Source organism: Suncus etruscus, chromosome 6 (genome assembly GCF_024139225.1).
Source record: "Suncus etruscus isolate mSunEtr1 chromosome 6, mSunEtr1.pri.cur, whole genome shotgun sequence".
In the NCBI taxonomy this organism is placed as follows: Eukaryota; Metazoa; Chordata; class Mammalia; order Eulipotyphla; family Soricidae; genus Suncus; species Suncus etruscus.
Genome location: NC_064853.1, coordinates 119,918,654 through 119,979,601, shown reverse-complemented (window position 1 = coordinate 119,979,601; position 60,948 = coordinate 119,918,654). Strand labels below are relative to the sequence as shown.

At 47.9% G+C, this 60,948-nt stretch overlaps 1 protein-coding gene across 1 annotated transcript; it reads right to left on the bottom strand.

The window, feature by feature from the left end:
• Positions 1-3,196: 3,196 nt before the first annotated feature.
• On the bottom strand, positions 3,197-41,362 carry ITK (IL2 inducible T cell kinase). The gene is made up of 17 exons (XM_049775724.1): positions 41,225-41,362; positions 32,625-32,729; positions 30,499-30,580; positions 29,164-29,292; positions 24,875-24,915; positions 23,300-23,451; positions 18,555-18,620; positions 14,990-15,044; positions 11,850-11,935; positions 10,864-10,997; positions 10,145-10,219; positions 8,347-8,518; positions 7,799-8,015; positions 6,432-6,496; positions 6,207-6,325; positions 5,168-5,325; positions 3,197-3,268 (listed from the first exon to the last, which is right to left on the bottom strand). Exons 1-17 carry the CDS (start codon positions 41,360-41,362, stop codon positions 3,197-3,199), a joined length of 1,866 nt encoding a protein of 621 aa, XP_049631681.1.
• Positions 41,363-60,948: the final 19,586 nt, after the last annotated feature.

Sequence of the window (60,948 nt, the reverse complement as noted above, 5' to 3'; positions counted from 1 at the left end):
CAAACAGAGTGTGGGGAGATGTAGCTAAACTCAAGAGAGTAATAGAGTAAACATCTTGATAGTCACTCTAGACAGAACAAGCACCTTGTTTTCTCCCTAACAGAGACCACATCCTGTTTTTCCTTTAAACAGAGCACTTTTTTGTTTGTTTGTTTGTTTGCTTGTTTGTCTTACTTTTCCTATTTTCCTCCTAACCTGATTGACTGCAACACATTATAAATATCCCTTCCCCATCTAAAATAAAATGCTGTTGGAGTGATTCCCTCAGAAATGGATTGTGGATGATTTTTGAATCTGTAAGCTCTCTATTTACCCAGGATCTTACTTCACCAGCTTCAGCTTACACCAGGAATCAAACCTGTGTTAGCTGTATGCAAGGCAAGTGCCCTCCCTACTGTACTATCTCTCTAGCCCACTCAGCTAGCACTTCCTCAAACCCCTCCATGCCTGGGGGAGATTGGGACCTTATCTTCCTACATACCATCTTGTTTCTGGTTAGACTGTGAACATGCTTACTGCCCTCAAAATTGAGCATGACCTGGAGAAGAGCAGAGATGCACCTGCTGGCTCCCCTTGATGCCACGCATACCTAATGGAAGCACAGTAAAAGTTGGGTGAACGGAACATTGAAAATAGCACCTCAGGGTCAGTGGAATAGCGCAGTGGATAGGTTAATATTCATTTGGACAATCCAGTTTCAATCTCAGCATCCCACAGAGACCCCTGAGCTCTGCCAGGAGTGGTACCTCAGGGCAGACAGGAATAAGCCCTGAGCATAACGAGGTATGGTCCCCAAACCAAAAGTTAAGAAAGTGGCATTGCAGCTCCCATGTAGCCTGTGGGATTTGTGGCCATCTGTTTTCTGTCTTCAGTGATCTTCAGGGTTGGATCTTCTAGCAAGGACAGGACCACAATGACCCTTTGAAAACAGCCACATCACTCACAGGGTACCAGGGAAGTAGGCAGCATCACATGTTCATTGGTTGAACCAAGTAGTTGAAGCAGAAAATGCTGTTCTTCACTCATCTGCCCCAGCTAAATGTGCAGCCATTTTCACTTAAGGAAAAACCCTTGGTGCATGACCTTTGGCTAAAAGAGGGCAGCAGGTCCCACAAACCAGACTAACAAGGTCAGACAGGCTTTCATTCCATGTACTTTACTGACAGTTCCAGCTGAGTTGTGGTGGTTGTACAAGTCAGAAGTCATAGCACGTTCATGAAGCCTGAACCCACCCAGGCATAAATAGAGAGATCCCTAAGGCGCAAAATGCAAAGACTATTAAATGCAAAGCAAACTAACTCGTGCCTCCTGCTTAGAGAATCCCTGTGAATGCATGGCATTGTTTTCAGAATGGAAACTCATTTCCCAAGCAGGAAGCCAGCAGCATTTGATCACTCAAGTCCTCTTAACCTCAATAAATGACACCCCATGCTAGGCAGGACTGGGGGGATTCGAACCAGAGCACAGAACTTAGTTTCAACATGTTCTATTCAAGTCAGTGTTGCAGAAGCCATCTCCTAATAAAAGGTTCCAACAGAGAACCCACAAGCATGCAGGGCAGATTTAGCTGTGTTGTCAGATCAGCTTCTGAGGAGACCGAGTTGCACAATTCAAGCTCGTAATCCGCAACGGGTGAGAATCTCACAGTGTGTAGAAAACACTGGTGGCTACAATCCCCCAAAGTCTGAGCATCTCTCTAATTTCAGGGGCACCCCTCCCCCCAGTGTGTTTGTGGGGTGCAGTGGGCCACCATGAGGATGGTAATTACAGCAAACATTTCTGCTTCAGCAGGAGACTTTCAAAGGCCCTTTGAAGCTATTCTGCAAAGGGCTTCCGGCAACATGTCTAGTGGTTTGGGTGAATCCAAGCACCCATTAACTGCAGTGCTCCAAAATTATGGGCTCTGACTAAGAAGAGATGAAGATGGAGTAAGCAAAAGAAGTTTTGACCACAGTGAGAAATCATGCTGCCTTCCTTTTGGTTTTAACTGGAGCAGGACTCTTGGCTGGAGGGACCTATTTGCCCTTAATGAACTTTCTCCCCTTCCATGCAATCTTCATCTTCAGTAGGAGGCCATGTTGAGCAGACATAAAGAATGCAGCAGAAGTCAGGAATAGAGTTCAAGGGTTAAAACACTTGCCTTGCGGGGCCGAAGAGATAGCATGGAAGTAGGGCATTTGCCTTGCATGCTGAAGGCCTGTAGTTCAAATCCTGGCATCCCATATCGTCCCTGGAGCCAGGAGCGATTTTTGAGCTTAGAGCTAAGAGTAACCCCTGAGTGCTGCCAGGTGTGACCCAAAAACAAAAACAAAACAAAACAAAACAAAAAAAAACACTTGCCTTGCACGCAAGGAATGCAGATTCAATCCCAACTCCTACCTATGGCTCCTCTCAAGCATTGTCAGGGGTCACCTCTGGATTCAGAGCTAGAAATAGTGCCTGAGTACTGCTAGGTGTAGTCTCTCTCAATACTCCACCTCCCCCCCAAAGTGCCCTGAATTCAGGCAGGCCAGTTAGAATGCTGATGCTACAGTGCCTTGCTCTGCCACTTGGGCAGAATATGAATATTGTAAAGTTTTGATCCCCTTACCTGTAAAATCAGAATTATAATAATAATATAATAATATTTCATGGGGTTGGGGGGAATAGAAATTCTACTGTCTGTAATGTCTGTAGCCTAGTACATTCAATCTGCATGTGGAAATGTTCAGCCCAGCAGTAGGGGACCCTAGGAAGCACCCCACTTTGGGCCTGACTCAGTTTTTGTGGTGACCATTTGAACCCAAACATGCCCCTCCTTTTCCTCTTTGAAAGTGTCATGGGCCCCTCTATCCCAGGAGTCTTGCCAGGAGTGATCCCTGAAGAGCCAAGAATAAGCCCCTGAGCATGGCCAGGTGTGGACTCCCCACAAGAGAAATTAAAAAGAAAAGAATAATACCCTGTAGTCTCACTACAGCCCCTTCTTTCTCCAACAGGAAGTGAGAGACAAATCAAGGTGATTTGTGTGTGTGGAGGGGTAAGGTGGATTAAGCAGGAAGAGGTCGCTGCACTGGCCTCTGGTTACAGGGCAGAGCTTCCTGCCAGCAGGGCACCTTGTAGACCAGAGATTCCTAGGTTGGTGGCAGCTTGTAATGCTTTTGTGGAGAACCGATTGCGGCCCCTGGCAGAAATCCAGTCTTTGGCTGCTGAAATTCTGCTAAAGTCCTGATTCTGCCATTTCCCCCAGCTGACTCAGGAGCATGGCGAAGGGCGGTCGATCTTCTGGCTTCTGGAGGGGGAAGAACAGAGCTGTGAGTTCCTGGCTATGTCTGAAGCAAGTCAGAGGCCAACCATGAGCCCTTCCACTGATTGTTCTTATTAGTAACATCTACTCACTCAAAGAAAAAAAAGGGGGGGGGACCAGAGAGATAGCATGGAGGTAAGGCGTTTGCCTTTCATGCAGAAGGTCAATGGTTTGAATCCCGGCATCCCATATGGTCCCCTGAGCCTGCCAGGAGCAATTTCTGAGCATAGAGCCAGGAGTAACTCCTGAGCACTGCCAGGTGTGACCCAAAAAGAAAAAAAAAAAAAAAGGACCCTTGAAAAAAAAATGCATGGCATAAATATCAGCACTCATTATGGAGGGTTCTTTGTTCTGGATAAACTGATGAGATTAGTTTTATACCCCAGATTTGGGTTTATTTGTTGTTTCAAATCTGGAAAGGTGGGGCCAGAGAGATCACTAATATAGCAAGTAGGGGGGATGCTTACCTTGCATGTAGTTAATCTAGATTTGATACATGGCATCCCACATGGTTCTCCAAGGCTGCCAGGAATGTTTTCTGAGTGCAAAGCCACCCTGAGCATTGCAAAATGTGGCCCCCAAAACAAACAAAAACAAAACTGCAAACTCAGTAACCCCTGAACAATGTTGGGTATGGCTCCAAAACAACAACATGGGATTTAGAACTCAAGTACTACTGGAATTTCTGAGCAGACAGAAAAGGGAGGTTCAGGGGGGCTAGAGCAACAGTACAGTGAATAGATTGTTTGCCTTTACATGGGTGACCTGGGTTTAATCCCCAACATCCCATATGGTCCCATGAGCACAGAGCCAGGAGAACTCCTGAGCACTGCCAAGCATGGCCCAAAAACAAATGGAAAAGCATACAAAAAGGCTTGGGCCGGAGTGGTGGCACAAGTGTAGGGCGTTTGCCTGCACTGTCTGACCTAGGATGGACCACCGTTTGATCCCCCGGCATCCCATATGGTCCCCCAAGCCAGGAGCGATTTCTGAGTGCATAGCCAGGAGTAGCCTCTGAGTGTCACCCGGTGTGGCCCAAAAACAAACAAACAAACAAAGAGGGCCAGAGTGATAGCACAGCAGTAGGGCGTTTGCCTTGCATGCGACTGCCCAGGACAGACCTGGGTTTGATCCCTGGCATCCCATATGGTCCTCCAAGCCAGGAGTGATTTCTGAGTGCATAGCCAGGAGTAACCACTGAGCGTCACTGGGTGTGGACCAAAAACCAAAAAAAAAAAAAAAAAAAATACAAAAAGGGGACCTGAAGCTATAGTATAGTGGGGAGGGTATTTGCTTTGCACATGGTCACCCCAGCTTCAATCTTCAGCATCCCATATGGTCCCCCACGCCAGCCTGGAGTGACTCCAGATGTAAAAACTTGAGCACTGCTGAGTATGCCCCCAAAAATAAAACCAAAAAAATTTTTGACAAGGTCCTAACCTGTTTCCTGTCAGACAAAGATACGCTGGCAAATAAAATAAGATTTTAGGTCGGGAGGCAGAGAGGGTACATGAATTAAGAAAGTTTGACTTTCATGGGGCTGGCCTGACTTCTGATTTGGAGCCGCAGCATCACACAGTGAACCCCAAGCACCACTAAAAATTACTCCTGAGTACAGAGCCTAAACTAGCCCCTGAACATAGCTGGGTGGGGCCCAACCTTCCCTCCCCCTGACCCCCAAATAAAAGAACTCCGGTCACTGTTGGCTTTTGAGCATTGGGGAACCTAGATAAGGGACAGCCCAGAGATGCCCCAAATCAGCTGCAAGCTAATCCAACCAGTCATCTCTGTCTCTGCTTCACACCCTGACCAGGCTCCTTTCTCTGAGGAGGGGCCAGCCATGACGTCACAACCTGGGGGTGGGGACACGTTCTTTCCACCCACCTTTTTCCAGCATAGGTTCATAATCTGGTATACTTGTTGCGAGGCCAGCCTGGGTTTGTAGAGCCGGAAGCCACTCCTGATATCTTCCACCACCTCCAAGTTGCTCCGGTTTTCATAGGGAATCTTGCCCTCGCTGAAGACCTCCCACATCAACACACCTGGAGGCAGGATAGGGCGGCAGGTGAGGCCATGCCCTGCTCAGCAATGCACCCCCCCCCCCGCCCCAAGAAGTTACAGAAGCCTAGATTAGGGTTCCTCAAACTCATCTGACCCAACACACCTCATTTTCAGTGGGAAATTACTCTTGGGGCCAGAGAGACCATATAGAGGGTGCATGCCTTGCATGTGGCCAGCCCAGGATCGATCCCCAGCACCCTATAAGGTCTCCTGACCATCTCCAGAAGTGATTCCTGAGTGCAGAGCCAGGAGTAAGCCCTTGGGTATGGTCACCCAAAACAATAAATAGTTATCACTCAACAACTCCTCTTCCTCCTCCTCCTCCCTCCTCCTCCTCCTTCTTTCTTTCCTCTTCTTTTGGTTTTTGGCTCACACCCAGCAGCGCTCAGGGATTATTTGGCTCTGCACTCAGAAATCGCTCCTGGCAGGCATGGGGGACCATATAAGATGCTGGATTTGAACCACCATCTGTCCTGGGCCAGCGGCATGCAAGGCAAACATCCTAACGCTGTGCTATCTCTCCGACCCCTCAACACCATTTTTTTTTTTTTTTTTGGTTTTTGGGTCACACCCGGCAGTGCTCAGGGGCACATCTGGTGGTGTTCAGGGGTTACTCCTGGCTCTGCACTAAGGAATCACTCTCGATAGGCTCTAGGGGCATATGGGGTTCTGGGGATTGAACCTGGGTTGGCTACATGCAAAAAAAAAAGTGTACTCCCTGCTGGACTATCACCCTTAGAAATACTCTAGAAGTACCCACAGACCCTCACATCCAACACTCTCAGTAGGCTGAGCCTCCAGCTTTGGACAAAGAAGAGCTGGTACCAGGGTATTGGGTGGCATGGGCTGGGCAGACACTCACCAAAAGACCACACGTCTGACTTGCTGCTGTATCGACTGAAGGAAAAGACTTCTGGGGATGCCCACTTGACGGGGAACTTAGTACCTGTGGAGCTGGTGTATTCGTCATCCAGGACAAACCTGGCCAGAGAATGCAGTGAGGGAGTCAGGAGACCACAGAGGGCCCAGGGCTAGGGCCTCTGCCACCCACTCCTGCCACCCAGCCTGTTCACTACCTCTGCATTACCTGGTCATTCCAAAGTCAGACACCTTGACAACTTGGTTCTCTCCTACTAAGCAATTCCGGGCAGCCTGGAGAGGAAAGAGACATGCAGGAGGGTGGGTTTGGAGTCCTGAATAATGGGGAGCAGGATGATGTAGTCAGTCCTTGACTTTCTAGGTTGGATAAATCCAGGGAGGAACATTACAATTGTGAATTGAGCCTCTGGGTTCCTGCAGGGATCTGGTTATGGAAAATGAAGCCTGTCCAGGTAATGGTAATGTCCATGTAATGTACCATTACAGCAGGAAGGCACTTGCCTTGTACACAGCTGGCCTGAGTTCAAACTCTAGCACCCCAGAGGGCAGCGATGGCGAACCTATGCACAAGTGCCAGCTGTGGCACGTGGAGACCTTGCAGCTGGCACGCGGAAAGGTCCACTATTAAGATATGTGACGTGGCGACTACGGGGACCGGAGAGATAGCATGGAGGTAAGGCGTCCCATATGGTCCCCCGTGCTTGCCAGGAGCAATTTCTGAGCATGGAGCTAGGAGTAACCCCTGAGCACTGCCGGGTGTGACCCAAAAACCACACACACACACACACACACACAAAAAAAAAAAAAAAAAAAAGAAAAAGAATAAAAAGATATGTGATGTGGTGGGAGGCGAGTGTGATACTAAAATCTTGTTATTAAGGTTTAATTGACATGCTGGCACTTTGAGGAAATTTTGTGTGGTTTTGTGCAGCAGTTTGGGCACTCGGGCTCAAAAAGGGTAGCCATCGCTGCCATAAGATCTCCCAAGCTCCCCCAGGAGTGGTCCCTAAATGTTGAGCCAGGAGTAAACCCTGAGTGACATTGGATGTACATTCCATCCCCTAAAAGGAAGCACGTTATGTCTCTCTCTCTCTCTCTCTCTCTCTCTCTCTCTCTCTCTCTCTCTCTCTTTCTCTCTCTCTCTCTTTTGCAAGCATGTTCAAGATAAAAGTAAGAATTGGGCTGAGGAAGGAGGTCGAGAGAGAGAAACAGAAACAGAGACAGAGACAGAAAGACAGAGACCAACAGAGACAGAGACAGACAGAGACAGAGAGTACAAGAGGGAAGGATGCTTGACTTGCATGCACTGACCCAGGTTTGATACCCATCATCTCATATGATCCTGGAGCACTATCAGGAGTAATTCCTGATCATCACTTGGTATGTCCCCACACAAAAGAAGTTTCACAGGAAGGGGCAGAGACTGAAGTTCTAGGAGGACCGCATCATATCTGCATTTGCTCACATGTGTTCTAACTGAGGTGCTCTGCCTTACTGGGCTTCCTCCTTCCTCCTTTTCCTCCGCCCCCCCCACCCTGTATCCCTGCCTGGGGTGGGGGACACCAGGGGTCTCACCAGGTCTCGGTGGATGACACATTTTTCCTCTAGGTAGGCCATACCCTCACACACATCCAGGCACATGCCCAACAGTGCCCCTGCTGTCAGCATGCCCCTCTGGTGGCGCAGGTAATCTGACAGGCAGCCATTTTCCATGAACTCAAACACCAGGCAGATGGGGGCCTGCTCCAAGCACACCCCATAGAGCCGCACCAGCTTGGGGTGTGAGAGCTTCCTGCAGGGTGGAGGGGAGGCAAGTGAGACCATCACACTCTGTCTCCCACCTCCCACCACCCATGCACTCTTAACCCCCCACAGAAAGGCATCCTCAAAGCCCTAAAGTACATTCCCACAGAGCAGAAGGGCAGCTGGTGCAGTTTGGAGAGGAAATGGGGGCCCACCCACTGGGTTCTGGGGAGAGTTTCATCTTGGAATCAGTGCCAGGGGAAGCCAGGGTCGGATGGGCATAAGGAGGTGGTAGGATGTGGCCTTGGCATGCTATTCAAAGACACAAAAGGGTGCTTCCCGCCATGGGGCATCTTTGCATCCTGTGTCTGGCCCCTCACATCATGATTTTTGCCTCCTCAAGGAAGTCCTCTTCAGACATGGCGCCCTCCTGCACTGTCTTAATGGCCACTTTGTCTTTATTCAGCCAATAGCCCAGGTGCACCAGCCCGAATTGTCCACTGCCTATTTCCTGCACGAAGGTGAGCTCCGAAGGGTCAATCACCCATTTCCCTGCAAAACAAGGGGTGTTCCAGGGTGAGTCCAAAGGAGAAAGGAGGGGCTCCTGGAAATCCTAAAGTTCCCTCATAGGATTCTGTTGTTGTTTTGGGGCCATACCCAGCATTGTTCAGGGGTTACTCCAGGCTCTATGCTCAGGAATCATTCCAGGTGGTACCTGAGGGACAATTTGGGATGCTTTGGATTGAACGTGGGTCAGCCACATGTAAGGCATGTGAGGGACTGTATTATGGCTTCTGCCTGCCTCATAAATTTTGTGTGTGTGGGGGTGCCACATCTAGTGATGCTCAGGAATTACTCCTGGTGGTGTTCGGGAGACCAGGGATCAAACTTGAATTGGTCTGTGCAAGGCAAATGTACTCCCCACTGTACTATCTCTCCAGCCCCATTTTCTCAAAGAATCTTAATATATTCCAGAGATGGTGGGTGGTAGAGCCATAGTCTCAGGACCACCCTAGATGGAAATAATGATCTTTCTCCCAAATCATAATCATAGAGTGCAGGTCTGGAGATATGGCCCAGGAGGTAAGGTGCTTGCCTTGATGCATGTTTGATTGCCAGCATCAAGGGTCCCACAAATCCCATCAGGTATGATTTCTGAGTGGAGAGCCAGGAGTGAGTCCTGAGCACCATGGAATGTGCCCTTCCCCCGAAAGAAAAGAAAAATGCATGTGGGTAAAAACCTTGACTCAAATATGCAGGAGGGCTAGAGAGATAACACAGCAGTAAGGCATTTGTCTTGCATGCTGCTGACCGGGGACAGACCTAGTTTCGATACCTGGCATCCCATATGGTCTCCTGAGTCTGTCAGAAGTGATTTCTGAGTTCAGAGTAACCCCTGAGCACCACTGGGTGTGGCCCCAAAACAAAACAAAACAAAATAAATGAAAAAATCAAACATGCAGGAGGTACCAAGTTGCAATGCTTAGACTTGCCCAGACTGGCAAATAAGGCCACTTGAGAAAATGCAAGTGACAGTGGCCAGAGCAATAGTAAAGGCTAGGGCAATTGCCTTGCTTGCAGCTGACCAGGGCTCGATCCCTGACATCCAATATGGTCCTCTGATCACTGCCAGGAGTAATTCTTTTTTTTTTTTGGCCACACCCATTGATGCTTAGGGGTTATTCCTGGCTATGCACTCAGAAATCACTCCTGGCTTGGGGGGACCATATGGGATGCCAGGGGATGGAACTGCGGTTCAGCCTAGGCTTGTGCTTGCAAGGCAGATGCCTTACGTCTAGCGCCATTGCTCCAGCCCCAGGAATAATTCTTGAGTGCAGAGCCAGGAGTAACCCCTGAGCACTGTCAGGCATGCCCTTCCCCATATATGCAAGTGGGAAAGAAGAGGGAGGACATTTATCACGACCTCCAGGAGGCTTAGGACAGGGTGTTGGAAGGAATCAATCATTTCTTCAACCTAACTGAAGCTTTTTATGACCATTTACCCCATGGAGCAAAGTTCATTCCTAGTTCATTCACCCATTCACCTAGCCATCCTAGGGGATCCACTACACATTTCCAGGCTAGATGTTAGCAGGTGTGGAAAAAAAGTGCCCTGGGCCTGAGCAGTGTGTGTTTCCGTGATGGGGTCTCACTTCCCCCAATGCTGAACTTGCTCACCATAACACAGACCAGCAGTGATGGGGGCTTTCTGTCTCCAGGAGCAAACAGGGTGCCGAAGCCGAGTGACCAGGCCTGGGTAAACAAGAAGGTGGTGGTTAGAATCGGCGGCAGCAAACACCCCAGTAAAATCATGAGCAGGGGTGGAGATAAAGGGGAAGAGTGACTTTCATTCTGGAACATGAGGTGCCAAGGTCATTTTTAGTTTGGAAAGTGCAGCACAAAAGCAATTTTTATTCTGAAAATGAAATTCCAAAGCCCAGTCTCTGGTGGTAAACCCTCCCTGAAAGGTGTGGATAGTAAAATTCCAGGACTCCAGCCACAGAATTAGGTAATAAAAAAATCTGTCCTACAGGGGCCGAAACGATAATACGGAGGGTAGGACACTTGCTTTGCATATGACTGACCTATGTTTAATCCCTGGTACCTCATAGGGTCCCCAAAGCACTGTTAGCTCAATCCTGAGCACAAAGCCAGGAGTGAACGCTGAACACTGCCAGAAATCAAAACACAAAAATCTTGCTTAATAGGCTGACAAATGGAACCGTGTGACAAGAAAGTTCCTAGCTAGACACTCATCTTTCTTTTGGAGGCTGAAGATGGAATATCCAGAGCCTCAATCGTGCCAGTCAAGTGCTCTCCTCCTTCCCGAGTTCCTCTGTCATTTCACTGGATTCCTTGGCCAGTCCCCTCCACCCTTGTCTTGAGGGAGGACTCACCTCCTCCGTTGTGCTGGTGGTAGTTGATGAGGATGGGGATGGAATCGAACACAAACTTCTCTGCCACATAGAATCGCTTGGGGCTGTCGTTGGTCTCTTTGATGTGATAGTGCTTGATGCAGGGGTTGTTCTCACTGAAACCGGGAGCATGTGTCATGAGGGAAGGGGAGGAAGCCAGATCAGACAGGGAGGCCCTGGTGTCAGATTTCATGATGGCTTTCACTGAGGAGGAAACCTGTTTCAGCCTCGCCTCAGGACTTGGGGCTTGACTTGGGCCTATGTCACAGATTCCAAGGGTTCTCACAGAGAATCACAGAGGGGTGGGCGATGTCTCCTCCCCAGCCACCAGTGGGCTCCCTGTCACAGTGGGAAAGACAGGAGTATTCCCCATCACAGTGGGGAAGGCACAAAGGTTCACCTATCACCAGGGGAGAAGGTGATGCATGACCCCTGTCACAGCAAACAAGGTCACAGACGCTCCTTATCACAATGTGAAAGTTCACAAATGTGCCCTATCACAGTGGTGGAAGGCACAAGTGCTCTCTGTCACAGTATGCAAGATTACAAATTACAAGATTACAAGCAATTACAATTGCTCTTGTCACAATGGGAGAGGCCATATGTGCTCCCCATGACAGTGGAGAAGGTCAAGAGTGTTCCCTGTCGCAGTGGGGAAGATTCACAGGTGCTCCTCCTCAGAGTGAGGTTATAGATGCTCCCTGTGACAGTGGGGAAGGTCATGAGTGTTCTCTCATCACAGAGAAAAAAATCATAGTACTCCTTGTCACAGCGGGGAAGGTCATAAATACTCCCTATCACAGTGGGGTAGGTCACATAGATGCTCCCTAGGCCGTTCCCTCATATTTATATCCACTTGCTCAGGGACTGAGATGCCATTGTATCACCACTTTCCTATCCCACCTGCTCTGGAGCTTCTGATGCTGTGTGAATGCCCAAATGCAGGCCCAGTTGGGGACTAGTCTTACCTCCCGACGGCTGCCTTGGTGAACACGGACACCGTGTACGTCCCAGGGATCCTGGAGTCCCGTACCATGAACGCCCCCTCTTTGCCCTGGAGGAAGAGAGAAGGGAGGTGGGTGAGACATGTTCCTCAGTGTAAAGGTCTTTTCTGAGCCCCACGGGGCCAGGGAAACTTCCAGAGATGATGGCAACAGTGAATGTGTGGACTGTGACAAATAGTATCCACCAGCTGCTTCTGGCCTCAGTTTCCTCAGAAAGAGAACAGCTGCTATGCATTGTGGGTACCTTCTCATGACACTCCCCTCGGCTCCCAGACCAGATCAGAACATGCACTCACTTCATAACATTACGGTGCAGAAACTTGAGGAATCTATTTCCTACCCCCTCAGAGCCCTCTGCTGGGTCAGAGGTGACTCCAGGTTCTTCCCAGAATTGGGCAGGAGTGTTAGTATAATGGATAGAGTGCTTGCTTTCCATGGGGCACCCTCTATGGTCTTCCAGCCCATCAGGAGAGATCCCTGAGCATTGCCAGGTGTGCCCCAAACGAAACAAAAACAAAATACCAAGAACATTCAATTCCTGATTTCAGGAGACAAGTGGGGAGTAGGAATCACCCCAACATGCTGCCAGTGCTGCTGCAACCAGTGCAAGCAAGCAGAAACCATTTTGTTTATTATTTACTTCTTCCCTGCAAAGAACCTCAAAACCATCAGTTCCAGAATGGCCTGGACTATGGCATTTGTGACACTTTCTATGAGTATTGGGGAGGGGACAAGGTGGACTAGAGCATGTCTGTGGAGTGAAGCACACAGCTAGAGAAGGGGTCCTTGCAATCCCTAGGGCCCATGGTGGTGGATCTCAGTAATGTTTAGTTAGGTGAGGTGCAAGATGTGTTTACATCAGGGAGAAAGTTTGCAAATGTTTTCTGGCCCAGGGTTTATCTGATTACTGCCCTATTTGCATTTGCAATGTAACCTCACTGCCCTGTATGTGCATTCCAGGGCAAGTGAGTGCAACTTTGGACTCACTCTGTAACAATGACACACAGTCACAATCAAATTCTCTGGGGGCTTGGGACAGAGGTACAAAATCACTTCTGGTGGAGACCACGGGAGGCCCTAAACTCCCTAATCAGCATCCCATGCTTTCCAGATCAGGGCTATGAGAAACACAGCACAGAACCCTTGGGGCGAGAGATAGCACAGCAGTAAGGCTGAGGGACCTGGTTCGATTCCCAGGATCTCATATGGTTTCCCCAGCCTGCCAGGGGTGCTTTCTGAGTGCAGAGTCAGGAGTGACCCCTGAGCACCACTAGGTGTGGCCCAAGAACCAATCAAGCAATAAATAAAATAAAAAGGTTTTTTTTTGTTGTTGTTTTTTGGGTCACACCCGGCAGTGCTCAGGGGTTACTCCTGGCTCTATGCTCAGAAATCGCCCCTGGCATACACAGGGGATCATATGGGATGCCGGGATTCGAACCACCATCCTTCAGCATGAAAGGCAAACACCTTACCTCCATGCTATCTCTCCAGCCCCCAAATAAAAATTTTTTAAAAAAACAACAACAACACAAAACCCTAACAGACCACAGAGATCACTAGCTGGCCAAGCACCAGTCCAAGCAGGGGACCCCAGAGCATCCCCAGAATGGGCCCCTCTTAGCTGCACTAGGAAGAAGCTCACAGGAGCTTCTTGTCCTTTCACTGGACCAGATTAATTCAATGGTCTGATTCGTAAGGCCCATTTCTCCTTAAAGCACAGAGCAGTCACTTTGGCACAAGACTGAAGTTGAATTTTAGCCCTGAACTGGCAACTTTGCCTGTATCCATGCTTAAGGGGTGTATGTGTGCGTATGTTCGCATCCAGCTCTGGAAGTGAGTCTGCCTCGCCACCAGGGAACTGGTGCCGTTGATTTTAGTTTTGGAGCCACAGCTGGGGGTACTCAGGGCTTACTCCCGCACTGAAGTCACCTCCATCACAGAGCATCAAACTTTAGGCCTCACCTCTCCCCACTGCAGACACAACCCCACCCCACCCCAAGCTGTGCATTGCAGCTTAAGGCTCTGGGCGAGCCTTTACTCTGGTCTTGCTTGGTCTCTATGTCTTTTTTGTTTTGTTTTGGGGGGGTCCGCACCAGAAGTGCTCAGGGGTTACTCCTGGCTCTGAGCTCAGAAATTACTCCTGGCAGGGGGACTGACCATATAGGATGCCAGTATTAAATCCTAGTTGGCCATGTGCAAGGCAAACACCATCCCCACAGTGCTATGGCTCCAGCCCCAGGTCTGTGTCTTCTCATTATTTGAGATGGAAGAAGGAATGACAAGTAGGATACATTTTTACTGTCTTACCATAAGGTTTGGAAATCAAGTCCTGGGTGCATATAGAGCACATTTTTAACATACAGCCCTTTGGGCCCTGCTGGGAGAGGGAGTGTTGAGAGTAACAGAGAATTCTCCTGCAGGTTGTGTGTATATATATACTGTGTCCATACAGACAAACCCAGGACAGCGGGAGTACTGTTCACCTAAGAGCAGTGGAAACAGGAAATGGAGAGGATCCAGTGCCACCTCAGTGCTGGAGAGGAGAGGGCTCAAGCAGCTGATGCCCTCCCTTCAAGAGCTCCCCTCCTAATCCTGACATCCCTGTGACTGGACCAGGCCTCCTCGCTCCACGCATGGCTCCAGAAGAAGTGAAGCATGAGAAGTTAAAGCAAGCGGTCACATCCTCGACATCCCTGATGCAAATTGTTGACTATGCCTAACAATTTGCTTTGGCCTGACTAAAGGCCCGTTGGGGGGGTCCCCAGACCATCACAGCTAGAAGGACCACCAGCTCTGGTGAGTTGGGTAAGTTTTGTACCAACATGAAGACTTTCCCTTTCCCCACTTTACTTTTTGTTGTTATTTTTGGTCCGCACCCAGTGATGCTCAGGGTTTAGTCCTGGTTCTCTGCCCTGCTCCCTTCTTACCCTGTTGTTTACTGATCTCTCCCAGAATATGTGTACTGGGATATAAAAACCACTGCTTACCCACCATGCCAAACCCTGCCTTGGCATGACACAGAGTGAGGCTGAAATAGAAACACAACATAATTTGGATTTGCTCCCCCACCCTGCTAAATAAATAAATAAATCCAGTCAACTTACGGTGTCCAGAAGAAGTTTTTCAGCTTTGTCTCTGCTAATACTTTTGTTGTACCACCTGAAGGCAGGAAAAAAAATCATGCTCATGACCACTGAAACTGTTTTTAGTATTTTGCATTCTTTGCTTTATGAATGATAATTTGTGCTGGAATTGAAGAGATAGTATAGTGGTTAAGGCTTGCATGTAGTTGACTCAGGTTCAAATCTTTGGCACTACGTTGTGTCCTCTGAGTACAGAGCTTCAAATAGCCCCTTGAGGGCTGGAGCGGTAGGGCACATGGCCCTGCACACGGTTAACCCTGGAAGGACTCTGGTTTGATTTCCAGCATTGCATATGGTCCCCTGAGCCTGCCAGGAGCGATTTCTGAATGTAGAGCCAGGAGTAACCCATGAGTGATATCAGATGTGACCAAACAACAACAAAAATCAAATAGGTCGTTGAGCACTGCACAAACTCACCCCCTAAATAAAATACAGTTCATATTAGGAAAGAATTGGGGTTTTTTTGTTTATTTATTTGATAAAAAAATAATAAAATAGGGCCCGGAGAGATAGCACAGCGGCGTTTGCCTTGCAAGTAGCCAATCCAGGACCAAAGGTGGTTGGTTCGAATCCTGGTGTCCCCGTGCCTGCCAGGAGCTATTTCTGAGCAGACAGCCAGGAGTAACCCCTGAGCACCGCCGGGTGTGACCCAAAAACTAAAAAAAAAATAAAATAAATAAAATAAAATAAATAAAAAATAATAAAATAAATTTAAAAAGAATGATATTAGGGACAAAGGCTGGGATATGGTTAATATATCAGCCATGGTGTGGGGCTTTCTGTCTCCTGGCTAGTAGAGCTGGAATGTGGGCTGGAGCCATAGTACAGCAGGAAGAGTGCTTGCTTTGTAAGTGACCAATCCAGGTTTGATCCCTGACACCCCGAGCATCACTAGGATCGATCCCTGAGCACAGATGCTGAAGTAAGCCCTGAGCACTGCTGGGTGTGACCCCAAAAGAAACAAACATATACAAAAAGAAGGAGAGTTGGCATTAACTGCTGCTAGTAGGAGATTAACTAGTCCAGCAAGGGGAATCTCTGGACTGAAAGAACATCCCTTATACTGTGTAACTGTTGAGAGCAGCCACAAATTGGGAGAGTGATGGACTCCTCTGAGCTTTACAACATCCCAATGAATTCATGGGACTCTTCTTAAATGACTGCAGACTGGCCAACCTGGTTGGTCCCAGGAGTAAGCAAGTGGAATATTGATGAAAGGAAGGAGGTTGTTAGCTAAGTGAACCTCACAGCTGATGTCCACTTGGGCTTAATCTGGGAGAAGTACCCCCAAGAATGCTAGAGTTTCTTGCCTACATCTTATCTGACACTTCTTTACCCCAGCAGTGCTTAGGGTTTACTTCTGGCTCTGTGCTCAGAGAGATCTGGGGGACCACACAAGGAGCCAGGAACAAAAATCATGCAAAGCAAGCATCCTACCCACTGTACTATCTCCCTGGCCCCATGTTTACTTGGTTTGAATTTTTCAGTTGGGACCAGGCAGCATGGAGGGAGAGAGCTAAGCTACTGATTTCTCTGCCTCCTGATTTATTCCAACATTCTCTGTGAAAATGCAGAGTAAAAGCAACTCACAGACTGCATGGCTTAAGGGTGTCAGGTTTTATTTTTAAAACAACTCAAAATACCTTCTGGCAAGGGAAGGTAAGAATTTTATTTTCCCATCTACCCTTCCCTGCTGCTTTACCCTCTGTAGGAATTTTGAGTCAGTAAAAATTCAGAGTGGGGCTGGAATGATAGTACAATGGGTGGGGTGTTTGCTTGCACATAGCTGACTAGGATTCAATCGCCGGCACCCCAGGTGGTCCCCCAAGTACTGCCAGGAGTAATTTCTGAGAGCAGAGCCAGAAAGAAGTACTGAAGACAAACCCAAAAAAATCAAACAAATTTTATGGGTGCATAAGCAATAGTATAATAGGTAGGGCACTTGTCTTGCATGTGGCCAACCTGGGTTTGATCCTTGGCATCCCATATGGTCCCCAATCCCAGGAGTGACCCCTAAACTCAGAATCAGGAGTAAGCCCTGAGCTTCTCTAACTATGGCTCTCAAAGAGACATGCCTCAAGTTTTTCTGCTTAGTGCTCATTTGAAATAGATGCTGTTTTGTTTTCTATCTATTTTTCTTTAAAATGACTTCGTCTATTAAAAAAAAGAAAGTGGGGCTGGCGAGGTGGTGCTAGAGATAAGGTGTCTGCCTTGCAAGCGCTAGCCAAGGAAGGACCACTGTTCAATTCCCCAGCATCCTATATGGTCCCCCCCAAGCCAGGGGCAATTTCTGAGCACTTAGCCTGAGCATCAAACGGGTGTGACCGAAAAACAAAACAAAACAAAACAAAAAAAGAAAGCAGGGATCAGAGAGATAACATAGAGATAAGGCTTTTGCCTTTCATGCAGAAGGATGGTGGTTCGAATCCTGGCATCCCATATGGTCTCCTGTGCCTGCCGGGGGCGATTTCTGAGCATAGAGCCAGGAAGAACCCCTGAGCACTGCCGGGTGTGACCCAAAAACCAAAAAAAAAAGTAGACAACTCTTACTTAAGTATATTTTACACAATATCTTGGAAGCTCAATTGTTGTGAGAACTGAAGGTTCTCCTGCTGAGAGAGGGCCTGTCCAGACAACCTCACCCTAAAAATGCTGCAGATGAGAGACAATTTGGAAAACCACAGAATCCACAGAAACTTCCGCTACAAACAGCCACTTTGAATACACTGGAACCCCAGTGTTATTCTTGAAGTCTGGGTGAACTAGTCTCCTGCATCTCTTCTGTATCTGCTGAGTACAGTCTTTGTTGCAATCTTTAAATATAGTGGAGTGGATATAGCATGATGAAAGGGTTCTCGTGTACACTTCACCCAAATGAACCCATGACCAACATTGTATGCCCTAAACCTACTGATACCCACCAGGAATTTTTTTTTTTCTGGAACTGTCTGCGACTAGATTTCCCACCAAACACTATAGTCTGTGTTTCAGGAAGCGCATTTACTTATGGACTCACAATTGGGGCAACGGAGCATCAGTGCACCACAGTGATCTCAGTCTGCCTTACTCAGCTTTCACCATTGCCTTTGCCCCTATCAGATGTCGTCTAGCCATTGTTGACATGATTTTATATCCACTCCTAGTGCATTTGGTTGCCCTGTCTTCTCTTGTCTGTCTGCTCCCCTCCCCAATGTGCACCAACATCAGCTATTTTGTAGCATCACACTCAATTGTGATTTTTGTTTGTTTTTGTTTGGGGCCACACCTGGCTGCGAACAAGAGTTATTGTTTTGTTTTGGGGCCACTTCTGACAATGCTCAAGGGTTACTCCTCGCTATGCACTCAGAATCACTCTTGACAGGCTTTAGGGACCATATGGGATGCCAGGAATCAAATCTAGGTCAGCTACATGCAAGGCAAATGCCCTACCCACCCACTGTGCTCTCTCTCTAGCTCCCCAGACTGATACTTTCAAAATCAACTGATAATCTATGCATAACAAAGGGAGCAAAATAAAACCACCTACTCATAGGTTTCCAGGTTATTCGGAGACTTTTCCACCAGAAAACTGCTAGGTACGTAGCCTTCGTGCCTGTGAGAAGGAAGTGAAAGTTTAGACTAAGACTGGACCAAAAGGAGCCAGAGCAATAAATAGCGCAGTGGTAGGGAGTCAGACTGGCATGCAGTCAATCCAGGATGGATGGTGGTTCAAATCTTGGCATCCCACATGGCCCCCAAGCCTGCCAGGAGTGATTTCTGAGTGCAAAGCCGGGAGTAACCCCTGAGCGCTGCCAGATGTGACCAAGAAACCAAAACCGAAACAACACACAAAAAAACCCCAGCTATCTTGTGCTGTGGCACAAGCAGTTGGGTGTCTGCCTTGCATGCACTAACCTAGGATGGACAGTGGTTCCATCTCCCAGCATCCCATATGGTCCCCCAAGCCAGGAGTGATTTCTGAGCGCATAGCCAGGAGTAACCCCTGAGCATCACCAGGTGTGGCCCAAACAAAACAAAACAAAAAGCCCAGCTAACTGCTAAAGGCAAAGGGCATAGAGCCAAAGTGATAGCACAGTAGGTAGGGGTTTTGTTTGCATGCAGTCAGCATAAGTTCAATTCATAGCATCCTATATGGTTCCAGAAGCACCAAGAGTAAGTCCTGAGCACAAAACCAGGTGTAAGCCTTGAGTACTACTAAATATGAAAAAAAAAGGGGTCTGGAGTGACAGTATAGAGGAGAAGGCACTTGCCTTGCATGCAGCCAGCCTGGGTTCAATTTTCTGCATCCCATATGGTACCCTGAGTACTGTCCTGAGTTCCTGAGTACAGAGTCAGGAGTAACTCCTGAGCTTTGCTGCTTGTAGCCCAAACAAAAAGAAAACCATAGCAAAATAATAATAATAATAATAATATAATAATAAAGATAAAAGGATTCATAACTAAAAAATGCAATGATAGCTAAGAAGCAGCAATTTGACTTAAAAGCCTCTATTCACTGACCTTCTCTAGGTACAATTTTCTCTACTGGAAAAAAAGATTCACTTTCAGTCTCTGTTTTCATTAGGAAACATTATTTGATGTGTGGTCATCATTTTTCCACTGTAGGGCCACACCACTTTAACACCCGAAAACCAAAAATCATTTAACAATGAAATAAAACATTTCCAAAACCACTCAACCAGTCAGCAGGATCAACTTTGACTTCCAGCCACCCTAATATTTTTTTGGTTATGGAGTTCCTATATGCATATGAGGGGGGGGGGAAGGAAAAGGGAAGAAAAAAAGATAAAAAAAAAAAAAACTGGGGGCCTGGAGAGATAGCACAGTGGCGTTTGCCTTGCAAGCAGCCGATCCAGGACCTAAGGTGGTTGGTTAGAATCCTGGCGTCCCATAGGGTCCCCCTGCCTGCCAGGAGCTATTTCTGAGCAGACAGCCAGGAGTAACCTCTGAGCACTGCTGGGTGTGGCTCAAAAACCGAAAAAACAAAAACAAAAACAAAAAAACTGGGGCCAGAGAGATAGCACAGTGGTGTTTGCCTTGCAAGCAGCTGACCCAGGACCTAAGGTGGTTGGTTCGAATCCTGGCGTCCCATATGGTCCCCCGTGCCTGCCAGGAGCTATTTCTGAGCAGATAGCCAGGAGTAACCCCTGAGCACTGCTGGGTGTGGCCAAAAGCCAAAATAAATAAATAAAATAAAAATTAAAAATGCCCTGAATATGGAAAGATGTGGTGTTCCCTTGAGTGGAATAACTGCCTGGAACCAGAACAAGGGGATGAAAACATGAAGTAGAGCCAGAGCGATAGTAGTACAGTGGGAAGGGTGCTTGCCTTGCACTCAGCCAACCTAGGTTCAATTTTCAGAACTCACATGATCCCTTAAGTATCACCAGGAGTTATCCCTGAGTGCAGAGCCAAGAGTAACCCCTGAGTTTTTGGTGTGACCCAAAAACCAAAAAATAAAAAGAATAAAGTAGCATCTCAGGCTGTTTCCCTTCGAAGAGGTTGGGCTTTTTGTTTTGTTTTGTTTTGTTCTTTTTTGTTTTGGGCCACATTTGGTGATGCTCAGGGCTTGCTCCTGGTTCTACATCCAAGAATCACTCCTGGAAGGGCTTAAAGGACCATATGGGACGCTGGGCATTGAATCTGGGTCTGTTGTATGCAAGGCAAGTGCCTTACCTACTGTACTATTTCTCTGGCCCTGGAGAATGACTTTGGCAAACATGTCAACCCTGATTTTCATGGTCCCAGCTGGGGATAGCAAACTGCTTGCTGAGCTCTTGGCACCATCCCTGGGAAATGAGGGTCCCCCTCTGTTGATACCCAGAAATCGCCAAAACCAGCCCAGCTAAAAAAGTCCTGCATGTCCTTTCCTGTACCTCATCCATCTTATGTGTCATTTTTCATCCATCAGCCCACAACATCCAGCCTGGGGTTTCTGAGACTGAGGAACAGATTTTATCTCCAGAGAGTGGTCTCCTCTGCCCTCTGGAATCCCCCTTTCAGAATCCCCCTCAAAACCAGTGCTGCACACAAGCACCCCCAGGAGATATAATCTACTCTGAAATCGACTCTTCTGATCATTTTTGGGGAATCCCACCTCATAATTTTTGGGAGACATGCCAAATGTTTCAATCCTATTCTCTGAAGAAAGGTCAAGAGCTACTTTTGCTTTTAAAGAGAAGTACTGGGCATTCACAGGGTGGCTGGACTTGGGTGAAAAGCTAACATGGCAGCACTTCCACTTGTAAGTGGTTGTGAGCTTCCAAAATCCTTTTTTCCTTCCTTCCTTCCTTCCTTCCTTCCTTCCTTCCTTCCTTCCTTCCTTCCTTCCTTCCTTCCTTCCTTCCTTCCTTCCTTCCTTCCTTCCTTCCTTCCTTCCTTCCTTCCTTCCTTCCATATTTTTGGACACATCTGGCAGCCTTCCGGGGTTACTCCTGCCTCTGTGCTCAGAAGTTGCTCATTCCTGGCAGGCACGGTGGACCATATAGGATTCTGGGTTTTGAACTACTGCCGTCCTGGATCAGCTGCGTGCAAGGTAGTGCAAGGCGTGCCACTGTGCTATCTCTCTGCCCCCCCCCCAAATCCTTTCTTGCATCAACTTACTATGTTCTCAGCCTGGGAGGGAGATGAAGGTGGTAGGCCCCTCCCTGCTGCCCTAGCACTGTTCAAATAAGAAGGTGGTGGGCCAGGAGAGATAGTATAGTGGGTAGTTACTTTCCTTGCATGAGGCCAACCTGGGTTGGCATTCTAAGCCCGCTAGAAGTGATCCCTTGAGCTCAGAGCCAGGAATAAGCCCTGAGCACTTCTGGATACAACCATCAAACAAACAAATAAAACACAGTGGCTATGAGACTTTACCCCAGCTATGCCAACCAAGTGCAGGCAGGTGCTTAGAGAAGTGCTACACCACTAAGGGACATAGAAACCTGGTTGAAATGCACAGTACCCCTTAAGTTCTTGAGAGCACCACAAGGGGTCACTCCCAAGCATAAAACCAAGAGTAGCCACTGAGCACCACCAGGTGTGGCACAAACCCTGCCCCCTCCCCCCCCAAAAACAAAGCAAGTGTATGCAGAAGACCTGGTTTTCTTCCTCAGCACAGCATGGTTCCGAAGGACCATTGAGAACTGTCCCTAACTAAGCCAAATGAAAATAAAAGCCAGGTGAGAGAAGGCCAGTTCCCCTCCATGCAGGTAAGAAGAGGATGAGAGCGTGTTGTCTGGGATGAGAGAAAGAGCTGCCTGTGATCCAGAGCATGTAGTAGAGCCAGCAGGGGCTGCGTTTGGGCCACGCCTAGTGATGCACTCCTGGCCCTGAGCTCAGGATACATTCCTGACAGTACTAAGGTGCTGGGGATCAAACCCAGGTTGCAGTGGGAAAACTGACAGCTGGGGGTAGGGACTTACTTGAGGAGATGCAGAGACTTTCCTGGCCAGTGCCTGTCCCCTCCTATTCTCCTTATTCCTCCCTTCTTCTCTCTCCTTTTTTCTCTCCCTCCCTTCCTTTCTCCCTCCTTTCTTTTCTTCCCTCCTCCTTCCTTCCTTCCTTTCTTCTCCTTCCTCCCTACCTTCCCCTCCCTCCTTCCCTTCCTCTCTTCTCCTTTCTTCCTTCTTCCCTTTCCCACACTTCTTTCCTCTCTCCCTCCTTTCTCTCCTTTCTTCCTCCCTCCCTTTCTTCTTTCCCCTTCCACCCTACTTTTCCCTCCCTCCTTCCCTTCCTCTCTTCTCCTTTCTTCCTTCTTCCCTTTCCCACACTTCTTTCCTTCCTCCCTCCTTTCTCTCCTTTCTTCCTCCCTCCCTTTCTTCCTTCCCCTTCCACCCTACTTTTCCCTCCCTCCTTCCCTTCCTCTCTTCTCCTTTCTTCCTTCTTCCTTCTCCCACACTTCCTTCCTCCCTCCCTCCCTTCTTCTTTCTCTCCTCCCTCCCTTTCTTTTTCCTTCCCTTCCTCCCTCCCTCTCTTCTTTCCTTCCTTCTTCCCTCCCTCCCTTCTTTCCTTCCTTCTTCCCTCCTCTCCCTCCCTTCCTCCTTCCCTCCCACCCTCCCCTTTTTCTTCCCTTCTTTCCTTCCTTCTTCCCTTCTTCCTTTCTTTCCTTTTGTCCTTTCTTCCTTTTTCTTTCCCTCCCTTCTTTCTTCCCTCCCTCCCCCTTTCTTCCTCCCTTCCTTTCTTCCTACTTTCCTTCCTCCCTCTTCCCTACCTCCCTCTTCCTTCCTTTCCTCCCTTCCCCTCCGTTCTTCCCTCCCACTCCCTCCCTCTTCCATCCTGCCACCATACCCATTGCGGTCCTGAACCCGCCACCAGTGGGCCTCGGAGTTGTCTAGCACGTAGTACTCATCATTGCGCCGAAGCGCCAGCTCCTGCGGGTCGCGGGTCTCATAGTCATCGAGTGCCACCACCACCATCTCCTCCAGTTCCCCAAGGCTTTGCTGCAGGGGTTTGAGGAGATGAGAGAGTGAGAGCCAGTGAGAGAGCACAGTGGTTAAGTCCTTTCACATAGTGGGCCCCAGTTCCTTCTCTGGCATCCTATATGGACCCTTGAGCACAGAACCAGGAGGGCTCCAAAAATCAAAAGTAAAATAATAATTTAAAAATAATTAAAAGAGGGCCGGGCGGTGGCGCTAAAGGTAAGGTGCCTGCCTTGCCTGCGCTAGCCTTGGACGGACCGCGGTTCGATCCCCCGGTGTCCCATATGGTCCCCCAAGCCAGGAGCAACTTCTGAGCACATAGCCAGGAGTAACCCCTGAGCATTACCGGGTGTGGCCCAAAAACCAAAAAAAAAAAAAAAATTTAAAAGAGGGGCTGGATAGCACAGAGGTAGAACGTTTGCCTTGCATGCAGCCAACCTGGGAGGAACTCAGTTCGATTCCTGGCTTCCCCAGCCTGCCAAGGGTGATTTCTGAGTGCAGAGCTAGGAGTAACCCCTGAGCACCACTGGGTATGGCCCAAAAGCCAATCAATCAATAAAGTTTAAAAAATATGAAAATATAATTAAAAGAGGGGCCAAAGTGATGGTATAATGGGTAGGGTTCTTGCCTTGCATGTGCCTACCCAGGTTTGATCCCTGGCATCCCATACTGTCCCCTGAGTCCTTCCAGGACCCCTGAGCACAGATTGAGGAACTCTCCCCTAAGCATTGCTGGGTGTGGCCAAACAACAACAACAAAATTAAAAGAAAAGGAACCATCACTCATTTGAGAGATTGGCCCAGGGGTATGCTTGGAAAGTAGAGGCAGAAGCATGAATGTGATTGGGGGGACAAGATGGAAGGATCACGTGTATACTTTCCAACTGAGTATTTATTGGGAACAGAGCCAATTTGTCACATTCATAGCAGTGGTTGGGGGACTGGACACTGGCATATTTCTTGGGGTCTTTTTGGGGGGTATTTTTTCTTATTGGTTTTTGGGCCACATCTGGTGATTCTCAGGGGTCACTTCTGCTGGGTTCAGGAGACCAAATGGGATGCCAGGGATTGAACCTAGGCCATTAACCTGCAAGACAAATGCCCTCCCCGATGTATTACTGACTGCTCTGGCCCCTTTGATTGTTTTTAAACTGGGTTGGCAGGCTGTGGTGATGACAGAACTGAAAATATTCTTTTTAAATTCTGAATAATGACTTGGAGGACCCTATGATATACCAAGGATGGAACCTGGGTCAGCTCTTGCAGAGCTAGAAACCTAAGCGCTGTCCCATCACTCTATCTGACAGTTTGTTGAGAGAAGGGGGGAGGGGGTACATTGCAGCTGAAGGGGCCCTTCTTTGGACACAGCCTAGACACAGCCCAGAAACAGGGGGGCCAGGCTGCCTGCTGCTCCCTCCTGCACCTCAGGTTTGCAGCTCACTCACTCTGTTGTCTTCAGGAGTCGGAGGAAGAGGCTTCTTTGAAGCTGAAACGAGAAAAACAAAAGTGAAAGCTAGCAGGCGTGCCCAACCCCAGGTGGTAGATGACATGGAGCCCTCTGCCCCCTCCATGCCAGTCTCATGGCTGGAAGTTCCAGCAGCAAACTCAGGGCTCCCAGCTGGTGACTCTCCTGCTGAAGCTGGCACAAGCTCACTGTCCCTGCTGCCCTCATGAGGGGTCTGTATGAGGCTTCTGAGAAGGCTGCGACTGTTTCTTTTGTTCATGACCTGGGTCACACCTGAAAGAACTCGGGGACCATCCAGTGCCAGAATCAAGTGTAGGTCAACCATATGCAAGATCAGTGCCTGACTCCTGTGATGCCCAGAGAACCTACTTTTTTACCTGAGGGCCCCTAGGGTGTGTTCTTGCTGCCTCCCCAAATAGTAAACCCCAATTTCTCTCTCTCCCATCAACCTATGTTTCTCCGCCTCCCTCTCCCTACCTTCTCCTCTGTCCCTTCCTATTTTTGTATAGGTATATATACCTATATATACCTCCCCCATGCTCCTCCTCTCACCACTCTATTGTATTGTTGTCTCCTTTTCTTTTCTTTCTTTATTTTTTTGGTTTTTGGATCATACCCAGCTGTGCTCAGGAGTTACTCCTAGCTCTATGCTCAGAAATCGTTCCTGGCAGGCTCAGGGGTCCATATGGGATGCCAGGATTCGAACCACTGTCCTTCTGCATGCAGAAACACCCTACTTCCATGCTATCTCTGGTCCCTTGTTTTTGTTTTGGAGTCACATCTGGTAGTATTCAGGGATTATTCCTGGCTCTGGACTTAGGAATTATTCCTGATGGGGATTCCTGATGATAGGAGGACCATATGGGGTGTCAGGATCGAACCCTATTGGCCATGTGTAAGACAAGTGCACAGTCCGCTGTATTGTTGCTTTGCTTCTCCATCTCTACATTCTGTTGTCTTCTTGTTTCTTGTTTCTATACCTGTTTCATTTACATATATGTATGTATATATGTCTCTATAGATGAATATCCCTCTCTATTTCTCTCTCCATATACACATTCTCTCTTTCCTTTATTGCTTTATGTCTTCTTTCTGTACACACACAATCCTTTATTCTTTTCATCTTCTCTCTGTCATATCTCTACACCCTCTGTCTCTACTTTTCTGTCCCTCTCAATCTCTTGCCTCTTCAACTTTCCTTGATCTCATTCTATCCAACCTCTCCTATTCCCTTTTCTTCCTTCTATCTCTCCCTCCTTCACCCTCCTTTTCCCCCTCCCTTCTCTCCCTTTTTCCCTCCCTTCTTCTATCCTCCCTCCCTCCTCACCTTTTGCCTTTCTTTCATCCCTCCTTCTCCTTTCACTATTTCCACCAGGCATGAGCTGCAGGACCTTGCAGTATGTGTGTGGATGCAGTGGGGGTTAGTGCATGTTGGACCCTTAACCTTGCAGTAATTTTCCCACCCATTCAGAGCTGTAATGTATCTTCAATGCCAGTTGGTGAGTAACTGGTGGAGGCTGATACAGGATTGGGCATGGGATGGTTCCCAGGGTATCTGGCGCCCTAGGGAGCTAACTCTGAGGGACAAACCCATCCCAGGATACCCCTAAGTCCCATTCCAGCTCTTTCAGCCTCTTCCTCCAGCACCTCAGACTCTCTAGTTGTTTGTACCTACCAGAAGCCACTTCGAAGTCTTGGGTAGATGCTCCTCCCTAAGGACTTGCAGCCTTCATAAGTCAGTCCCTACCCTCTGATCCCCAAACTTTTCTGGTTCCTATCTACTAGCAAAGAATCCAATGCAGACTTGAAGAAGTTAAAGGACATGTATGAAGTTACAGAGTAGGGACAGGAGGGTGTGTGTGTGGTGGCAGCCAGCATCCATGAGCCTTCACCCTCAGAATGAGATGTGCCTTGGGGAACTCAGTCCCCATCTCTGAAATCCATACCCAGTGGTGGAAGAAGCAAGAGACAACTTAGCAGATGCCTAAACACAGGTCCCTGAGCAGAGCTCAAAGGGGATCCTGACTCAGGGTGCTAATGGGAGATCACTACTTAGGGATGCTTCATTCAGGGTGCTCCAGGAGATGCTCAACTCAATGACAGTCCTGAAGGGTCCTTGAGAGGATGTTGGTTCACAGAGACAGGGACCAGATGAAGATACAGGGTTAGGGGGAAAGGGTATCAGATTCTTGCTTTGCATCTAGCCTACCCTGGGTCCATCCACATGTATGTGGCTCCCAAACAGAACCAAAATGAACAGGAGTAAATAAATAGGATAGGAGTGATAGTATGGTGGGTAGGGCAATTCCCTTGCATGTGGGTGACCCAGGTTCAAGCTGTTGCATCACATTGGGTCCTCTGAGCAATCACTCAGTGTGCCCCCCCCAAAAAAAAAAGAAGAAGGAGAAGACGGAGAAGAAAGAAGAAAAATTGAAGAACAACAAAAGAACAAGAAGAACAACAGCAACAACAACAACAACAAAAACAAGATCAAGAAGAACAAGAAGGAGGAGGAGGAAGAAGAAGAAAGAGAATAAGAAACTGAAGAATGAAAAAGAGGAAGTAAAAGGAGAATGAAGGAAGGGAGGAGGAAAGGAAGGAGCAGCCAAACTACAGAAACCAAAGACTGTGCAGGCTTTGGGCCCTTTCAGTCTACCCCCACCAGTTGAAAGGGGCCCCACTAGATGCCGCTGTGGGAGTTTGGAGACAGATCACTGGCTTCAGAAAGTGCCACCCCACCCCAGGTTTCCCTATGCACCTCAGGATGGGTAGATAGCACCTAAAGAAAAGTCTGTTACCTTTCCAGCCATCTTGACCCCTGCCTGAGTTTAACTGCTGAGGGTCCTAGACATTGCAAACCCTGTGATTCTGCATAACCAAGGATATGCAGCCTCAGGCTTTCTCCCTCTCTAGGCAAAGGACAAAGCTGGTGGTTTTTAGGGGGAGCGGAGCAGGACAGGTTGTGACTCAGGAAGCTGCGGAAAGCCCAGCTTGAGTTACTTTTAGCACATCCGGACAGCATGGTTTGTCAGTAGAAGGCAGGGGGTGGAGTGCAAGGAGGAAACAGAGTCCAGGAGTTGAGAGAACAGATGCAGCCAGCAGCTCCTCGCTCCTTGTCTCCTTCCCTCCTCCACTTTGAGTGTTTGGGCCCCCAGCATCCTGTCTGGCTTTATGCCAGACTGTCAGACTGTCACGAGTGCCAGTCCCAACACAAGACAGATCATTAAAGCTGTCTGGCTTGCACTATGAGGCCAAGACTCTAGAAAGTCACCTCAAATTGCACTCCAAAACCCAGAACCTGGGTCTTTGGCCTCATAACCTAAGCAAATGGAGTTTTGGGGCTGGAGTGTTAGTACAGAGGGGAGGGCACTTGCCTTGCATGCAGAAGACCCAAATTCAATTTCTGGCACTCCATAGGGCCCCTGCCTATGGACTGCCAAGAGTAATTTTGAGTATGGAGCCAGGAGTTAGCCCTGAGAATTGCCAGGTGTGGTCCCAAAACCAAAAATAAAAGAAGGGTTTGGACCTGGGGGCCAAAGAGAGATAGCACAGGGGTTCAAGCGCTTGCCTTATGCACAGTCAACCCTGGTTGGATCTCTGGTACCATATAGGGTTTCCCAAGATCCACTAGGAGTGATTTCTGAACTAAGAGGAAGAACCCGAGCATCACCACGCCTGGCCTCCAGTCACCCAAATAAAGGGAATAAAGGATGCCTTGGTTTTCACTTGTTCTCCAGTGATCTCCTTGCTCTGACTACCTGAAGGACAAGTAGATGCTGTGACTACCTAAAGCCACACCTGGCAGTGCTCAGGACTTATTCCTAGTAGTGTTCAGAGGACCCCAGGTGGGCCATGTCAACCGCATGCAAGGCAAGTGCCCTCCCTGCTAAACTAGCACCACTTCTTCTCTTCAAGCATCTAGAGTTGAGGTTAAGGCCTGTTCTGTGATAGTGCTGTGGTGTTTCTCTGAAGGTTCAACAAATGTCTGAGCTTGAAGGGCACAACATGCTTTGCTGTGTCCCCGCAGAATTACTGGGGGATCTGTCAGGCTAACCAGGAAGCTGGAAGAATATTGAGCTCCCAACTGCCCTGGGTGATTCTGGGAAGGAATCACCCCTGGGTATTAGGATTGCTTGGCAAAAAGTTAGCTGTGAAGGGTCAACTAGGCAAATTAGTGAGTCCCCATTTGCCAAATCTGGAAATGCAGCCTTGAGCTTCTCCTTCCTGTGGACCCAGGACAGACAAGCCAAGGGCCACCCCATCTCTTACCGTTCTTGCTGGGGTCATACTGGGTGCACCCTAAGGCCAGTTTCTCCACCTGGGCACAGCATCTCCATCTCCCATCCAGCCAGAAGTTCGGGTGGTACTTGGGTACCAAGCTATTGTTGTTTCTCGTTTCTGTAAAGGGGGTAAAAGGAGGTGCAGAATTATTCATTTCCAATCTGAGAAGAAGCCTCCTTCCTCTTTATGAAGAGCTGTTGAAGTGGGGATGAGGATGATCAAATTCAGGAAAGGGGCATTGGAAGGACCAAAGGACCTCCTCTTTGGTGGGGGGGGCACTCATGGCCCTACATTCAGGAATTAGTCAAGGCAGGCTAGAACCCAAGGTATCAAACCCAGGTGACTGCGTGCAAGGCACACGCCCTACACGCTATACTATTGCTCAGGCTAGCTTTTTTAGATTTTTGCTTGTTTTTAGATCACTCCTGATAATGCTCTGAGCTTACTTCTGGCTCTGCATTTAGAAATCACTCCTGGAAGGGATTAGGGGACCATATGGGATGCTGAGGGATTGAACCTGGAGTGGCTGTGTGCAAGGCAAGTATCCTCCTCCCTGCTGTACTATCACTCCAGCCCCTGACTACAGGCTTTGTATAGGGAAAGTCCAGCTTTGATCCCAGACATTGCATGGACCCCTGAGCACTGCTGGAAGTGCCCGCTCATAAAAAGTTATTAGGATTACTGATATCATTATGATCATCATCGTCATCATCATCATCTTCCTCTTCATCATGATTTTGGGGGGGGGGCTATACCTAGTGGTACTCAGAGCTATTCCAGATCTTTACTCAGGGGTAACTCCTGATAGTGCTCTGGGAACCATGAAGTGTCAGGGATAAAACTAGGCCTCTGTGTGCAAGTTTGGATTTTCTTTCCTGCTTATTCTCCTCATCATTATTATCTTTATTTGGTTGATTTTTTCTTTTGGGGCCATACCAGCAATGCTCAAGGGTTGCTCCTGGCCCTGCACTCAGGAATCACTCCTGACAATCTTGGGGAAGGAAATGGGATGTCAAGGATCGAATCTGGGTTAACTGCATGCAAGGCAAGTGCCCTTGGCATGCCTTTTCTTTTGAAAAAAAAAAAAGGGGGGGGGGATTGGTGGTGTTAGGACCTGTGGAGATTTGGTTAACCCTTTCAAAAAAGAATTGTTAGCACATACAACATCAGCCTTAGCTTAGAGCCTGTAAAAATCGGGGCAGCTGCCCTTGGCCCACTCTGCTCTACTGGTTGTAGGTTCCAGAGACCCCCCCCCCCCGCCCAAGTCTCGGGTTGGGTCCCCAGAGGGAGTATTGCTGCACATCCACTGGAGAACACACCTACCTTCTTTCAGCGCCAGGACCCAGCGTTGCCGGCTCTCACGGTCTGGAGAAAACACGTATAGGAGGTAGTTGTCATGCGCAACCTGGGAAAGGGGAAGAGGTCAGTTTGGTTCAAAGCAACCACCTGGGGGTGGACAACTGGCCATGGGACACAGTGGAGCAGCAGGACATCACCCTTGAGGCTGATGTCTGGGTGATGCAGGTTTCCTGATGTTTAGGTGCAGATACTGGACAAAACTTCATGACCTAGGGCATAGGTCTCACTGCTGGGTCCCCAATGAGCCCCCCTGAACTCTTTGAGCTGAAGAACAAATTCTCTCTGCTTCTGAAGAAGGTAATGTCAGTGCTTGTTATATGTTTTGTGTTTTTTTAGGGACTAAAAATAATTTTTTTCATCTTGGCAACTGTGACAATAATATGTTCACCGACACATGTCTCACTGGCATTTATTTCAAAACAAGCCTAGGCTAGTTAGGAGTTCCCCCAAATAGTTTATCCTTCCCCCATCCATGGGAATAACAGCAAAAATGTCAAGAAAAATGGATTCCTACTCCAAAGTCTGACAAGCAAGAGATACCTGGTCTCCAAGTGGGCTGAACAAAGACTTTAGTTTTATTTTAAAGAATATTTTTGTTGTTACTTTTGGGCCACAATTGGGCTTATTCCTAGCCCTGTGTCCAAAATCACTACTGTTGGTGCTCAAGGGATCATATAGACTACCAGGGATTGAACTCAGGTTGGCCAAGTGCCCTCCCCGCTGTACTATTGCTCCGCTCCACCCCCTGGCTTTGGAACACAAACCACTCTCTTTCATTCAGTTGTTTCCTATGACTTGGAGGTACCCAACTGATCCACCTTAACCCACATTTTTTGTTTGTTATTTTGAGCCACACCCAGTGACACTCAGGGGTTACTCTTGGCTCTACACTCAGAAAATGCTTCTGGCTTGGGTGGGGGCATATGGGGGTGGGGAATGGAACCATGGTCCCTCCTAGGTCAGCCATGTGCAAGGCAAATGCCCTACTGATGTGTTATCTCTCCGGCCCAACCCACATTTTTTGATGTTAGCCTCCATCTGTGACTGGTGATAGCTGTATGGGGCCTTTGCTCAATCTTAGCTCTGTGATGAAAATGTGCATCTTCTTCTACCACCTACCTGTATCCCACATCTCAAGAACTTCCAGGTAACTTGAATGAAAAAAATTTTTTTAATTTAAAAATTAAAAAAAAAGTTTCTCACCAAAAAAGAATTTCCAAGTAACTTGAAACCAAGGATGACACCCTTGGCAAATTTTGAAAAGACCATAAAGATGGAGTGGTAGGACAGTGGGAAGAGCACTTGTCTTGCTCATGGCCAACTTGGGTTCTGATACCCACATCTCATTTGATCCTCTCAGCATCTCCAGGAGTCATTCCTGAGTGCAGAGCCAGGAGTAACCTCTGATCACTGGGTGTGGCACGGAAACACAAACAAACAGCCATTAGCCAGGGACTGGAGAGAGTTCAACAGGTTGGACAGAGGTTGTGTGTGAGATACTGGGTTGATCCCCTACACCTCATGGTTCCCAGAGCACTACTCGGAGCCCCCCAAACATCACCAGGTGTGACCCTCAACTAAAATCCAACCAACCAAAAAACTCCAACAAAACAAAGAACTTGGGGTTCTTTTTTTTTTTTTTTTTTTTTTTTTTTTGGTTTTTGGGCCACACCGGTGATGCTCAGGGGTTACTCCTGGCTATGCGCTCAGAAGTCGCTCCTGGCTTGGGGGACCGTATGGGACACTGGGGGATCGAACCTCGGTCCATCCAAGGCTAGCGCAGGCAAGGCAGGCACCTTACCTCTAGCGCCACTGCCCGGCCCCAGAAATTGGGGTTCTTAACTGTCTTGTCTTTGTAGATGAAACCTTCCATGACAAGTGGCGGATATGAGGGAAAGGGGCGGCTCTACTAGGACTGGGATCTTGTCTGTGAGATGTAAACGAATGAGTGAAAGAATGATACATTATGTAAAGAACACAGCAGTTTCCTCGAACAACGCACTAGGTCTCCCCCCTCCCTGCGTTCTGGCTGAAAGGGAGCATCTTGGCCTCCCCCAGGGCTCATCCCAGGGCTCACCCACAGTGCCCACCTGGAAGGGGTACTTGTAGGGGCATGGAATGCTGAGGTCAGTCTTCACGATCTCCACATACTTGATCCTTGAGAGTTCGATGGAGCCCTTCAGGATGCGCTTTTTCTGGAGTCGGAGAGGAGGAGAAAACAGGGAGAGAAGGCAGTGTGGATTCTTCTGGGTCTTTCTAGAATTCTACTATTGGATGAGATCCATCATTTCTCCCCTCTCCTTTATTTTAAAATATTTTGGCCCATATCCAGCAATGCTCAGGGTTTACTCCTGACTCTACACTCAGGAATTACTCCTGGCAGGGTAGGAGGACCCAACGGGATGAAACCCAGGTCGACTGCTAAGACAAGTGCAGTCCCTATTGTACTATTTCTCTGACCCACCCCATTGAATCTTTTCATTATTTTGGGGTTTGGTTTTTGGATCACACCCAGAAGCACTGGGGGAGGGGTAAATTATTCCAGTTTTGGCTCTGTGCTCAGGGATCACTCCTGGTGGTGCTCAGTGGACCTTGTATGCAGGGGTCTCAACTCAATTTACCTAGGGGCCGCAGGAAGCAAAGTCGGGGTGAGGCAGGGCCACATAAGGGATTTCGCTTACCGAATATTCACAATAAAAAATCGCATTAGTGGGGGCCGGGCGGTGGCGCTGGAGGTAAGGTGCCTGCCTTGCTGGTGCTAGCCTAGGACGGATCTTGGTTCGATCCCCCGGCGTCCCATATGGTCCCCCAAGAAGCCAGGAGCAACTTCTGAGCGCATAGCCAGGAGTAACCCCTGAGCGTCACAGGGTGTGGCCCAAAAACCAAAAAAAAAAAAAAAAAATCGCATTAGTAAGAAAAAAAAATCGCAAAAAATCGCATTAAACATTTGCATTGGGGCCTGGAGAGATAGCACAGCGGTGTTTGCCTTGCAAGCAGCCAATCCAGGACCGAAGGTGGTTGGTTTGAATCCCGGTGTCCCATATGGTCCCCCGTGCCTGCCAGGAGCTATTTCTGAGCAGACAGCCAGGAGTAACCCCTGAGCACTGCCGGGTGTGGCTCAAAAAACTAAAAAAAAACAAAAACAAAAACAACATTTGCATACCCCAAACGGAACTGCTTGGGGTATGCGAATGTTTAATGTGATTTTTTCCTTACTAATGCGATTTTTATTGCGATTATTCAGTAAGCGAATAATCGAGAATACTGTGATATTTAAAGGCCGGCTGCAGGCCACAAAATGTTGTAGGGAGGGCCGCAAACGACCCGTGGGCCATGAGTTTGAGACCCCTGTTGTATGGTGTCAGAGATGGAATGCAAGTTGACTGTATGCAGGCTAAGCACTTTCACCCCTGTACTCTCCCTCAAACCCCTAAAATTCACTGTTACCTTACCAGTCTGCTGTAGACAGGGGGTGGGGGGTGGGGATTGGGGACTCACTCGCCCTCCTTCCCTTCTCATGGGACTAAGGGGATTGAACCTGAGTCAGTTATGTGCATAGAAAATACTATCTGTCGGGGCCTGAGAGATAGCATGGAGGTAAGGCGTTTGCCTTGCATGCAGAAGGACAGTGGTTCGAATCCTGCATCCCATATGGTCCCCTGAGCCTGCCAGAAGTGATTTCTGAGTGTAGAGCCAGGAGTAAATCCTGAGTGCTGCCGGGTATAACCCAAAAACCAAAAACCAAAAAAAAAAAAAAAAAAAGAAAAGAAAAGAAAAGAAAAAAGAAAGAAAATACTATCTCTCCAGATTTTAGTTTGTTTTCTGCTTTTGTTTTTGTTTATTTGGGGGTCACACCCAGCAGCACTCAAGGCTATTCCTGGCTCTACGCTCAGAAATCACTCCTGGCAGGCATGGGGGACCATATGGGATGCCAGAATTCGAACCACCCTCCTTCTGCATGCAAGGCAAACACCCTGCCTCCATGCTATCTCTCCGGCCCTTTAGGTTTTTTTTTAAACAACTCTGTGCCTTATCTATCAGACAATCAAGGAAAAGATTATATGTTTCAATGTTGAGTCATTTCTTTTTTTCACTTTTTTTTTTTTTTTTTTGGTTTTGGGCCATACCTAGCAGCACTCAGGGTTTAATCCTAGCTCTGTGCTGAGAAATCATTCCTGGCAAATTTAGGGGACTCTATGGGATGCCGGGGATTATACCCAGATTGTCCACATGCAAAGCAAATGCCCTACCTACTGTGTTATTGCTCCTGTCCCATCACTTTTTATTTTTAAATCATGCCTGGTGGTGCTCAGAGGACCTTGTATAGTGCCAGAGATGAAATCCAAGTTGACTGTGCTCAGGCTAAGCGCTTCTACTCCTATGCTCTCTCTCTCTAGCCCCTAAAATTCACTTTTACTCTACAAGTCTTCTGGGAGAAAGTTAGGGACTCACCCTTTCTTCTTCCCTTCTCATTTCTCTAAAAAGTGCTGTGCTCCAGAATGAGCCTAGGGAAAAGACCCAAAAGAAAATAGAACAAACTTTGAGGTCTGACCTTGGCTCCCTTTGGGGGTATCTCAGCAGGGTTTAGATGTACCCCTATTTCCCCCACCCAGGCATAGCACAGTTGGTTGACCCAGCCTGGCTTCTGGGAAGCTTGTCTATAATCATGCCAAACAACTGTGCTATTTCTGAGAAATGCCAGGGTGGACCCTCGCTTGAAGCCACAAAGCCATGAAGAGGCTGCCTGGGGCCCAGCTTACCCCCTAAATTTGTGTCTCTTCTTAGTCCCAAGAGGGCCAGGCTGTGGAGAGAAGAGGGACAATTTTGGTACCTACTTTGGCCTGGTCTCAGCTGCCTGCCTGGTCCTTAAATCTCCTCACCACACATTTGAGTGTCCTGGGTGTCCTTGCTAACCTCCCTGTGCCCAGCCTGTGTGTACTTGCACCAACACGACCCCTCTCAGATTTTCGGTAGGGGGACATGTGTGCAAATCTCTAGTGTCCTAGAGAGAAACATCAGAGGTGGAAGTAGCCAGACAGTTTCTGGTGCTGTAGATACTTACATGAATCACACATTGATCATGATTGTGCCTAGATCCACCAAACCCTCACCCTCGTTCTCAACTTAGAGCTGAGAAAACTGAGCTTACAGCAGACTCACACAGGGCCCAGAGAGGTAGTACAGTGGGAAGAGTGCTTGCCTTGGACGGCTGACCTGTTTTTGATCTGGCTGACCTTTTTTGATCTCTGGCATTTCATAGAGTTCCCAGAGCACCACCAGAAGTGATTCCTGAGTGTAGAGCAGGAGTGAGCCCTGCGCATCGCTGGTGCAGCTCAGAAGTCAAAACATGGGGCTGAAGAGATAGCACAATGGTAGGGCATTTGCCTGCCAGAGGCGATTTCTGAGCACAGAGCAGGAGTAACCCCTGAGCATCACCAGGTGTGACCCAAACATAAAACAAAAAAATAAATTAAAACATCATGTCACAAAATACAGGGCAGGGGCCAGAGAGATAGCATGAAGGTGGGACATTTGCCTTGCATGCAGAAGGATGGTGGTTCGAATCCCGGCATCCCATATGGTCCCCCGAGCCTGCCAAGAGCAATTTCTGAGTGTAGAGTGCCAAGAGCAATTTCTGAGTGTAGAGCCAGGAGTAACCCCTGAGTGCAGCCGGGTGTTTTCACCCCCCCAAAAAAAAAAAACAAAACAAAAACAAAACAAAATGAAATACAGTGCAACCATAAAGAAAGATAATGCTGGAGCTAGAGCGGTGACGCAAGTCATAGGGTGTTTGCCTTGCATGCACTAACCTAGGACAGACCAAGAGTCTATCCCCCAGCATCCCTTATGGTCCCCCAAGCTAGGAGCAATTTCTGAGTGCATAGCCAAGAGTAACCCTGGAGTGTCACCAGGTGTGGCCCAAAATCAAAAGATAATGCAAAAACTATTCTAAACTTGTGTGTGTGGGGAGGGGATGGGGAGAGGCAGCTTGAAAGTGGGGTCAGGGGTGCTTTGTGTCTCCTGAACTAGGACCTGAGTTTGTTCCCTGGCACTATATATTGCCAGAACACTGCCAAATGAGGCTCTGGAAACTTGAACTCAGCTGAGTCCAAGCAGTACTGGATTACCCGGCTCTAACATCAAACCATCAGATAGCAGAGCAGTAAGGCATTTGCCTTTCATGCAGAAGGATGATGGTTCAAATCCCGGCCTCCCATATGGTCCCCCAAGCTTGCCCGGAGTGATTTCTGAGCACAGAGCCAGGAGTAACCCCTGAGTGCTGCTGGGTGTGGCCCAAAAACCAAAAGAAACAAAACAAAAAAACTCCTTTGTTTCTGGTTTGTTGTTATTGCCATTGATTTTTGTTGTTGTTGTTGTTGCTGTTGTTGTTTGGTTTTGGGGTCACACCCAGCAGTTCTCAGGGGTTACTCCTGACTCTGCTCTCAAATCGCTCTGGCAGGCAGGGGGAACCATATGGGATGCCGGGAATCGAACTACCATCTGTTGTCCTGGGCCGGCCACATGCAAGGCAAAATCCCTACCACTGTATTATCTCTCTGGCCGCTGCCATTAATTTTGGGACTGTAACAGGCAGTGCTCAAGGCTTCTTCTTAGCTCTGTTAGGGATCACTCCTGGTTGGGCTCAGGGTGTCAGGGATGAAACGTGGTTTGGCTAACTGCAAGACCAGTGTCCTTCCCAACACTGTGCTATCATTCAGGCCCCAAGAGTGACACTCTTTTCCATGTCAATGCCAACCACAGGAAAAGCTAAGTGTGTAGGATACATTACAGTTGATATCACATATTAAAAAGAAAGGTTTGGGCCCGGAGAGATAGCACAGTGGCGTTTGCCTTGCAAGCAGCCGATCCAGGACCAAAGGTGGTTGGTTCGAATCCCGGTGTCCCATATGGTCCCCCGTGCCTGCCAGGAGCTATTTCTGAGCAGATAGCCAGGAGTAACCCCTGAGCACTGCCGGGTGTGGCCCAAAAAACCAAAAAAAAAAAAAAAAAAAAAAAAAGAAAGGTTTATTTGTGGTGACACATATAAGTATATATATATAATATATATCATTAGAAGAAGTGTTAAAAATTGATTTTTTTTTTTTTTTTGATTTTTGGGCCACACCCGGTAATGCTCAGGGGTTACTCCTGGCTATGTGCTCAGAAGTTGCTCCTGGCTTGGGGGACCATATGGGACACCGGGGGATCGAACCGCGGTCCGTCCAAGGCTAGCGCAGGCAAGGCAGGCACCTTACCTTTAGCGCCACCGCCCGGCCCCAAAAATTGATTTTTTTTTGGTAGTTTGTATTGTGTTTTTTGAGGGTCACACATAGCAGTAATCAGAAGTTACTCCTGGTTCTGCATTTAGGAATCACTCCTGGCAGGCTTGGAGGACTATATGGGATGCTGGGGATTGAACCCAAATTGACCGCTTGTTAGGCAAAAACCCTACCTCTGTACTGTCTCTCTAGCCCACTTGTTGGTAGCTTATAGACAAGGAAATGGTTTGATATAGACAAGACTGAAAGATGTGCATTACATTTGACATCAACTGTTGAGTTTTATTAATTTTTTAGAGAAAAACATGTAAATGTATTATTTAATCAATACTTGGGTCTGGAGAAATAACCCTGGGGTTAAGACCCTTGCCTTATATGTAGCAGACCCTGGTTTGATCCCCATCACCACATTTGTTTCATCCAAATCTTGCCAGGGTGATCCCTGAGCACTGCTAAGAGACCCCAGAAAAACAAAACAAAACAAAAACCATTGACATTGTTTTAAAAGAAGAGAGTAGATAAATCTAAGCCTTGAGAAGCTCATGGACCCAGCATAGGAGCCTGGTGGAGACTGAAGTGGCAGCCCCCCACTTCCTGCTCTTCCTCCTCCTCCTCCTCTCTAGGCCTCTCTCTCTCTAGGACCAGCCTCTGGCAAAACAAAGGCCTCTGAGGGAAAGGGAGGGGCAGCACCCCCTCTATGCTCAGGAAGTTAGAAGGACCCTAAGACTGATGCAATAACTCTTGTGAGATAGAGTCGGGAAGAGAAATGATTCCTGTGAAGACAATATCCACAACTTTGGAGAATCAAAGCAGATAGCTGCGTTTTTACCAAAATCACAAGCAAAAGTTAACTCTGTGACTTTCTAATGATCTCTACTATATTTTGGATTTGGGAGCTGGCCATGCTTAGGACTTCTTCCTGGTTCTGTGCCCATGGGTTTCTCCTGGCATGGCTCAGTGAACCCTCTACATGCAAGGCAAGTGCCTAGCCCTCTGTGCTATCTCTTCAGCCCTTAATCATTTGGGGGGGGGGCACATCCAGCAGTGCTCAGGGCTTACTCCTGCCTCTGCATTTAGATTGCTTTTGATGGGGCTTTTGATGGGTCCCTCTATACCCATAGAGGTATTGAAGTTAGGTTGACAGTGTCCAAGTCATATGCCCAACCTGGCCCCATTAATTATTAACTAATTAATTTTGGTGTTTTGGGACCAACCTGGTGGTGTCAGGGGTTACTTCTGGATCTACACTCAGAAATTGCTCCTAGCGGGTTCAGGGGACCAGGTGGAATGCGGGAAACCAAACCTTGGTCAGTCGCTTGCAAGGCCAATGCCTTACTCACTGTGCTATCTCTCCCACCCCTCCATTTATTAATTTTTCTTTTTGGTAGTGGGAGAGTGGCCTGAGCTATCTGTTGTTGAGTGATTTCTGTTGGTGACAAATGACAAAGCCCAGACTCCTGGAGGAACAGAGCAGATCTGAAGCTGAAGTTGAGAAGTTCAGACTCTAGGTTCCACCCTCATGAGGTCCTTCAAGCCAAAGGAAACATTCTGCAAGATCTGCTTTATGGAAGAGGGGAGGAGAGGCTAAGTGGCATTTCTGGTGTCTTTGGTTGAGTGATAGCCTTCTACAAAAGGTGGCCTAGATTGCCCTAGGCTCATCAACCAACAAGCAAGTAGAATTTGACCCCTGACCACCTGGATCAGGGCTCTGTGAGACAAAGAGCACTGCCAGAGTGATTCATGTTGTTTCTGTTTGTATGGAGATGATGGAATCTCACCCCCACCCCCCACCCTGGCCTAAGGATTTGGAACCTGAGTAGGACCTGCTGGTATGTCCCCCATGTACCATGCCTAAGGGCTGGAGATGGCCACCACTTGCAAGTTCTAGACACACCAATGCTCAGAGAATATTACTTGCAGGTGGTGGCCCAGTGATGCCACCAAGACTGAGAGCCCTGATGTCATCTGAGTGTAAGTGTTGGGCCCAGCAAGTACACATTTCCCTTCACTGTCACCTAAGGAAGCTGAGTTTTAGTGGCGACCATGATTCATATTCGCAGAGGTCAGAGTGTCACACTGTGCACTGCACTCCCTGTAGTGTCACAAACCAATGTTGCATCAGAGCTTGCTTTAAAAGAAAAAAAATAAAAAATGGGGTGGGAGTGATATTACATCAGGCAGGGCAGTGGCCTTGCATGGGACTCATCTCCAGCACCCCGTATAATCCCCTGAGCCCTGCCAGGAGTGATCCCTGAATACAATCAGAAGTAAGCCCTGAGCACTATGGGGTATGGACCCAAAACAAACAAGCAAAGAAAGAAAAATAAGAAATAAATGAAGGGCCCGGAGAGATAGCACAGCGGCGTTTGCCTTGCAAGCAGCCGATCTAAGACCAAAGGTGGTTGGTTGGAATCCCGGTGTCCCATATGGTCCCCTGTGCCTGCCAGGAGCTATTTCTGAGCAGACAGCCAGGAGTAACCCCTGAGCAATGCTGGGTGTGGCCCAAAAACCAAAAAAAAAAAAAAAAAAAAAAAAGAAAGTAAATGAAGGGACTGGAGTGATAGTACAGTGAGGAGGGCTCTTGCCTGTCCAGAGACCCACTCAGATTGGATCCCTGGTATCCCATATGGTCTCCCAAGACCACCAGGAGTAATTCCTGAGCACAGAGCCAGTAGTAAACTCTAAGCATCAGCCAGATGTAGCTCTCAAACAAAATGAAACAAAAATGTAAGAAGCTTAAGGAAATGAACACAATCACCCCCATTTTCATAGCTATCTCTTGGTAGCCAAAATGTCGTATATTTCAAAATCAGTTTACGTTCCAGCCACAAAATACATTTATAAATTCATGCTTGGAAGTGAAAACTGGGGAACTACTGAACCTTAAACTTACTCTCAGCCAAAGAGATATAATAGGAGGATTAGGGTAATTGCCCTGCATGCCGCTGACCCTGGTTCGATCCCTGGCATCTCACAGAGTGATCCCTGAGCACCCCCAGATGCCCCCCCCTCCGGAAAAAAAAAAACCCAGAAAACATTACACTCCCTTTCTCATTGTTTTTCAAATGGAAATGATCTAACTCTCATCTCCTTACTTTACTCCTCTATCCTCTGGGTCTAAAGCTTAGGGTACTTTTCAGCTGGCTCTTAAAAACAGATCCCATGCCTTTCTCCACAATTCTTCAGTCTAGAAAGAAAGTGCTCTTAAAAAAAGAAAAAATGACGGGTGCCAGAGAGATAGTGCATCTGGGAGGGTGGTGCTTCTTTATATGCAGCTGAGCTAGATTCAATCCCCAGCACCTCATATGTTTCCTTGAGCCCTGCCAGGACTGATCTCTGAGCTGAAAGCCAGAAGCATTGTTAAGAGTTTTTCAGCACCACCCAAAAAATAAGCCCGAGTGCTTACGTACCCCTGGACGATCCTCAAAGTAGGCCAGGCTGCTTTTGGTTAAAACGAAGAAGCGGACTTTAAAGTTGGAGGGCGATGTTCTTCTTTTCTGTTGGGATTTCTTGATGAGCTGCTCTTCGAGGAGGACAAAGTTGTTCATGATTGACTCTCACCTAGGCCTCGCCCTGGGCATCGGGACCCCTTGGCACAGCCGTGTTCAGGGCCAGAAATGCAGCCTGATGAGGCGGTTGGTCTTCTGAGAGTGGTTCAAAGGCGAGCAGCCTGCAGTGTTATCTCTCAATCAAGTTCAGTCGACACCGGAGCTTCTGTGATGTCAAAGTTCTCAGCCACATCCTTTCAAAATCCACCCTGAGAGGCCTGATGCAGATGAAGCCTTGGTTCTATAGTTGCTTGAAAGCACTTTTTTTTTTTTTTTTCACCTTCCAGTCCTGGGAAGGAGCCTCATTCTTCCAATTTCTGGCTCAGCTCCCTAGAGGCATATGGGGAGCTCTGGGGTATCAGGAACGGCATGCTCCAGGGATAGCTTCCAGGATCCTCTGCAGATGTGACAGGTTCCCCTTGAAACCAGGCAGTTCCCCTCTGGACCTGCCAGTGCCAATCAGGGATTCATTTGAAAATCCAGGGGGCCTCTCTCAATAGAGCTCTATTGTGGCTATTTCACCGTCCCCACCAATGATGGTTAAATGTTTGGTCTTTTTAATATATGGTATGAAAGGATATCTCACTGTTGAAAAGAAACTTAGTATTTCTCTCCATGGATATCTTGTTCATGTAATCTTGCTTTACTTTTTGTTTTGGTTTTTGGGTCACACCCAACAGCGCTCAGGGGTTACTCTTGGCTCTACGCTCAGAAATCGCTCCTGGCAGGCTCAGGGGACCATATGGGATGCTGGGATTCGAACACTGTTCTTCTGCATGCAAGGCAAATGCCCTACCGCCATGCTATCTCTCCAGCCCATTGCTTTATGTTTTATGTTAATTTCCTAGTGTTTGCTTCTCTTCCTTCCTCATTTGCAATTTGTTGTTGTTGCTCTTTGTTTTGGGGTCACACCTGGTAGTGCTCAGGGATCAGTCCTGACTTTGCATTCAGGGATCTCTCCTGGCTGTGCTCATGAAACCCTATAAGATATTGGGGATAGAACCTGGACTGGCCACATGCAAGGTAAGTGCTTTATTGTCTGTACTGTCTTTCCAGCTTGATTAAGTTTCATTTTCAAAGCATTGAGGTCTAAGAAGACACTTGGCACAGTTTCTAGCTTCTTGTTTTTAATGAAGATATGTTTTGAGATCTAGCATGTGGTCTCTCACGGAGGATCCTGGAGTCCCTGGGGGAAAGGGTAATATGTCCACTCCTTTCCACCCACTCACAGACCTTCACACCCTGGAGAATTTCTCTGTGATGTTTCCATTCAATCTGCTGAGTGGGGTCTGGAGCCAAGAACAGGGGGGCTGGCCTCTTGCATTGCAAGTCACTGGCCTGGGTTTCAAGCCCTGGCACCCCACATGATGCCCTGAAACAACCAGGAATGCTTCCTGAGTGCAGAGCCAGGAGTAAGCCCTGAACATCGATCGCTAGATGATTCCAAAGAACAAATAAAGAGTCAGAAGCCTGGTTTCTCTGGGAAGGGTCAGTTGACAGTTGGTCCCTTTGGAGGAATGATCAGCAGTGTCCCCAGTCACCTGGGAATCTGGACTCAGGTCTTCTTCACTGCCAAGTGGTCAGAGCTTGCTTCTTTGAAAGATATACTTTCCTGGCTCCTTCAGCCTTGCTCCCTAGATTATCCTCAAGTCTTACTGATAGGTACCTTCAGGGTGCTCTGATATATACCTTTACCTACCAGGACAACAATACAAAAAGAATTTTTTCTTTTGATGTTTGGACCATACCCTGTGGCACTCTGGTTACTCCTAGCTCTCCTTCTCAAAAATCACTCCAGGCAAACTCAGGAGACCATCTGGGATGGCTGGGAATCGAACCAGGGTCTGTCAAAAGCAAGGCAAATACCCTAGCCACTGTGCTACTGCTCTGGACCCCCAAAAATAATTTTTTAATAGACCAGTGTTTTGTCAGTTGGATTGAATTCTATCCTGAAAAGGTTGCAGTAGAAAGATAAGAACCATGTGGCCACACTATGATTACATCATCTGGCACAGTCCACATAGTGCCATGAGTATCCTTTATTTAATTTGCTTTTGTTTTGGGGGGCCACACTCAGAGGTGCTCAGGGACCACTCCTGATGGGCTTGGGTGACCCAATGGGATGTCAAGAATAGAATCTGGGCCACCCACGTTCAAGGCAAGTGCCCTACCTACAATACTCCATGTGCTTATTTTTAGGTTCAAAGCCTGCCCTAGACTTGGAAGTGACATCCTTACATGGACCACAGTAGGTGAGAAAAGCCTGAGCATCACCCCAATGGTGATGGAGGGCAGCTGGTAAATGAGTAAGGGACCCTCCCCTCTCCTAATGCCCACCTCCCATCTTTTGATTCCAGCTCTCTGCTCTGTTCCAGGAATAGACTTTTAGAGAAACCAGGCTGCTTCCTCTGTAAATCCCAGAGTGCACCTGGGCCTGGATCTTCGAAATCCTTCAGCTGACCTCATGGGATGAGGCATCTGAGTCATTTATTTGCTTGTGGTTTTCTTCTAGGCATGGTCAGGGTTATTTGTATCAGGTCAAGAGTGATGGGGCTAGATCAATGGTACAATGGGGGAGGGCATTTGTCTTGCATCTGATTGACGAAGGTTTAATCCCTGACATCCTATATGGTCCTGCCAATACTTCCACTCCTACTACCATTGGGTTTGGCCCCAAAACAAACAGAAAAAGACTGATATGGGATGTGGGTGGTGTGGTGAAAAAGTACAGTGTGGAGGGGCAATTGCCTTGCAGGGGGCTGATTCAAGTTTCATTCCAGGTACCTCATATAGTCCTTTGGACTCTGCCAGGGGTAATTCCTGAGTACAGTCAGGAATAAGCCTTGAGCATTGTCAGGTGTGGTGCAAAACCCCCTACAAAAGAATTGGTATAGGCAGGTGGATTTTGTGTGTGTGTGTGTGTGTGTTTGTGTTTGTGTTTGAGAGAGGGGTGGGAGGGAGAGAGGGGGAGAAAGAGAGGGAGAGTGCACACACAGGGGTTAAAATGCAATATGCGGGGGCTGGAGAGATAGCATGGAGGTAAGGCATTTGCCTTGCATGCAGAAGGATAGTGGTTTGAATCCCGGCATCCCATATTGTCCCCCTAGCCTGCCAGGAGCAATTTCTGAGTGTAGAGCCAGGAGTAACCCCTGAGTGCTGCCGGGTGTAAACCAAAGACAAAAAAAAAAAAAAAAGCAATATCAATATATATCATTACATGGTCCCTTGAGCAAATTCATGGGCTCCCACAAGATAATGGGGATGGAAATTATTTCTGTCAAGGGTCACCCCACATATCACACAGATGACATACACAAGATGACCTTATGCTGGTCAGATTTTGTTTCTTTGGGGTGCTCAAGGGAGCTATTCACAGTGAGTTAGTTGCTTTGATGTCATCCCCATCAGTACTCAGGGGATCATGTGTTGTTGAGGATCAAACCCAGTACTGTGGACTTGCCTTTGCTACTATCTCCCTAGCCCCAATCCTGCTTCTGTATGAAAGCAGCTGTGTGTCTATTAATATATGTGTGTTGTAGAGATGTGTGAATCCAACTTCTGGCGAATAGAACTGAACTGAAGGTTCATGCTTTAAGCACGTATACTTAAATTTAGTCATTTATTTATGCTTTCCAATTGATAAAATATATCTTTTAAAATTATTATTCACCCTTAAATGACAAAGTTATTCATGATTCATCCCTTCACCAGTGTCCTCTTCTTTCTACCAATGCTCCCCCTCCAACGATATGTTTTTGTTTGTTTGTTTTTTTGTTTTTGGGCCACACCTGGCGGTGCTCAGGGGTTACTCCTGGCTATCTGCTCAGAAATAGCTCCTGGCAGGCACGGGGGACCATATGGGACACCAAGATTCAAACCAACCACCTTAGGTCCTGGATCGGCTGCTTGCAAGGCAAACACCGCTGTGCTATCTCTCCGGGCACCAATGATATGTTTTTTATCATAAATTATTGATCAGTAGGAAGCAAACAACAGGCAAATGGACCCTTAGAGCTGTGTCTGTTTTTTTTTTTGTTTTTTGTTTTTTTTTTTGGTTTTTGGGCCACACCTGGCGGTGCTCAGGGGTTACTCCTGGCTGTCTGCTCAGAAATAGCTCCTGGCAGGCACGGGGGACCATATGGGACACCGGGATTCGAACCAACCACCTTTGGTCCTGGATCGGCTGCTTGCAAGGCAAACACCGCTGTGCTATCTCCGGGCCCGAGCTGTGTCTGTTTTTAAAGCTATACATTGCACGAATTCATCATATGATGTGTTTTTGGTTATATAAGCAAAATATATTCACATTGGAATAATGCCAGCAAACAGACAAGTGTAGAAAAACATCCTCATTTATGTGACATTCTTACAGAGACTCAATTTAAAATTCTAGCTTGGTTGTGTGCCTGCCTTGCTCACCACAGTGACCCAGGTGCCACAGAAATCAATAAACACATTTCATTATTTGCTGCCAGTCATCCTACTTCCTCAGCTCCTGTATCCGTCTGCTGCCTCCCTCACTCAGTTCTCTTGTGTCCCTGCTCTGTAATTTTAGCTTTTTTTTTTGTTGTTGTTGTTGTTTTTGGGCCACAACCATTGAAGCTCAGAGATTACTCCTGGCTATGCACTCAGAAATTGCTCCTGGCTTGGGGGGACCATATGGGATGCTGGGGGATCAAACTACGGTTCGTTCTAGGCTAGCGCTTACAAGACAGATGCCTTACCTTTGAAGTGCCACAGCTCTGGTCCCTGTATTTTGCTGTATATTAGCTTTTAGTTTGTCTGCATGTTTGATTGCATGCTTCTCTTATAAAGCCCCAAATAAGTAAATATACATGTTGAGGTGACTTAGCCAGACTTAGTCATTCTGACCACTGAGAGAGGTCTGGACACCAGGTGGGACAGGGATAGGCAGCACAGCAGAGGAGACCAGGATAAAGCCAGAAAGAAGGCAGATAAAGGGCTGAGAGGTGAGAAGGCTTCCTGGGCACACCTAGTTTATATTTCTTTGAGGGGGGAACCACACCCAGAGGTGCTCAGGGGTTACTCCTGGCATGCTCAGGAGACTATATGGGATACTGGAGATCAAACCTGGGTTGGCTGAGTGCAAGGAAAACCCCCTACCTGCTCTGTTATTGCTCCAGCCCATTGTAAATGTCTCTTTGTTGTTTTGTTATTGTTGTTGTTGTTTCCACACTCAGTAATGGTCCGAGATTATTCCTGGCTCTGCCCTCAGGAATCACTCTTGGCGGTGTTCCTGGAACCATATGGGATGTGAGGGATGAAACCCAGGTTGGCTGTGTGCAACCATGGACTATCCTTCCAGCTCTATCATGTATGTTTCAAACCAAAAGCCAAATCTGTCAGCTGTGCTAGTTCAGGGAAGTTATGGGGGCACTGTGGTGTCTTGGGAGGCCTCCTGCAGTCCTGAGCACCTGGGCTAGCTGCATGCAAGCCCATCCCCCAGCTCCTTAGTGCTGCATAGTCACTTCTCTGGATGGCATCTGAGCCTCCGGGGATTTACCCAACCTTGCTTGCTGTGGAACTCTCCCCCACCCGCACATCCTGCCCAGCTCAGCGTGCCCACCACCCAGAGGTGAGAGGACAGGCCACAAAAAGCTATATATAGGTACCTGCTTCCCTTACTTCTATAAGAATCACAGGCAGGCAGCTGAAGTTGGATTTTTTTGTTTGTTTGTTTTAATTTTGTTAGTGGGTTCACCCTACAGTGCTCAGGGCTTACTCCTGGCTCTGCACTCAGGGATCATTCCTGGTAATGCTTGGGACACCATATGGAGTGCTGGGGATTAAATCTGGGTAGTAGTGTACAAGGCAAACACTCAACCACGCTGTTGTTCCTGCCCCATGCAATGGCTTTTTTCAAATGTATCAGCATTTTTGTTGTTGTTGGGCCACACCTGGTGGTGCTAAGGTGACGCTAAAACAAAAATAAAATGCAGACCCTAGGCCTTTGATAACAAAAGCTGATAATAATGCCAAGTGGAGGGAGAAGGAAGTAAAAGAGGGGGGATTGGGGGAAGGAGAGGGTCCCCCATGGTAAAGGGTCTTGTGCACTTTAGTGGCAGTGAAGATGCAAAAAATGTGTCCATCAAATCCATGAGCATTGAGCCCGAGAAGTAGCTCAACAGGCCAAGCACATGCTTTGAATGTGAGAGGTCCAGGGTTGAACATGGGGCTTCTCATATGGTTCTCTGAGCAGCACCAAGCTTAGTCCCTGAGCACTAATTCAGCAGTATCCCAGAGTACTGGTCCAGGAGTCACCCCTGAGCACTGAGCCAGAAGCCAAGCCATGGTTGGGTGTGGTCCAGAAAACAATGCCAAAACAAAACCTAAACATTAACACTATTGTAACTATTTCCCTCAACTGAGTTGAGGTGCACACAGCAAGTTTGTATGCGTTGAAATGCTAAGGACAGAGCCAGGTACAGTGAGAGGCAGTAGAGCTCTGTTGAAGATTTTGGGGTTATAATTTACTTGGAAATCTGCACATCAAATCGATTGATTTGAAGCATGGAGTTAAGACGGCAGAAGCTATTTTCAAACCAGACGAGAGAAAATCTGGATCCACTGCTTTGTGCAAAATTAAAAACAAAACAAAGGCTGGAGAGATGGCTCAGCGATAGGGCTTTTGCCTTGCACAGAGCTTATCCGGGACAGACCCAGGTTCGATTCTGGGCATCCCATCTGGTCCCCCGAACCTGCCAGGAGCGATTTCTGAGTGCAGAGCCAGGAGTAGCGCCTGAGCAACACCAGGTGTGGCCCCACCCAATAAAAAGCCTTTGTCATATATTTTCTGAAAATGCTTTTCAAAGAAACCACCCATCTAGCCGTGAAGCAGGTTAGATATTGTGAGCGACACCTGGTGGAGGGAACCCAATGATGACACACAACTTCTGTGAATCCCAATGGCTCTGAGGGAGGTCATGTGCTTATTTATCTCTCACCATCAGGAACTCCAACATGGGCTGTAGAATGAGCTCCCAAGGAGCTGGAGCTGGAAACACAGTTCAGCCACATCCTGCTCTTTCTCTGTTCCTCCCAGGCCTGGTAGAACTGAAAAACTGAGCCTCTTCAATGGCTGAAGCCCAGGAAGGTGACATAGAAGTCTGTCTGGACTGTGTGGATCTGGTGGCCGGCTTCCTCTTCCTGGGGACTCCTGAGTCCCCTCCAGTGGCCAGCAATGATCTCCAGATCAGACCATACTGCAGTGAACTGAGAGAGAGCCTGCAGGTAGGGACCCACACCCCAACCTAGAATGGCCCCAGAGTAGAATCAGCTTTGGGTAAAGGTGAGGAAGTCAGAAGCATTTTGATGTCAAAGAGCTTCTCTGCTTGTAAAGTCAATCAGGGAGCTTGAGGGTGAAGGGAATGATTTTGCAGAGTGCATCTTGGAAAGTGTTAACCTCCTTCACTAGTGGTTCTCTGACACCAACCGAGGGGTGTGTGTGGCCAAACCCACATATTTAGCTGTCAGAACTATTCCCCAAGACTTTTAATTCTTCTTTTGCGTGATTTGCTTCCCAACTGTGTGATCTTCTTGACCAGTGTACAGACATCACTGAAGCTCCCTTTGGAATCTCTTCCATCACCACTCCTTTTTGCCATGAGATTGGGAAAGGAATCGCTCTGGCCTTTACAGACAGATCCATGGGCTTCTGGAGACTGAGGGTGAGGTGGTGGTTGGCTTGGGGTGTGGGGTAGTGTGGGGAGGGGTGGCATTGGTGACAGGTCACAAAGGGCCATGCAGGCCAAAGGGGAAGCCTGGGAGTCTAAGACGGAGCCCCACAGAGGGATGGGCAACTTCCTCTGCTCTCGCTCTCTCAGGACTCGATCAGTGGCCTGTGGAGCTGAACAATGAGCAGCAGGGAATCTCGCTTCCCTTGTCACACAGACCAAAGCTACCAGTCCATGAGTGTTTTTAACACCTCCATAGGGGATCTCCAGCAGCAACTACATGAGGGCAGGGAGTTAGCCATCTTCAAGGATGCCCCTCTGTTCCAGAGCAACTTTTACCAAGTGAGCAAGAAGGGGGAAATGATCAGCTTCCCTTGTCACACGGCCCAAAGCTACCAGTCCACGAGTGTTTTTAACACCTCCATGGGAGATCTCCAGCAGCAACTACATGAGGACAGGGAGTAAAACATCTTAAAAGATGCCCCTCTGTTTGAGAGAGACTTTATACAAGTGAGCAAGAAAGGGGAAATGATCAGCTTCCCTTGTCACAAGGCTAAAGCTAACTGTCCACAGTCCACGAAGTTTACAACACCTCCATGGGTGATCTCCAGCAGCAACTACATGAGGACTGGTTGTACAATATCTTTAAGGAAGCCCCTCTGTTCCAAAGTGACTTTATCCAGTGAGCAAGAAGGGGGAAATGATCTGCTTCCCTTGTCACACGGCCCAAAGCTACCAGTCCAGAGTCTTTTCAACACCTCCATGGGGGATCTCCAGCAGCAACAACACAAGGGCGGAAGTACGCCATCTTCAAGGATGCTGCGATGTTTGAAACCAACTTCATACAAGTGAGCAAGAAGGGGGAAATGACCTGCTTCCCTTGTCACATGGCCCAAAGCTACCAGTCCAGAGTGTTTTCAACACCTCCCTGGGGGATCTCCAGCAGTAACTACACGAGGACTGGGAATAAGCCATCTTCAAGGATGCCCCTCTGTTTGAGAGTGACTTTATAAAAGTGAGCAAGAGGGCCAGGCGGTGGCACTAAAGGTAAGGTGCCTGCCTTGCCTGCGCTAGCCTTGGACAGACCGAGGTTCGATCCCCCGGTGTCCCATATGGTCCCCCAAGCCAGGAGCAACTTCTGAGCACATAGCCAGGAGTAACCCCTGAGCATTACTGGGTGTGGCCCAAAAATCAAAAAAAAAAAAAAGTGAGCAAGAAGGGGGAAATGATTGGCTTCTCTTGTCATACTGCCCAAAGCTACCGGTCCACGACTGTTTTCAATACCTTCATGGGGGATCTCCAGCAGCAACTACACGAGGGTGGGAAGTACGCCATGTTCAAGGATGCTCCTCTGTTCCAGAGCAACTTTTCCAAGTGAGCAAGAAGGGGGAAATGATCGGTTTCCCTTGTCACAGGGCCCAAATCTATCAGTCCACAAGTGTTTTCAACACCTCCATGAGGTACCTTCAGCAGCTACTACTGAGGCCTGGTTGTATACAACATCTTCAAGGATGCCCATCTGTTTCAGAGTGACTTTACAGAGGTGAGCAAGAAAGGGGAAAAGATCAGCTTCCCTTGTCACACGGAGAAAAACTACCCACATACGAGTGTTTTCAACACCTCCATTGGGTTTCTCCAGGAGCAACTACATGAGAGCAGGGAGTACACCATCTTCAAGGATGCTCCTATGTTTGAAACCGACTTTATACAAGTGAGCAAGAACAGGGAAATGATCAGCTTCCCTTCTCACAGGGCCCAAAGCTACTGGTCCATGAGTGTTTTCAACACCTCCATGGGGGATCTCCAGCAGCAACTACACGAGGGCGGGGAGTACGCCATCTTCAAGGATGCCCCTATATTTGAGAGCGACTTTATACAAGTAAGCAAGAAGAGGGAAATGATTGGCTGCCCTTGTCACACGGCCCAAAGCTACTGGTCCACGAATGATTTCAACACCTTCGTGGGGGATCTCCAGCAGCAACTACACGAGGGTGGGAGTACGCCATCTTCAAGGATGCCACTATGTTCCAGAGCGACTTTATAAAAGTAAGCAAGAGGGGGAAATGATCGGCTTCCCTTGTCACACTGCCCAAAGCTACCGGTCCACGAGTGTTTTCAACACCTCCATGGGGGATCTCCAGCAGCAACTACACGAGGGCAGAAAGTATGCCATCTTCAAGGATGCCCCTCTGTTAGAAAGTGACTTTATACAAGTGAACAAGAAGGAGGAAATGATCGGCTTCCCTGTCACACGGCCCAAAGCTACTGGTCAGGAGTATTTTTAACACCTCCATGGCGATATCAAGCAGCAAGCATGAGGGCGGGGAGTACGCCAAATTCAAGGATTCTCCTATGTTTGAAACCAACAGTATATAAGTGAGCAAGAAGGGGGAAATGATCGGCTTCGCTTGTTGCACGACACAAAACTACTGGTACATGAGTGTTTTCAATACATCCATGGGGGAGCTCCAGCAACTACTACATGAGGGCGAAGAGTACAACATCTTCAAGGATGCTCAAATGTTTGAAACCAAATTTATACAAGTGAGCAAGAAGGGGGAAATGATCGGCTTCCCTTGTGACACAGCACAAAGCTACCGGTCCACGAGTGTTTTCAACAATTCCATGGGGCATCTCCAGCAGCAACTACACGAGGGCGGGGAGTAGGCCATCTTCAAGGATGCCCCTCTTTTCCAGAGTGACATTATACAAGTGAGCAAGAAGGGGGAAATGATTGGTTTCCCTTGTCACATGGCCAAAGCTACTGGTCCACGAGTGTTTTCAAAACCTCCATGCGGAATCTCCAGCAGCAACAACACGAGTGCAGGAAGTAGGCCATCTTCAAGGATGCTCCTATGTTTGAAACCAATTTTATACAAGTGAGCAAGAAGGGGGATATGATCAGCTTCTCTTGTCACTAGGCCCAAAGCTACTGGTCCACAAATGTTTTCAACACCTCCATGTGGGATCTCCAACAGCAACTACGTAGATGAGGGCGGGGAGGACGCCATTTTCAAGGATGCTCCTATGTGAAACCAACTTTATAACAGTGAGAAAGAAGGGGGAAATGATCGGCTTCTCTTGTCACTAGACCCAAAGCTACTGGTCCACGAGTGTTTTGAATACCTCTATGGAGGTTCTCCAGCAGCAACTACACGAGGGCGGGGAGCACGCCATCTTCAAGTATGCCCCTCTGTTCCAGAGTGACTTTATACAAGTGAGCAAGAAGGGGAAATGATCAGCTTCCCTTGTCACATGGCCCAAATCTACCAGTCTGCAAGTGTTTTCAACACATCCATGAGGGATCTCCAGCAGCAACTACACGAGTGCAGAAAGTAGGCCATCTTCAAGGATGCTCCTATATTTGAAACCAATTTTATCCAAGTGAGCAAGAAGGGGGATATGATCAGCTTCTCTTGACACTTGGCCAAAGCTACCAGTCCACGAGTGTTTTCAACACCTCCATAGGGGATCTCCAGAAGCAACTACAGGAGGGCGGGGAGTATGCCATCTTCAAGGATTCCCCTCTGTTAGGAGGGAGACTTTATTCAAGTGAGTAAGAAGGGGGAAATAATCGGCTTCCCTTATCACTCGGCCCAAAGCTACCGGTCCACGAGTGTTTTCAACACCTCCATGGGGGATGTCCATCAGCAACTAAACAAGGTCGTGGAGTACAACATCTTCAAGGATGCTCTATGTTTGAAACCAACTTTATACAATTGAGCTAGAAAAGGGAAAAGATTGGCTCCCCTTGTCACCGGCCCAAAGCTACCGGTACATGAGTGTTTTCAACATCTCTGTGGGGGATCTCCAGAAGCAACTACAGGAGGGTGGGGAGTACACCATCTTCAAGAATGCCCCTCTGTTCCACAGTGACTTTATCCAAGTCAGCAAGAAGTGGGAAATGATCAGCTTCCCTTGTCACATGGCCCAAAGCTACCGGTCCACGAGTGTTTTCAACACCTCCATGGGGGATCTCCAGCAGCAACTAAACGAGGTCGTGGAGTACAACATCTTCAAGGATGCTCTATGTTTGAAACCAACTTCATACAAGTTAGCAAGAAGGTGGAAAAAATCGGCTTCCCTTGTCACATGGCCCAAAGCTACCAGTCCACTACTGTTTTCAACATCTCCATGGGGGATATCCAGCAGCAACTACACGAGGGCGGGGAGTTCTCCATCTTCAAGGATGCCCTTGTGTTACAGAGTGACTTTATCCAAGTCTGCAAGAAGGGGGAAGTGATCGACTTCCCTTGTCACAGGGCCCAAAGCTACCAGTCCTTGAGTTTTTCAACAACTCCATGGGGGATCTCCAGCAGCAACTACACGAGGGCAGGGAGTACACCATCTTCAAGGAGGCCCCTCTATTACAGAGCGTCTTTATACAAGTGAGCAAGAAGGGGGAAATGATAGGCTTCCCTTGTGACACGGTCCAAAGCTACCGGTCCACAAATATTTTAAACACCTCCATGGGGGATCTTGAACAGCAACTACACAAGGGTGGGTAGTATGCCATCTTCAAGGATGTCCTTCTGTTACAGAGCGACTTTATCCAAGTCAGCAAGAAGGGGGAAATGATCAGCTTCCATAGTCACAGGACCCAAAGTTACAGGTCCACAAGTGTTTTCAGCACCTCCATGGGGGATCCCAGCAACAACTACACAGGGCGGGGAATACAACATCTTCAAGAATGCCCCTTGGTTTGAGAGTGACTTTATACTAGTGAGCAGGAAGGGGGAAATGATCGGCTTCCCTTGTCACACGGCCCAAAGCTACTGGTCCACGAGTGTTTTTAACACCTCCATGGGGGATCTCCAACAGCAACTACTCGAGGGCGGGTAGTACGCCATCTTCAAGGATGCCCTTCTGTATCAAAGTGACTTTATATACAATGAGAAAGAAGGGGGAAATGATCGGCTTCCCTAGTGACACGGCCCAAAGCTACCAGTCCACAAGTGTTTTCAACACCTCCATAGGGGATCTCCAACAGCAACAACACAAGGGTGCAAGTATGCCATCTTCAAGGATGCCCCTCTGTTCCAGAGCGACTTTATCCAAGTCAGCAAGAAGGGAGAAATGATCGGCTTCCTTTGTCACAGGGCCCAAAGCTACGGGTCCATGAGTGTTTTCAGCACCTCTATGGGATCTCCAGCAGCAACTACACAAGGGCGGGGAGTACAACATCTTTAAGGATGCCCCTTTGTTGGAGAGCGACTTTATACTAGTGAGCAAGAAGACAGAAATAATCAGTTTCCCTTATCACATGGCCCAAAGCTACCGGTCCACAAGTGTTTTCAACACCTCTATGGGGGATCTCCAGCAAGAACTACACAAGGGCAGAAGGACGCCGTCTTCAAGGATGTCCCTCTGTACCAGAGCGACTTTATACAAGTGAGCAAAAGGGGGAAATGATCGGCTACCCTTGTGACACGGCCCAAAGCTACTGATCCATGCGTGTTTTAAACATCTCCATGGGGGATCTCCAACAGCAACTACACAAGGGCAGGAAGTACGCCATCTTCAAGGATGCCCCACTGTTCCAGAGCGACTTTATCCAAGTCTGCAACAAGGGGGAAATGATCGGCTTCCATTGACACAGGGCCCAAAGCTACGGGTCTATGAGTGTTTTCAGCACTGCCATGCGGGATCTCCAGCAGCAACTTCATGGGGCGGGGAGTACAACATCTTCAAGGATGCCCCTTTGTTTGAGAGCAACATTATACTAGTGAGCAAGAAGACAGAAATGATCATCTTCCCTTGTCACACGGCCCAAAACTACCGGTCCACGAGTGTTTTCAACACCTCCATGGGAGATCTTTAGCAGTAACTACACGAGGGCGGAAAGTAGCCATCTTCAAGGATGCTCCTATGTTCAAAACCGACTGTATACAAGTGAGGAAGAACGGGGAAATGATTGGCTTGACTATTCACACGGCCCAAAGCTACTGGTCCACGAGTGTTTTCAACACCTCCATGGGTGATCTTCAGGAAGAACTACACGAGGGCGGGGATTACGCCATCTTCAAGGATGCTCCAATGTTTGAAACCAACTTTATACAAGTGAGCAAGAAGGGGGAAATTATCAGCTTCCCTTGTCACATGGCCCTAAGCTATGCTCTCAGGAGTGTTTTCAACACCTCCATAGGGAATCTCCAGCAGCAACTACACGAGGGTGGTGTGTACGCCATCTTCAAGGATGCCCCTCTGTTCCAGAGCGACTTTATCCAATCAGTAAGAAGTGGCAATTGATTGATGTGCACAATTGGGTGCGTATGGTGACCATGGGCATCGCTTCCGCCAGCCCTGTCCTTTAGCTCCTTGATGTCATACCTCTGGCCCGGCCTACCAAGGCAAGCGATGCGCACCAATACCAAGTCCATAACCAGTCACCCGGGGAGAGGCCGCAAAGCCAACAAGGCCCTGGAGCTCACCCGTCTCCTGCCCTGAAGTTTGTCAAGATCTCAGTCCATGACCGCCAGAAGCAGCAGTTCCGTCTCCAAGTGGCCACAGGCTGCATGTTCTATCTGCAGCTCTGCCAGTCCATGGATGCACTTGAGGACCTCTTCAGCTATTGGGAGGAGCTTGTCTACCTGTTCAGACGGAAATGCAAGCCCTAATGCTGACCGCTCCCATCCTAGCCTTGCCCAGCCGCCCGCTGCAGCCGCCACACAAAAAGCTGGAAGTGGCTGTGGCCCAGGCGCTCCTGGGCTTGGCCCGAGCATCCTTGGCCTGTATCCCTGACCCTCCAGGCGAGCACGGCTAGAAAGTGGTCCAGGGCCCAGGCCTCTTTCTGAACGCCACACTGGCCGCCACCTCGGGAAGTGGGGATCTCCCCCGCGGGCGGGAGCATCTTGCCTAGCCCGGCTCATGTTCTTAGGTCCTCTAAGCCAGTGTTTTTCAACCTTCTTTTGTGCAAAGGCACACTTTTTCCTATTTTTTAAAATAATTTTTATTTTGGGGACCCGGAGAGATAGCATGGAGGTAGGGCGTTTGTTTGCATGCAGAAGGACGGTGGTTCGAATCCCGGCATCCCATGGGGGTCCCCTGAGCCTGTCAGGAGCAATTTCTGAGCATAGAGCCAGGAGTAAACCCTGAGCGCTGTCATGTGTGACCCCCCCCCCCCCATTTTTTTTAATTTTGACCAAAGTGGATTACAAATCTTTCACAGTAATATTTTAGGTACATAGTGACATTGAATCAGGGGCATTCCCACCACCAATGTTGTCCTCCCTCCACCCCTCTTCCCAGCATGCATCCCATATCCCCCTCTTTTGCCTCCCGCCCACCCCCAGGACTGCTCGTATAAGTAGTTCCCTCTGTGTCTAGCTTGTTGTAGATTGGGTATAGATTCTGTTGTCGTTGGCTTTGGATTTGGTGTTTAAAGGCACACTTTTTTCATGAAAAAAAAATCAGGAGGCACACTACCATTAGAAAAGGTTCAAAAAATTTACTCTGTGTGCCTTTATTGACTATAAAGTAATTCTCTTGACTAGGAATCAAATACCAAGGAATCATTTTATAATTACTTTATTATAAAATAATCTAATGATTGGTCTATGTGTGAGCCAAAGCCACATGTTATGGATGAAATTGGAATTTTTCCCATTGCACACCAGACAATATCTCGTGGCATACTAGTGTTGCACAGTGGTTGAAAAATGCTGCTTCTAAGCCCATCTCTGCCCAGTTGCATTCCCACAAGGTGCTAGGATCTGGGTGTTCATTGAGGTCCAAGACATGCCCAAGATGAGCATGCTGCCCTATGGAGCCCAGAAAGCTTGTTATTCATAGAGCCAGGCTCCACAACTGAGCTAAGTCTAGAAGTGGGGCTAGAGCGATAGCACAGTGGGTAGGGTCAACCAAGGTTCAATGTCCAGCATCTCATATGGTTAACCCCCCCCTCCAGCCTACCAGGGGCTATTTATGAATGCCGAGCTAGGAGTAACCCCTTCAGTGCTGACAGGTGTGGCCCAACCTTCCCCCCCAAAAAAGTACAGATTTTTTTTTTGGAGGGTTTGTTTTGTTTTGTTTTTGGGTCACACCCAACAGCACTCAGATACTCCTGACTCTGCTCTCAGAAATCACTCCTGGCAGGCTTGGGGGACCATAAGGGATGTGGTTGGTCAAATCCTGGTCAGCTGCTTGCAAGGCAAACCCTACGCACTGTGCTATGGCTCTGGCCTCCAGTTCTGGTGGGGGGGCATAGCTGGCTCTGTGCTCAGGATCATTTCTGGCAGGCTTAGGGGACCTTATGAGGTGCCAGGGATCAAAATTGGGTCAGCCACGTGCAAGGCAAGAGTTTTATCCTCTGTGCTATCACTCAAGCTGCAGGCCCAAGAAATTCTGTTAAGGGTGGGTGGACAAAAATGAAAAACAAATCTGGGAGTTATAAATGGGGGGATACAACTGTTCCCTAAAGCCCCACCCTGCTCAGAAGGCCTCCCCCAACCATGGGTTTCCAGGAGCCATATCCCCCAAATCAGCCTCTCTTGAGCAAGCAGATACCTCCATTTCTCCTCAGATGATATTGCCTGGGAGATCTTGCTCAGGGGCTCAACCCAGGTGGTGCCTGGAATCAAATCAGCTAGGGCATGTAGCACCTTACCCACTACCTACTCTACTATATCCTGACTTGGAATATACTTATTTTAGAAACACATTTTTATTTATTTACTTTTGTTGTTTTGTGCCACACTCAATTGTGGATGGCAAGGCCTACTCCTGGCTCTGCATTCAGGGATCACTCCTAGTCATATTCAGAGGGACCCTATGGGGTGCTGGGGATCAGACTCAGGTTGGACCTGTGCAAGGCAAACACTTTCCCTACTGTATTATTGCTCTAGCCTCTAAAAATGAATTTTTAGAAAGTTACATAACCTAACATGAGGTTACCACCCCACAGCTTAGGAAGGCAGGGTCCAGGGTACCAAAGCATGCTTTGGGGAGGGGTTACAGACTTGCCTGAGTTGACAAACAAGGAGGCCCCTTTCTCTGAGCCTAGAGATGTTCCTTGAGGTACTCCCTGCAAACTCAGCTGCACACAGACTGAGCCAGACACCCAGCCCCATAGGAGACAGTGGGCCTTCCCTATGCAAGTGGGTATGTGACTGGGAGGGGTGCCTGCGCCAGAGCTCCCACATGCTTCTGCTTTCTCAGGAACTCTGTCCTGGGTTCTGACCTCATCTGCACCCAGTTTCCAAAACATAATTCTGCATGTAGTTGCCTCACCCATGCTTGTCAAAACTGCTATTTCAGAAGAGATGACTGATAAAAATGGAAGTGTCTGTCCCCCATGTGTCTGTGGGGGTGTCTGTGGAGGGTGGTTTAAAAATGGCACTGAGGGCGTCGGAGAGATAGCACAGCAGTAGGGTGCACGCGGCTGACCCAGGACAGACTCCGGTTCAATTCCCGTATCCCATATGGTCCCCTGTGCCTACCAGGGTGATTTCTGAGCACAGAGCCAGGAGTAACCTCTGAATGCTGCTGGGTATAGCCCAAAACAAAAAAATAAATAAATGAAAAAAGACACTGAGGTGCCTTGCTCTCCCCCTCTCTCTCTCTTGTGCAAATTTGTTTTTTTTTTCTTGTTTTGATGGACCACACCCTACAGTGCTCAGGAGCTACTCCTAGCACAGAGGGGCTAAAGGGCACTAGGATAGAGACTAGGCCTACTACATGCAAAGCTTGAGTACTGTATCTCCAGGCCCTTATTTCCTTCTTTCTTTCTTTCTTTTTTCTTTTTTTTTTGTTTCATTTTGTTTTTTGGCCCACACCCAGCAGTGCTCAGGGGTTACTCTTGGCTCTGCACTCAGATATTGCTCTTGGCAGGCTTGGAGAACCATATGGGATGCCAGAAATCGAACCTGTGTCTGTCCTAGGTTGTTTGCATTACAAAGCAAACACCCTACTGCTGTGCTATCTCTCCAGCCCCTCTTTCCTTCTTTCCTTCCTTTCTATTTTCTGCCCTCCCTTCCTCCTTTCTTTTCCATTTCTTTCTTTCAGTTTTTTAAAATATATGATCTAACACCATGAGCCTTGGGATTCTGAATGTCAGTAATTTGAATATCTAATGAGATCGGCTTTTTCTTCACCCAGCAATCATGATTCAGGATTCAGCAAGCTTCTAGAACTTTGGTCTTCAATCCCCAAGAAAGTGTTTTACCCTTCCCCTGGGTGGGAGTGGGGTGCTGTAGGGGGTTAAAGACTGCTGATCCACAAATATGGTTAGAATTGCTGATCTGCAAGCAGTTGTGAAGAATTGAAGAGGGCTTCTCCAAAGGTCAGTTTCTCCTGCCTCTTCTTCATCTTCTCCTTCTCGTTCTTGATCCTATTTTCATCAGTCACTAATATATTGCTAGCTAAATTGTGTTTTATCTGTATGTATCTTATTGTTTTGTTCTAAGCCCCATTGCTTAGAAATTTTTGTATATAACTTTAGTGCTTTGATATTTGTTTGCACAATTCTGGGGAAATGTATGTTAGAGTTTTGAAAGTTCTCAGCTATCCTAGTGAATTTTTTCCCAATATTACGTAGCAGCTTATTTTCAAATTGTATTATCTGCAGAAATGTTCTTGTGATTTTGTTTAGAGAAGCTTATGAAAAGAAACTTGAATGTTCTAGACTTATCAATAGTCCTTTTGTAATAATACAAAAAGGTGGAGAATGTGGGTATTCCATCCCCCAACTTTTTATTTATCCCACCTGAATGATTAGAACCGCCCACACCTGAAACAGGTGGGAAGAGGAGTCTTCTTGGGGGGAGAGAGGGGATAAGAAAGGTAGTTAGAGGGGCCGGGCGGTGGCGCTGGAGGTAAGGTGCCTGCCTTGCCTGCGCTAGCCTAGGACGGACCGCGGTTCGATCCCCCGGCGTCCCATATGGTCCCCCAAGAAGCCAGGAGCAACTTCTGAGCGCATAGCCAGGAGTAACCCCTGAGCGTCACAGGGTGTGGCCCAAAAACAAAAAAAAAAAAGAAAGGTAGAGAGAGAAGAGAGAATCAGCAGAGAGAATCAACTAGGAGAATCAGTAAAGGGGAGGCAGTCAGCAGGGAAGCCTGGAGAGCAGCTAGCTGAATGGGATACAGAGGCAGCGAGAGCCAGAGAAGGAGCAGAGAAGGAGCTGCTAAGAGAAAGCTTAGCTTATATAGAAGCCATGTGAGGAGGTGTACATGGCAGTACATGAAATAAATTTTATGATGTACATGAAATAAAGCTGGCTGACTCCTAGAACTTCATCTGACTGCTTTAGGAATTTTTCCGCCTCACCCTGCAACCTTCAGACTCGCCAGGCCGTAGGGGCTGCAGGTGCTGGGCTGAGCCAAGAAAGGCCTCACCATCGCCCTCCAACTCACGTGAACAGTCTCAATATATATTAAAACAACATCACTCTAGATGGGTTAGTTAAACAGCTGTAACAAATTGATAAATCAACTACATGTATGTGTGATGTATGGTAGTCACCTTTATGTTTGTAGTCAATTATTATGTCTGTGTTGTACATAATGTCTGTCTGTCTTGTACAAAGACCTTCTACCATCCCCTTTTCTGCCTGCCACTTAGCAAAACCTTTTCTATTATTACCCTTTGCTCACCTATCCCAGATTTCTTGTTTTTTTTTTCTATTAAACTCTGTATCCCTACAACTCAACATACCTTGTGCCCCAGAGTACCACCCCACTATTACCTGACTCTGATCCCCTCCCCACCTACCCTTTCAACCTGCATCACCATAGACTGCCACTTGAAACCAGAATGATCTTGACCCATTGTAAAATTAAAATTAAAAAATATAAAATACCCCACGAGTTGGGTGAGGCTGCTGTGTTTCTGACCCTTCAGTGGGGCAAAGCAGGGTAGCTGTGGAGAAATAATGCACCAAGCAGTCAGAAAAGGTA

Coding starts and splice junctions, on each gene's coding strand:
- ITK (XM_049775724.1), bottom strand. CDS start 41,362: ATGAACAACTTTGTCCTCCTCGAAGAGCAGCTCATCAAGAAATCCCAA. Junction 18,621..23,299: donor CGGGTTCAGGACCGCAATGG/GTATGGTGGCAG, acceptor TCCTTCTCACAG/GCACGAAGGCTACGTACCTA. Junction 6,326..6,431: donor TCTGACTTTGGAATGACCAG/GTAATGCAGAGG, acceptor TTCTCTGGCCAG/GTTTGTCCTGGATGACGAAT.